The sequence below is a fragment of the Periophthalmus magnuspinnatus genome, chromosome 24, assembly GCF_009829125.3.
Source record: "Periophthalmus magnuspinnatus isolate fPerMag1 chromosome 24, fPerMag1.2.pri, whole genome shotgun sequence".
Lineage (NCBI taxonomy): Eukaryota > Metazoa > Chordata > Actinopteri > Gobiiformes > Gobiidae > Periophthalmus > Periophthalmus magnuspinnatus.
The window spans coordinates 3053104-3124443 of NC_047149.1; the positions used below are offsets into that span (position 1 = coordinate 3053104).

Here is a 71340-nt window from a genome sequence, read left to right on the forward strand (position 1 = left end):
TCTTTTGTCCCCAAATAAAGATGTGAACAGACCAATCAGGCATCTTCTTTCCCAGAGGTGGCTCATGCTAGCCTTAGCAAGTGAATGACAGTGTTGCTAAGTGACTGCTCCCCGTTAAGGCAGCAGTGTGAGCAGGAAGGGGCATTACCTTCAGCCCCATCGCTCCTGATTGGCTCTTTGGTTGCTATGATACTCGCAGTCAGAATTCCAAATATGTTACTGTGTTACAGAGTAGCCGCTATAACTGCTAGCCTCGATGAGCTTCATTTGGAGCTGAACGCTGTGGGTGACATCACACTCCCTCAGTCCACTTTGTACAGTCTATGGTCCAAACTGAAGTTCATTAATTTGGCCACATTTACACAAAATAATAACTTGACTTAATATAAAAATGTAAAAACATGGCTCCTTCAGCAGCTCCTCCTGTCTCCGTGAGCTGAGTCTAAACACGCGACGCTCCGATGCCTTAAACATGATCCGGATTCCACTTCTGCGTTTGACACATTCCATCTTTCTTTTCCTTGAATCCAGTTTACGCTGAAACACAAACTGCAGCTGCATGAACTGAAATCCCGACAGAATTCCATGTTTTTGTACGATTGTTCAGATCATTCCTGTTTTTCTCTGGACCTCTGCGACATTTGAGTGATTTTTGTGAATGACTGATCCTGGTCTATGATTATGCAAATGTAACCTATGAGCGCTCAGGAGTTTGTGATTTTTATGATAAATACTTCCTGGAGAGGGGCGAGGAGGAGAGACCCGAGGCTCAGATGAACTGGAATAATCGGATGTTATGATTTTGAATGAATGATGCAATAAAATCACTAAAACCAAAAAACACTTAGTTTGTCTGTTTTTATAAAGAACACTTGAAGAGGAGGTATTTGACTTCTATGGGGTATTAAAAAAAATGTAATCCTTCCCATGCATCTTTGTTAAAAATAAGCAAATCAAAATGGAGGAGGAATTTAAATATTTAGAGGTTTTGTTGGAGCCAATGTTTGGGTTCAAAAAGCAATTCAAAAAAGTGTGTAACACTGTGAAATGCAAAGTGTCTGTCTTAAGAAACATTGGAAATACACTGAACTATGATGCAACAAAGGTTTATCTAGAAGCTATGATCTTCTCTCATAAACTATTGCATTTCTAGTTGGTCTCAAGCGAGACAGGTCTCTGCACTGGCTTCCTGTAGCTCAAAGAATAGACTTTAAAGCAGCTCTGCTTGTGTACAAGTCTCTCCATGGCCTAGGTCCAAAGTATATCTCCGACATGTTAGTGCCATATGAACCATCTCGCAATTTGAGGACTTCAGGGATCGGCCTCCTGCTGGTGCCCAGAGTCAGGACTAAACATGGGGAATCAGCGTTTCAGTTTTATGCAGCTAAAACTTGGAACAGTCTTCCTGAAGATGTGAGACAGGCCTCTACTTTGACAATGTTTAAATCCAGGCTCCAAACGGTTCTGTTTAGCTGTGCATACGACTGAAAGGGTTTTATTCTGCACTCTTCTGTTTTAATGTTAATTTTATGATGATTGTGATTATTTATGTTTTGATTTGTGTGATTTTAATGTCCTTCTTATTCTGTAAAGCACTTTGAATTACCTTGTGTATGAATTGTGCTATACAAATAAACTTGCCTTGCCTAAAAACAACCCAATATTCAGTATTCGGATGGGCGATACATAGAATTTGAAACACTTCACCTCCACTACTTAAGAGATTTGTCCAACTTTTCTATGAGCAGACCACCATAACATCCAGGTCCATCAGAACATCCAGGTCCATCAGAACATCCAGGTCCATTAGAACATCCAGGTCCATCAGAACATCCAGGTCCATCAGAACATCCAGGTCCATCTGAACATCCAGATCCATTAGAACATCCAGGTCTACCAGAACATCCAGATCCATCAGAACATCCAGGTCCATCAGAACATCCAGGCCCATCTGAACATCCAGATCCATTAGAACATCCAGGTCTACCAGAACATCCAGATCCATTAGAACATCCAGGTCCATTAGAACATTCAGGTCCATCAGAACATCCAGGTCCATCAGAACATCCAGATCCATTAGAACATCCAGGTCCATTATAACATCCAGGTCCATCAGAACATCCAGGTCCATTAGAACGTCCAGGTCTACCAGAACATCCAGATCCATTAGAACATCCAGGTCCATCAGAACATCCAGGTCCATTAGAACATCCAGGTCCACCAGAACATCCAGGTCCTCAAGTCATAGTGACTGCTGACTCCCAGACTCAGCCTTTGCACAGTCTCCTCATACAAAGGCCTTAAAGAATGGAACAAGCTCCAGACTGCAGCTCTCCTCTGACCTGAGGGACTTCTCTTATAATGTTTGAAAATTCCTTTTGGAGAGTCAGCTCTGTCAACACTGACTTGCATGTGGAGCTTAAATGGTCATTTTTGACATAATATTTGAGTCATTTTAAAAGTGTAAATGTGGAGTGTGATGTTTTTAAATAAAAGAACGGGAGAATGCAGGTTTGATTGTAAATGGTTGGATACTTAGTGTATTTTAATTGTAACCTGCCCTGGGACTGTGGATGGAAATGAGCTTTAGCTAAATCTGCTAAAAGCATCTCTTTAATGAGATTAAAGTGTTTGCACACGGTCCCTGTTCAAATAAACCAATAAATTAAACTAAACTAAAGAGGGAGTATTTTACTTCTATGGGGCATTAAAGAAGAGGTAACAACGTATTAACGTTTTATTTCACTTAAATTTTTGATGCCTTGAGTCCCTTCTCCCTTTGCTCTCTGTGCTAATTCACTCCCCCTTCAGAGCACTATCACAACACACTCAGCTGCATCTCAATAATGAAACTACTGCACATCACGTTAGGTTTGTCAGGTTGCTGTGTACAGTTTTGTATCATGTTTTTGTATATTTATGGAGAATTGTCGTGTGGGAGCATGGGTGATGTAGGCTTGTGGGCGGAGCCTTGTACAGGCTTGTACTGATAACTGTAAGGCTGGTTTGAATAAGGCCCACTGTGGGCGTGTACGTCACAGTGGGCATGTACATGCGTGTACGTCACAGTGGGCGTGTACGTCACAGTGGGCGTGTACCTCAGAGTGGGCGTGGACCAGTGAAGGTCAAATGAAGGTAGATCGACAAAATGGCGTCTTGAAAATAAGTGATTAAAGATTAATCAAACATGAATCACTCCAAATACAACTCAGGATGAGGAAATGGTGAAACATCTTTAACATTTGAAGAAGAACTCTGATTCAGCTCACACAGAGGGAAGTGCATTGCCCAACGACACAAGGGAAATATCAGTGGGATATGAACACTAATGTCATATAGTGCTTCTTTGTTTAAAACTGCACTGTGTAACTTTTGGTCAAAGGTCTCTCGCCTTCTAGTCTCCATGGAGATGCTGTTGCTTTGCCTTGAATGTTGATCTCCATGGAGACAAACAGTTAACAGCACCAGTTCAAGTTACAGGACAGATCTATGGAGACGAGAGCCCGCAAGAATGTATGTTTCTCAAAGTGGGTTTAGCTTTTGAGCTACACAAACATCTGGAATGGAATCAAATAATGCAAGATGGATGTGTTTAATGTCGTACTGTGGGACATTTCAGCCAAAGCAATAACATCCCCATGGAAACAAGCGGGTAGCAAATCCCTCACAAGAAAAGTTAATGCCTAATATTCTCAAGTACAGACAAACTCACTGCTCTGATTGGTCAGTGTCTGTACTGCTCTGAGTGACAGGTGGATTGGACCAATCAGAGAGAAGTGTGAGCTCTCAGGGGAAGCAGACGTTCACTCACCTGCTCAGGGAATCAACAGGTTTCGTCATCAAAATGTTTTATTTTGAATAGAACTGGTTGTACACATGAGTCCTGTGACGATACTAAAAGGTCAGACACAATTTTGATTCTTTCTTTAGACAGAAACATGAGGATCTATTCTTGATCTTGATTCTTGATTCTTTTCACAACCCCAATGTTCAACCAAAAGATGCAACGATACGACACAGATGACGTAAACAATGGAGTCCAAAAGTGCCCAAAACGACTGAACTTTCAAAGCTCTGTGATAATGAAGACACCACGAACAGAATTCCACAAATGTTCTGAATAATTCCAGTTCGACCAAAAGAAGCAGATTTCCTGGAATTTTGCACATGGATTTGACTCAGTAGTGTTTGTGTGGTGCGTTCCCAGTGTTCCAGGTGAAGGATGACTGAGCTCCAGAAAAACAATGAAAAAAACACAGGAGGAATTTGAAAGAAAATGATGCTAAACTGACAATAGAGATACAGTGGCCCTTAAGGACAAACCACACTCCCTAATGTGACCTTCAACAAACAGGATGCACAACACTGGTCCAGGTTTAGTCCTTGTTTAGTCCTGGTTTAGTCCTGATTTAGTCCTGGTTTAGTCCTTGTTTAGTCCAGGTTTAGTCCTGGTTTTCTCCTGGTTTTCTCCTGGTTTAGTCCAGGTTTAGTCCAGGTTTAGTCCTGGTTTAGTCCTGGTTTAGTCCTGGTTTAGTCCTGGTTTTCTCCTGGTTTTCTCCTGGTTTAGTCCTGGTTTAGTCCTGGTTTAGTCCAGGTTTAGTCCAGGTTTAGTCCTGGTTTAGTCCTGGTTTTGTCCTGGTTTTGTCCTGGTTTAGTCCTGGTTTTGTTCTGGTTTTCTCCTGGTTTAGTCCTGGTTTAGTCCAGGTTTAGTCCTGGTTTTGTTCTGGTTTTCTCCTGGTTTAGTCCTGGTTTAGTCCAGGTTTAGTCCTGGTTTTGTTCTGGTTTTCTCCTGGTTTAGTCCTGGTTTAGTCCAGGTTTTGTCCTGGTTTAGTCCCATATTTAGATCTTGCCTCAGACCTATTTTAGTTTAGTTTAGATCTACTTTAGTCCCTGTTTAGTTCCAAGTTTAGACCCATGTCAGCCCAGGTTCAATCCTAGTTTAGTCCTGTCAGTCACCTGTTTGTCTCCATGGAGACAGCATGATATTGCTGTGCCTAAAAAGATGCTGTGATACAGTATCACTGTGATACATTAAATGCCAGACTGTGGAACACTCCAGTAAAACAATAACATCTCCATGGAGACAAGCAGGTGGTAGAAAAGTGACAATAATAACAGAGCCTCAGGGTCACAGGGAGAGCAGCGAGCTGGACATGATTTATTGATTGATGTTATTATTATTTTGGGCCAAGAAATGAACTATGAAGTTTCTTTTAAAGTGAATATTCTGCCAAAAAAGCCTCCACAAGTGACCAGACCTCGGGGAGGTGTGGCCCGACCTTTGGGAGGCGCGGCCCCACCTCAAGGAGGCGTGGCCCGACCTCCTGGAGGTACGGCCCCACCTTGAAGAGCTGAACGCTGTGGGTGACGTCTCACTCCCTCAGTTCATATCTTTAGACCTCCAGTCTTTTGTGCATTAAAATCATTTAACTGAACTACTTCACCACATTTCACTAATAATAAGTTTGGACTTGTGTCTAAAGTAGAAGTGCAGTGCTCTGATCTTTGTTACACTTTAAAGTCTCAGAGCGAGTCGTTTTACTGTCGACCAGACACAGCTGACACCAGGTGCGCTCATGACTTTTAGCTTGTGGTGTGCGGTCTCTTCGATGATTCTCCTTGTGATTGATTCTCATCTGATTCTCCTCGTGTCTGTGGTCTGCTTTTTTTTTTTTTTTATGTTTCAGACTGAAAAACCCTGTGGTGTGTGGCTTTATTAAATATTTCACTTTTGAACTAAATCAAATCTGGCGACAGATGATAAAAAACTAACTCTAGTTTCACTTTAGCCCGACACTGAAAAACTGTGTCTACACAAAATCTTTTCAAAATGAAACCAATTTAAAACAGAATCAGTGTAAATGCCTCCTCCTCCTCATATTTACTCCTCCTCATGTCTATTCCTCTTTCTCCTCCTCACATTTACTCCTCCTCCTCACATTTACTTCTTTCTCCTCCTCACGTCTACTCCTCTTTCTCCTCACATTTACTCCTCTTTCTCCTCCTCACATTTACTCCTCCTCACGTTTACTTCTCTTTCTCCTCCTCACGTCTACTCCTCTTTTTCCTCACGTTTACTCCTCTTTCTCCTCCTCACGTTTACTCCTTTTTCTCCTCCTCACATTTACTCCTCTTTCTCCTCCTCATGTTTCTCTGGTTCGACTATAGACTCAGGAATTCAGCAACAAAATACAACAAAATATAAAATACAATTGTTCATTTTCCGTTCGGGACAAAGTTTTTTTTTGCTTTTTGCACAAAATGTTTAAAATTTGCAGCTTTTAAAAAAACTTTTTGTCCAAATCTTCACAAAATCTGAACTTTCGAAAGTCTCTGGAAAATCTGCCTCAAATCTGTGAAAACAAACAAAAACAGTCATTTAACAGTTTACTTCTGAATCTGACATGTTCTGAAACATTCTGAATATGAAACATTCTGACACGTTTCAGAAACATTTTGATGATGAACATTTGTAAACCTTCTGTTGTTTTGTAAAGAGCAAAGAGTCTCATTTTTGGACACAATAAAAAGTTCTTTAGGCTTCTCTCTCTCTCTCTCTCTCTCTCTCTCTCTCTCTCTCTCTCTCTCTCTCTCTCTCTCTCTCTCTCTCTCTCTCACTCTCTTTCTCTCACCTTCGGAGTGGGTCCTGTTGTTGAAGTCCTGGTTTAGTCCTGGTCCTAGCTCCAGACTGGAACCTCTACTCTACTTTTGTGTCTGAGGAAAGAAAGAAAAAAAGAAGTGATAAAAGACAGAGAGAAAGGCATGACATGTGAAAAGAGGCAGACAGGGAGAGAGGGGGAGCTAGAAAAAACAGACAGATGGAGAGAGGAGGTTTAGGGAGGGAGAGAGAGAAAGTGAGAGCAAAGAGGGAGGGAAAGACAGAGAGAGCAGAGAGGAGGGAGAGAAAGAGAGCAGAGAGGAGGGAGAAAGAGAAAGAGCAGAGAGGAGAGAGAGAGAGCAGAGAGGAGGGAGAGAGAGAAGAGAGGAAAGAGGGAGAGAGCAGAGAGGAGGGAGAGAGAGCAGGAGGAGGGAAAGACAGAGCAGAGAGGAGGGAGAGAGGGGGGGAGAGAGAGCAGAGAGGAGGAAGAGAGAGAGCAGAGAAGAGGGAGAGAGAGCAGAGAGGAGGGAGAGAGAGAGAGCAAAGAGGTGGGAGAGAGAGAGAAGGGAAAGAGAGAGCAGAGAGGAGGGAGAGAAAGAGAACAGAGAGGAGGGAGAGAGAAAGAAGAGAGGAGGGAGAGAGAAAGAGCAGAGAGGAGAGAGAGAGCAGAGAGAAGGGAGAGAGAGTGAGAACAGAGAGAAGGCAGAGCGAGAGAGAGGAGAGAGAGAGCAGAGAGTAGGGAGGAAGAGAGCAGAGAGGGAGGGAGAGAGAGTGGATGAGAGGAGGCAGAGAACAAAGAGGGAGGGAGAGAGGAGGAAGAACAATGAACTGGACAAAGTAAAAGAAGAGACAGGACAAATAGGCACGAGGGGTTATAAGAGAAGGATAGACTGAGCATATAGAGAGAAGGAGGGAGAGAAAGGACAGAGAAAGGAAAGACAGAGAGAGAACAAAGAGGAGAGAGAGGAGCAATAGAGAGAGGAGATAAGGCAGAGCAGCGTCAGCTCAGATCATAAAGATAAACAAGAGAAATGAAAGTTTTAGATCCAGACCACACACACACACACACACACATATACAAACACACACACACAGATTCAAACACACACACAGAGATTCAAACACACACACCCCTACAAACACACACACACCCCAACACACCCCCACAGATTCAAACACACACACACACCCCAACACACCCGCTCCTCACACACACACACACACACAGATACAAACACACACACACACACACACATATATATAGCTATATATATATATATATATATATATATATATATATATATATAGAGAGAGAGAGAGAGAGAGAGAGAGAGAGAGAGAGAGAGAGAGAGAGAGAGAGAGAGAGAGAGAGAGGGATGGCTATATATCCACAGACCACACACACAGATACAAACACACACACACAGATACAAATACACACACATATATCTATAGCTATATGTCTATCTATATATTTCTATATCTATCTATCTATCTATCTATCTATATATTTCTATATCTATCTATCTATATATATATGTGTGTGTGTGTGTGTGTGTGTGTGTGTGTGTGTGTGTGTGTGTGTATATATATATATATATATATATATATATATATATAGAGAGAGAGAGAGAGAGAGAGAGAGATACTTATAGATAGATATTCCATCTTAAAGTCTCATAGAAGATGTGAATGCAGCACTGAGGGCGATCCCTACCTCAACCATCACAGAAACCAATGAGCCGCAAGAATCAAGATACCAGCAGGAATCATAAGCCAAAGGAGGAGATACAGACCACAGATGTAAAGACCCGAAAGTTCCTGACCATGTATGCAAACCCAGCACCCTGAGACTGTACGTGAGCCGTAAGGAAGGAGGCCAAGGACTAGTGAGTGTGAGAGCCACAGAAACATTGAAGATCCATAAGTACATCAAGCATAAGGGCCCAAGAGATGACAAGCTCAGTGAACATCTCAGACAGAGGGTTGTAGAGGAAGAGGTGCTGGAGGAACCATCATGGAAGGACAAGCCCCTGCACGGGATGTACCACCGGAACATAACTGAAGTGGCTGATATCAAGAAATCCTACCAGCTTGAGAAAGCCAGACTGAAGGACAGAGGCTCATCCTGGCTGCACAGGAGTAGGCCTTGAGCACCAGAGCAATAGAGGCCCAGATCTACCACACCAGACAAGACCCAAGGTGTAGGCTGTGCGAAGAGGCCCCTGAGACAATCCAGCACATAACTGCAGGGTGTAAGATGCTGCAGGGAAAGCATACACGGAGCGGCATAACCAAGTGGAGCCAAAGTGTACAGGAACATCTGTGCAGAGTATGGACTGGAGGTCCAGGTGGGAAACACCTCCAAAGGTAGTGGAGAATGATCGAGCCAAGATCCTGTGGGACATCCAGATACACACTGACAGAATAGTGATGGACCAACCAGACATTGTGGTGGTGGATAAACAACAGAGCAAAGCCGTTGTGGTGGACATCGCAGAACCAAGTGATGGGAACATCACGAAAAAAGAACATGAGAAACTGAAGAAATACCAGGGGCTCAAAGAAGAGCTGGAGAAGGCCTGGAAGGTGAAAGTATCAGTGGTGCCCATGGTCATTGGAACAGAAACATGCAGAAAAGTGCAGTACTAGGAACAGCAAGAACCCTTAAGCTCCCAGGCCACTATATACACATATGTACACACACACACACTCACACACATAAGCACGCATGCACACACACCCACACACACCCCAGCACGCACGCACGCATGCACACATATATATATATATATATATATATATATATATATATATATATATATATATATATATATATATATATATATATATATATATATATATATATATATATATATATATATATATATATATATATATATATATATATACACCTCCTCTGCTCTCCTCTTTCTCCCTCTGCTCCTCTGGTCTGGACTTGGCTCTCAGTTCGAGTGGAGGTTATTTTTAGTGTTTTTATTACAAGTCAAGAGCGGAACATGAAATGAGGTTTAGAAAACAGAGCAGAGATTATTTTATCAATCATCACCGACAGCCTGCAAACCCTTTCCCTCTGGATTCAGTCCTGGTTTAGTCCTGGTTTAGTCCTGGTTTAGTCCTGGTTCACTCCTAATTTAGTCCTAGTTCAGTCCTGGTTCAGTCCTGGTTCAGTCCTGGTTCGGTCCTGGTTCAGTCCTGGTTACGTTCTGGTTTAGTCCTGGTTAAGTTCTGGTTTAGTCCTGGTTCGGTCCTGGTTCAGTTCTGGTTTGGTCTGGGTTAAGTTCTGGTTTAGTACCTGCAGTGTGGTTCTCTGGTCGCTGGTTCCACTTCACAGATGGTGGGCTCTGGACAGGCCAAGAACTTACAGGGGTCTGCTCGGTCAGCTGAGGAACAGGAAGCATGTCAAACTGTGAACGGTAATGGGCTAGAATCTCATCTGCTTCCTCTTCAGTGTCATGAACCAAATCCCCGAGGTCAGTACGCAGTTGAGCTACATAAGACCATGAGACTTTGTGCGACAGGACCGAGCAGTGTGGCCGCGAAGGAGATGAGGGAATAATAAATAAATCATAAATAATATGACCATGACCTGAACCATGTTCTAAACCTGCGGCTCGTTCACATCGCTCACATGTTTGTTCATGTTGTACCATGTGACCGCTCTAACCAATCAGCACTTGAGCTTAGGTCGAGCAGACACAAAGCATAGACAAAACAAAGGATTAAAAAGAGCTTTTTCAGACAACAGATTTTGAGCTGAGAAAAAGTTTATAATCTGAAAATAATTACCACAAAATTGGACCTTTGCAAAAGTGGAAGGTGCACTGTCAGTCCCTGTCAACTGAACATGAGCAGTTTGTGATTACATTGTGCTCTATGAGAAAAATCCTTTCTGGGCAGGAGGGATTTTTTTCGTTGTACCAATGAGTGGACACTAGTCCAACTCGACAGAGCTCTAAGCAGAAGGACCCTCCAGTTATTTAATAGATCCATGGGTGTTCCCCAGGGTTCTGTTTTGGGTCCTCTGTTATTTTTATTATATATTAATGATTTAGCCAATGCTTCAATTTGAACTAAAATCTTATCTGCAAAAATCACAGTGTTTTTTACTCTCACTAGGACTTGCACATTCTCATACGTATGTTATCGGCTTGGTTCAAGGGCAATAAACTCAACAACTCAACAGAAAAATAAAATAAAATACTTGTACTGGTTTAGAAGAACCTTCCTCTGTAAAATTCCAAACTGAAAATATTCCCATTACGAGTTATGGATCTACGTCTCCAAAAGCCTGTTGTGAATAATCTTTAGTGCAGGTCACAGACACTCTTTTCAGAAGCTGTTCTCCCAGGAAAGAGTACTGACTCTTTACCAAGTCAGCCAACTGTTTGTCTTTAATATTGACATTCATGTTTATCCAACTGCTACTGGATGTCTCATTAGAACTCTTTACTCTCACACAGCACAGGCTCAGATTAAAGTTCTACAGAGGGTCTAAAGTCCTCCTCCTTTAAAGAGTCCTCAGTGTCAGTTTAATGTTCTTTGTAGTGTTCTTTACTGTCACAGGTCCTCAGGTACTGACCCCTTCTGATCTCATCTGGCCCCTCTGACCTTCTCCTAAATCCTCTGACCTCCTCTGATCCCCTTTGATGTCATCTGACCCCTCTGACCTCCTCTGACCCCCTCTGACCTTCTCCCAACTTCTGTGACCTCCACACTCTTACAGGACGGGAGTGTTTTGCCCAAAAGCACAATGACAGCAAAGAAATGTGGGTCAATTTTTGGATCAAGATCACAGACTTAAATTCAGAGACTTAAGAGGCAGCACATCTTTGTCTCTGTTTCTGTGTCCTTGAGCAGCACACCTTTGTCTCTGTTTCTGTGTCCTTGAGCAGCACACCTTTGTCTCTGTTTCTGTGTCCTTGAGCAGCACACCTTTGTCTCTGTTTTTGTGTCCTTGAGCAGCACACCTTTGTCTCTGTTTCTGTGTCCTTGAGCAGCACACCTTTGGGTGTAGGATCAAATCTATATGTCAGTCCACTCCAGACATCGCTCCATTTAAAACTGCTGATCCTCTCTCTCTCCCTGTATACATTTGTGTCTCTCACCCACTGACTGTCTACCTGCTCTCTCTCCCTCCTCTCTCCTCCCCCTTCCTTCCCTGCCTCTCATCCCTCTCCCCCTCCTCTCACCTTTCTCCTCTCTCCTCCCTCCCTTCCTCTCTACCTCCCTTCCTCTCCTCCCTCCCTCTCTCCTCTCCTCCCATCCTCCATCTTTTCTCCCTCTATCCCTCGCTGCCTCCCTCAACTCTCCTCCCTCCTCTCTCCCTCCTTCCCTCCTCTCTCCTCCCTCCCTTCCTCTCTCCCTCCTTCCCTCCTCTCTCCTCCCTCCCTCTCTACTCTCCTCCCTCCCTCCCTCCCTCCCTCCCTCTCTCCTCCCTCCCTCTCTCCTCTCCTTCCTTCCTCCCTCTCTCCTCTCCTCTCCTCTCCTCCCTCTCTCCTCTCCTCCTCTCCCTGTGAGTGGTTGTGGGTCTGATTTCCCTGGGGCGTGTGTCTTGTTTATGTCGCTCACATTTCTCGTCACAGACAGTCCTCCAGAGGGCGCCGTCTGAGTCTGGGACATGAATACAGATGAGCCCAAGGACTGGACCAGGACTAAACCAGGACTAAACCAGGACTAAACCAGGACTAAACCAGGACTAAACCAGGACTAAACCAGGACTCACAATTTTCATCTGAAACAACTTAATAAAAGAAACCAGTCAGCTGACTTCTGCGTTAGAAAACTGCGGTGTCCAATGGGAGCAGACATCGCTGTAAACGCTGTCAGCGCCCCCTATGGACAGCTGCACATCATGTTAGTGAGCAGTCCATTTTTTTCATCTGACTATTCGACGCTGACAAATCCTACGAGTATCACCGATTAAGATAATGTCTCTCTCTCTCCCCTCTCTATCTCTGTCTCCTCCTCCCGTCTCTTTCTCTACTCCTCCTCTACCTCCTCTCTAGCTCTCTCTCTCTTCCTCTTTCTCTCTCCCTCTCTCTGTCCTCCTCCTGCTTTCTCTCTTTCTCATTGTCCTCTCTTTCTCCTCTCTCCTTCTCTATCTTTGGTTTCCTCTCTCCTCTCTCTCTCTCACTCTCTTTCTCACCCTCCACTCTCTTTCTCATTCTCCTCTCTTTCTCTCCTCTCTCTTTCTCTTTGTTTCTCATCTCACCCCCCTTTCTCTTTCTCAGCCTCCTCTCTCTCCTCCTCTCTCTTTCCCACCCCCTCTCTCTCTCTCTCTCTCTCTCTCTCTCTCTCTCTCTCACATACCCTTGTCAGTTTTTTCTTCTTCTTGTTAGCCTTTTAGAACACTTTGATATCTTCTCTTTTCACATTTTGATACTCTGCAGGCACATCACCCTGGAGGTGTTCTACATGTATGTGTATGGCGAAATGTTCAGCAATTACCATGGTGATATAATGCACACATTAGCAAAAACTGTATAAACATTTTAAGATAGTCTGAAAACACTTGAAAGATCCTAATTGTATTTAAAGAGCACATTTTCATTTTCCTATGATCAAAAAAGGTGACTCAATGAAAAACTAATGCTAATGCTAATGCTAATGCTAACTAGCTTGTGACTATAATGTTATTTGAGAGGGACTTGTTTAAAAGCACAAATCAGCTCATGTGTAGTAATTCTGCTCTTTATGTTCACAAAACAGAACAGAGATTATTTTATCAATCGTGTCTGTGTTTAAACAAAACAGTCTAACTTGAATAAGACAGAGCAGTGCCTACAGTTAGCATCATACCCTCAGGGAGTGTTAATGACATCAGATGCACAGGATCAATAAAGTGTTTTATCTAAATCAGCTGTAATATTTTTCTAAAATGACCTCTGACCTGGCTCTACGTCCAGCGAGCGGCGGTCGATGACGATGCTCCGCCTCCTCGCGGCGTTGGCACAGAACTCCTCCAGAACGTTCTGCACGGCGGCCGTCACGTTGTACGGAACCCAGCGAGTGAAGCTCATCTTACTGCTCACCACCACGCTCCCTCTGCTGAACGACAACACCTCCAGAGCACGGAAGCCTGTCAGGTTATCCTGCAGGTATGGGAGGAGCTAAAGGAGGAGGAGAGAGGAGGAGAGAGGAGGAGAAGGGAGGAGAGAGGAGGAGGGGGGAGGAGAGGGGAGAAGAGAGGAGGAGAGAGGAGGATAGGGGAGGAGAGAGGAGGAGAGGGGAGGAGAGAGGAGGAGGGGGGAGGAGAGGGGAAGAGAGAGGAGGAGGGGGGAGGAGAGAGGAGGAGGGGGGAGGAGAGAGGAGGAGAGGGGAGGAGGTGAGAGGAGGAGAGAGGAGGAGAGAGGAGGAGAGGGGAGGAGAGAGGAGGAGGGGGAGGAGAGAGGAGGAGGGGGGGGAGAGAGAGGAGGGGGGGGAGAGAGAGGAGGGGAGGAGAGAGGAGGAGAGAGGAGGAGAGAGGAGCAGAGAGGAGGAGAGAGGAGGAGGGGGGGAGGAGGGGGAGGAGAGAGGAGGGGGGGGGAGGAGGGGGGAGGAGGTGGACAAGAGGAGGAGGAGAGAGGAGGAGGAGAGAGGAGGAGAGGGGAGGAGGAGTGAGGAGGAGAGAGGAGGAGGAGAGGGAAGGAGAAAGGAGGAGAGGGGAGGAGTGAGGAGGAGAGAGGAGGAGAGAGGAGGAGAGGGGAAGAGAGGGGAGGAGAAGAGAGGAGAAGGAGTGAGGAGGAGAGGGAAGGAGGAAGGAGGAGAAAGGAGGAGAGGGGAGGAGAGAGGAGGAGAGGGGAGGAGGAGAGAGGAGGGGAGGAGAGGAGAGAGGAGGAGAGGGAGAGACACAGGGTGAGGGTGTGAGAAAGGGAGAGAGTAAAGAGTTTATTTAAACTGAAGAGAAGACGATGAACTTTGTGCTGCTGTGGATACTCCCAGTGATTAGACAGACACTAACCATAAACCAGCAAAACAAATGTGACAGGACGGGAGGGCATCTGACACACAGGGATACAGGAGGACGGGAGGGCATCTGACACACAGGGATACAGGAGGACGGGAGGGCATCTGACACACAGGGATACAGGAGGACGGGAGGGCATCTGACACACAGCTGCTGCGCTTTTGTGTCCTGAACAAATTCTGTTTCTGAGTAGATCTGTGTCGTCTTTGGTCTCTTTGGTCTTGGCGACAAAAACATCCATTAAAAACAAACAAAGAAACCTCCAAGGACTCAGATGAAAATGACACGTCTCGTCTCTGTCAGACACAGAGCCTCACGCTCCAGGACGGCACTGCGTCCAACAGACTCAGACTGGTATCAAAAATCAGATACCAATCCAGACTCAAACTGGTGACCAAACTAGATCCTCCTTTGAACAATTATTGATACTAAAAAAGTCCCACTGACAGGACAGAAATGAACCGTATACTCACATGGACCACTATGAACCTACTGCATGCTGAGGATTACACACATATACACATGGGAATACAACACAAAGTACAACAATGTAGAATGTTAATATAGAAAATCACAGTACAGTGGTCCCTCGCTATATCACGGTTCACCTTTCGCGGTCTCACTGTATCGCTGATCTTTTTAGTGCAATTCTACACGCTTTTTCACAGTGTATGAAGGTGCTTTGTGTTCTGCGTCCTGATTGTCTAAGGGACTGTAGACCATTGTCCATCAGTCTCCTCTCTGCCGTATCTCCTGTACAGTACAGAATGTGTTCAGACAAATTTACATAAATGTTGAATCGCAGTGTGACTCTAAAGTGCTGTATGTTTGCAAGTTTTCTCCCCAACTAAACCCACAATGTCGATGAAACATTCTGCACCAACACATTTCACAAACGCTTTAGACTTATAAGTGTTTCTCTGCATGAAGAGATGCCTCTGTGGATACCGCTGGAGCAGAGTCAGGCGAACAACACATTTAAAGTGATCATCGAAGTTTAAACAAGAGAGAAATGTGAGAAAATGTTAATGCCTGTGTGAGAAAAGTGTATAAAGTGTGTGGTGAGGGGATTTACAGTTGCAAAATATATAGAATAATTGTAAAAAATAAAGCTGACTACTTTGTGGATTTCGCCTATTGTGGATTATTTGTTGAACATAACCCTCATGATAAACCAGGGAACACTGTATATTGTGTAAAGAGAGTGTTTTTATTATCAGTATCAAGCATCAAGTCTATTCTTTAGTATCAAAATGGAGTTTGAATTTTATTTTGGTGACGACGCTGCTCCTCAGGACTGAGCAGGGCTGGGCCTGGGCAGAATTTCAATGGGAGACCACTGGGAGTACCAGGTGTTCTTGTGACCTTAGGCAAGACACTTCACTCAATCTGCCTAGTGAATGTGGTGTGTGAGCGCTGGTGCACGGGGCCTCTCATGTGTCAGTCCGCCTCAGGGCAGCTGTGGCCACAGTAGTATCACCCCAGAGTATGGAGCGAATGAAGAGTGTACCAAAAGAGACTCTGAGTGTGGAACAGCCCTGTGTACGACCAATGCAGTATTATTATTTAATCTAGACCTACTTCAGTCCTGGCTTAGTCCTGGTTTAGTCCTGGTTTAGTTCTGCTTTAGTTCTGCTTTAGTCCTGGATTAGTCCTGGATTAGTCCTGGTTTAGTCCTGGATTAGACCTGAATTTGTCCTGTTTTTTTCCTGGTTTAGTCCAGGTCTTCTGAGGTTGAGTGTAGCCCTGTGAGCCACATCGGGACTGAACCTGTGACCTTCACTACTGCGGCCAGATAAACCAGTAAGCACCAGTACTACAGTCACAATCACGTGGCTGTTTTATTTTAGAATATTTGGCTTTAAATATAAAATATGTTTCCGTGTACTGACTTTAACAGAAAGTGAAAGAGTGATCCATCTTCATCAGAGCTCGTTACAGGTTTAAGTGAAACCAGTTTAAATGATCCTGACTTTTCTACCTAACTCAAGAACTCAAGAACTCACACTGTAGAACAGGACTAAACCAGGACTAAACCAGGACTAAAGCAGGACTAAACCAGGACTAAACCAGGACTAAAGCAGGACTAATCCAGGACTAAACCAGGACTAAACCAGGACTAATCCAGGACTAAACCAGGATTAATCCAGGACTAACCCAGGACTAAACCAGGACTAAACCATTACGAAACCAGGACTAATCCAGGACTAAACCAGGACTAAACCAGGACTAATTCACGACTAAACCAGGACTAAACCAGGACTAATCCAGGACTAATCCAGGAGTAAACCAGGACTAAACCAGGACTAAACTAAAACTAATCCAGGACTAAACCAGGATTAATCCAGGACTAACCCAGGAGTAAACCAGGACTAAACCATTACGAAACCAGGACTAATCCAGGACTAAACCAGGACTAAACCAGGACTAATTCACGACTAAACCAGGACTAAACCAGGACTAATCCAGGACTAATCCAGGAGTAAACCAGGACTAAACCAGGATTAATCCAGGACTAACCCAGGAATAAACCAGGACTAATCCAGGACTAATCCAGGACTAATCCAGGACTAAACCAGGTCTAAACCAGGTCCACCCCTGGTCTCACCATCTCCCTGAATCTGCTCTCCAGAGCTTTGTACTCGCTGGAGGTCTTGTTGAATAGATCTTCACTGAAGTCCAGGTTTGTGACTCTCAGACTGAAGAAGACCACAAGCTCTGGAGCTCTCTGTGATGATGTCATGGTGGGTGTGGTCAGGTAAGACAAAGGGGGCAGGGTCACACTGTCCGCCATTTTGTCCATCTCCAGAGCACTGCCGTCCTCCTCCTCTTCTGCTGTGGAGAAAATTGAACAGTACAGTGACATCAGTGAATCTCAGCTCTGTAGTTAGAATGTGACACTCATGGATCATTAACTTATGATTTATACATCACAATATTCATCTAAAATGACTTAATAAAAGAAATAAATTTGCTGACTTCCACATTAGAAAACTGTGGTGTCCAATGGGAGCTGACGTCACAACAAAGCGCCACACGGTGTCGCCGCCCCCTATGGATAGCTGCACATCACACTAGTGACTGCGTGTACGTCACAGTGGCCGTGTACGTCACAGTGGCCGTGTATGTCACAGTAGCCGTGTACCGGTGGAGGTTAAACGGGGGTAGATTGGCAAAATGGCGTCTTGAAAATAGTCGATTAAAGATTACTAAAGCATGAATCACTCCAAATACAACTTCAGATGCTCAATGAGAAGAAACGACTAGAACATGGATAAAGATCTGAACAGAGCAAGTCTGGTTTACTGTAACACATAACATATTTAAATCACGTGTTCCTTTTACTGTTTTGAAAATTCGAAATTCACCCAAAACAGTGTATAAACATCGTTAACAGAAAGCTCCAACACATCGATTCTACATAAAACCCAGCCTGGTAAATCCAGACTGAACTGTGTTTCTGTGTTTTATACAGAAGGACATCAGTCTGGACCTCACTCCCTCCGTCACACCTCCAGCCAGAGACAAACACGGCCGTCCAGTCAGATGAGGTCATTTCAGTGACACGTGAATTGGAGGAGCTCATTGGTCACTATTATTTTGGACAAAATCACTCAATCTCTCTCTCCTCTGATGAACAGTTTAGTTCTCTTATTGATTCTACGTAAATTCTCCATGTTTTTAGTCCTGTCACATTGTTGTCCCTTCTTTTTCCTCATGAGCAGCCATATTTGTTTTGATAAGGATGGACCATGCGTGTCCCTGATTGGGTAAACCACCTGTCAATCACAGTCATCTGACCTCTGGGAGATTCAGCAGTGACCAAATATACCCCCTCTTCAACTCAGAGTCAATTTTACTGACATGAATTCTTGCGTTTTTTGTATGTTTACAATCCGTTGTGTTGGACTTTGACTGAAGCATTTGTGATAGGGCCAAAACTGACCAATCACAGAGCAGCAGTGTGGTTTAGGCAGAGCCAACGGTGAACAAACCAAAGCAAACATGGCGGTGTAGACAGAAGTACTTAAGTCGATTTTAGCGCAAATATGGACTATTTAGTCTGTGCCAAACGTGCAGAGGGAAAGATCTGTTTTTGTCTCACTGGATTTAACAAGAGTCGTTCCAGACTCATGTGTAGAACTCAGAGATATATCAGTCTGGAGAGGACCAGGACACATTTTTGCAGAACATTCTGAATCTAAACATTTGGAAATAGAACCCTCACCTGGTGTCTCTGCTCTCTGCAGCTCCACGGCCAGATCCTGCACCTCCTCCTCTTCTTCCTCCTCTCGCTCCTCACTGACGCCCCCCTCTTCAGATGGAACCACCGGTTCCAAATCCTCATCTATCACCTCCACCTCAGCGCCCCCTGGAGGAGCAGAGGTGGAGGTGACACTTGGAGATGCAGTGATGACAGGTTGCTCCTCAAACTCCAAAAGCCCAAAGTCTATGGAGGGTCTCAGGTCCGACGCAGGAGCAGAGGAGGCGGCGACCTCTGGAGGTGGAGATGGTTTGGTCAGATGTTCCTCCTGAAGCTGGATGGTGTGGCTCTCCTCGGGTGGAGATGTTGGAGTCTGATGTTTGTCCTGAGGGTGGGTGGGTTGGATCTCCTTGGGTGGAGATGGTTTGATCAGATCGGTCTCCTCAGGTGGAGATGATGGAGTGAGATGTTTGTCCTGTGGGGTTGTTGTAAACGTCTCTGTAGATAAATGTTTCTCCTCTGGTTCTTCAAGAACAACGCTGGTGGCAGACTCAGGTGCAGCTGCAGACAGACAAATTATTATAAGTCTGGACAAGAGAGAGGAGAAGTTTGAAAAGGCAAAAGTTGAAAGGCTCAAAATATCCTCCCCTTTAAACTTTAGATGTGATTTATTAGAGATGAGCCGATCAAACGGAGGTACGTGCTGAGATGAGTTTTATTAAAGACAACCATCCTCTCTCCATCTGCTCGCTCTACCCTTTCTGTCCTCACTCTCCCTCTCTATTTCTATACCCCTTTCTTTCCCTCTGTGTTTCTTCATCACTCTCTCTCTCTCTCTCTCTCTCCTCTTTCTTCATCCCTCCCTCTCTCTTGATACATCTCTCTTTTCTCTCCTTTCCCCCTCTTTTCAAATCATCCTCATCTACTCTCTGCCTCTCTTTTGCTTCTCCCTCTCTTTCTTCACTCTCTTTCTTCACCCCCCTCTCTCACTCTTTTCACTACTCCCTCTCTCTTCAAACACCTCCTCTCTTTCCTCTGTCTCTCCTCAGCTTGCTCTGCTCTTTTCTCCAGGCTCTTTTACCTTTCTTTCCTCCTTTATCTTTTTCACCCCTCTCTCTTCTTTTCCTTTCTCTTTCTCTGTCTCCTCACACACATTCTCTTTCTACCCCTCCTTTCTCTCCTCTCACACCTCTCTCTCTCTCTGTCTTTTTCTTAAACACATGTCAGACTTACAACCCCAATTCCAATGAAGTTGGGATGCTGTGTAAAACAAAAACAAAAAACAGAATACAATGATTAGCAAATCCTTTTCAACCTATATTGAACTGAACAAACTACAAAGACGTGATATTTAATGTTCAAACTGATAAACTTTATTGTTTTTATGCAAATATTCACTCATTTTCAATTTGATGTCTGCAACATGTTCTAATAAAGTAGAGACAGGGGCAACAAAAGAATGGGAAAGTTGAGGAATGCTTAAAATCCACCTGTTTGGAACATTCCACATTGAAAAGATTAACTGGAAACAGGTGAATCAGGTCATGATTGGGTATAAAAGGAGCATCTCTGAAGGGCTCAGCCATTCACAAGAAAGGATGGAGCGAGGGTCCCCACTTTGTGAACAGCACCGTGAGCAAATAGTCCAACAGTCTAAGAACAACATTTCTCAATGTGCAAATGCAAGGAATTTAACGATTTCATCATCTACGGTTCATAATATCATCAAAAGATTCAGAGAATCTGGAGAAATCTCTGCACGTAAGCGGCAACACCGAAAACCAACACTGACTGTCTGTGACCTTCGACCCTTCAGGTGTTACTGTATTAAAAACAGACATGAATGTGTAAAGGATATTCCCACATGGGCTCAGGAACACTTCAGGAAACCATTGTCAGTTAACACAGTTCATCTCTACATCACCAAGTGCAAGTTAAAACTGTACCAGGCAAAGCCAAAGCCAAATATCAACAACACCCAGAAACACCACCAGCTTTTCTGGGCCCGGGCTCACCTGAGATGGACTGACCAAAGTGGAAAAGTGTGCTGTGGCCTGACGAGTCCACATTTCAAATTGTTTTTGGAAATCATGGATGTCGTGTCCTGTGGGCCCAACAGGAAAAGGACCAGGCGGATTGTTATCAGCACAAAGTTCAAAAGCCTCTGTGATGGTCTGGGGGTGTGTTAGTGCCTCTGTGATGGTCTGGGGGTGTGTTAGTGCCTCTGTGATGGTCTGGGGGTGTGTTAGTGGCCGTGGGGAACTTGCACATCTGTGAAGGCTCCATTAATGTGAAAGGTACATACAGGTTTAGGAGCTACATATGCTGCCATCCAAGCAAGTCTTTTTCAGGGACGTCTCTGCTTCTTCTGCACGTGTTACAACAGCATGGCTTCGTAGTACAAGAGTGCAGGTACTAGACTGTCCTGCCTTCAGTCCAGACCTGTCTCCCACTGAAAATGTGTGGCACATTATGAAGCGCAAAATACGACAATGGAGACCCCGGACTGTTGAGCAACTGAAGTTGTACATTCAGCAAGAATGGGAAAGGATTCCTCCTGCAAAGCTTCAACAATTAGTGTCCTCAGTTCCCAAACACTTATTGAATGTTGCTAAAAGGAAAGGTGATGTAACACAGTGGTAAACATGCCCCTGTCCCAGCTTTATTGGAACGTGTTGCAGACATCAAATTGGAAATGAGTGAATATTTGCATAAAAACAATAAAGTTTATCAGTTTGAACATTAAATATCATGTCTTTGTAGTTTATTCAGTTCAATATAGGTTCAAAAGGATTTGCTAATCATTGTATGTTGTATTTTTACACAGCATCCCAACTGCATTGAAATTGGGGTTGTAGTTATCACTGGTTTAATCACTCCTTCTCGCCTCCACTCTCTCTCTTTCTCTCTGCCACCTAACCTTGACTTTATGTTGTTTTTTTTAACCAAAACACGGCTCAACAAAAGCACAGGTAATGCAATTCTAGTGGAATCAACTCCACCCAAATTTAAATCTGAAACACAAGCAAACAAAAAGGGTGGAGGTGTGTGCGCGCGTTTTTTAGAGATAATTTTATTACTCACAAGTTGTCTTTTGGGGTGTTTTCATTTTTTAAGTGTTTCTTTTAAAATCGAGCTAAGACAGTCCCCCTCCATACTCTACTTATTCATATACAAACCTCCCCAGCACTGTCTGAGTTTTATTGATGATTTTACTGCGATGCTTTCAGTCATATGCACAGACTTTGATGGTTTAGTCATTACAGGTGATTTTAATGTACATGTGGATAATGTGTTTGACAGAAACGCTAAAGAGCTCAGTTCTGTCCTTGAAACCTTTGGTCTGACTCAGCATGTCAGCGAGCCCACCCACAACAGAGGACACACTCTGGACCTGCTCATTACAAAAGGAGTAAATATTTCAAATGTCAATCTGGTGGATGTTGCTCTGTCTGATAATTCCTGTGTCTTTTTTGACCTGTCTGTTATTCCCAAACCAGCTGCTGGTCCTGCAGTTGTTCGAAGTAAACACATAAATGAAAATACAGGTGCACTGTTCATGGAAATGATTCACTTTGAAAATGCCTCATGTCCTAGTGTTGATGATTTGTTGAACTCTGTGACTTTGAGTGTTTTGAATGTTCTGGACACCATTGCCCTGATGAAGATTAAAATGGTTAAAGATAAGCAGAAAGCGCCATGGAGGAATGATGACTCAGTCGTGTTACCCACTAGATTTCTAAAATCTGTGCTCAACAGTTTTCTGTCACCACTTGCCTGTCTAGTTAATATGTCACTTCAATTTGGAACATTCCCAAGAGCTTTGAAAAATGCATCAAGCCTCTCCTAAAGAAGAGCAGTCTCGATGCCACAATACTGAACAATTACAGACCAATCTCAAATCTGCTGTTTTTAGGCAAAGTCCTTGAAAATGTTGTGTCCCAACAGCTCATTAACTTTCTCCAAATGAACAACTCCTTTGATATTTTCCAATCAGGTTTTAGACCCCACCACAGCACTGAGACTGCTCTTATCAAGGTGACAAATGACAGCCGCCTGAACACTGATGCAGGCAAAGTCTCAGTCTTGATCCTGTTAGATCTGAGTGCTGCCTTTGACACTGTGGATCATGGGATTCTCTTACAGAGACTAGAGGACTGGGTGGGCATCTCTGGTACTGCACTAAACTGGTTCAAGTCCTACCCAGAAAACAGGGAGTACTTTGTAAAAATTGGAAAATATGTCTCAGATAAAATGTCCCTAACCAGTGGGGTGCCCTAGGGGTCAGTCCTGGGACCCTGTTGTTCAATCTTTACATGCTGCCGTTAGGCCAGTTAATACGCAGCAATAATGGGTTCTACCACAACTCTGCAGATGACACTCAGATCTATGTCTCACTGCAGCAGGTGAATATGGACCAGTGGATTCACTCTGCCACTGCATCCAACAGATCAGTGTGTGGATGTGAAACAACTTTCTCCAGCTAAACTCAGACAAGAAGTCATAGTCTTTGGCCACAGAAACATAAAGTGTCAGCAGTCACCTCCAGTCTTTTTCTCTAAAACCTTCAGATCAGGCTAGAAATGTAGGGGTAATAATGGACTCTTTTTACCATCAAAAAACATTGCATAAATTAAAGGTACCAGACTTAGAGAGACTTATCCATGCATTTATCTCCAGTAGGTTAGACTGTTTTAATGACCTGCTCACTGGGCCTTAAGACAGCTGCAGTACATTCAGAACACTGCTGCTGCTGGGGTCCTTGAACTAGATAGTACGAGCACATAAGTCCTGTGCTCAGGCTCTGCACTGAATCCTGTGACTTTAAAGCAGCTCTGCTTGTGAACAAGTCTCTCCATGGACCAGCACCAAAGAACATCTCCCACATGTTAGAGCCACATGAAACATCTCACACTCTGAGGACTTCATGGACAGGCCTCCTGCTGGTGATCTCCTGATTAAACATGGAGAATCAGTGTTTCAGTTTTATGCAGCTAAAACCTGGAACAGTCTTCCTGAAGATGTGAGACAGGCCTGTACTTTGACAATGTTTAAATCCAGGCTCCAAACAGTTCTGTTGAGTTGTGCTTTCTTGACTTTAAAAAACACTCTAAAAGGATAACGAAAACACTAAAGTATAATTTGGCCACTTTGAAAAGCATCAGAAATTCACTCTCGACTGAAGCAGCCAAAAGCTTCCTCAATGCCATGATACACTCACACCTCTCCTACTGTATAACCAGCTGGTCCCAAACAAAACTACTCTCAAACCACTAGAGTCCATCTACAAGCATGCTCTGAAAATACTTGGGAAAAAAACACAACGATATCATCATTGTAACATACTTGTTAAATACAATATGCTAAACTTTGATAATTTTGTTTCACTTGCTTATGTCCAATTGACCTTCAAGATTCTTCACAACCTCCACCACTTAAAGAATTCATCCAGTGGTCGACAGATACGGCTGTAAGGGCAACCCGAGGTACCATGAGAGGACAGTGTAATATCCCTAAATGTAAAACCGTCTTTGCCCAGTCCTCTTTCTCATACAGGGCTGTTAAACAATGGAATAAGCTCCATCAGAGATACTGAGCTTAAACAGCCTCACAGCCTTCACCACGAAGGTGAAAGCACGGTTATTAGAATACCAAACATGTGTGCACATTTAGCTAAAAAGAATGAATCGTTGATTATAAGATGTGAATGAAAGTATACATATGATTGTGTTACTAGCTGTGCTCTGCCAACTACTAGACACGGAACGGTGAGTATGAATAAGATTATATGGGTATGGATGTTAATTGGATTAAGTTGCTACATGGACATGTTTGCATTTTAAATCGTATTGTGGATATGTAAATTTTAATGTTGTACAGGTATGCATTTTAAATTGTATTGGGTATGTGTGTGTGTATGTGTGTATGTATATGTAAATTTTAATGTTGACCCCTCCCCCTAAGGACTACTATTAAATTAGCTATTAAATTAGCTATTAAACTAGAATCTGGCACAAGCATCTCTGCCCTTGCACTTAATGTAATTGTACATTGTCCTAAAATGAAAATGCATATGACTAAAAGGTTTTTCTCTTTTAATGTTGATTTTAGGTTTACTCATGATTATTTATGTTTTCATTTGTTGTATTGTGATTTTAATGTCTTTCTTATTCTGTAAAGTATTTTGAATTACTTTGTGCCAGTTGTGCCATAGAAATAAACTTGCCTTGCCTACTTCATAGTGACATTATGCTGAGGGTGTACTGCATGCATATATGTGGTAGAATGTTCAGCAGTTTCCATGGTAGCACAATGCACACATTAGCATACACAATCTGAAGTTTTAAGAAAGACCCGAACTGTATGTAAAGAGCACATTTTCATTTTCATGTGATCAATCTGAGCTTTCATGATCCTGTTTAGGAGTTTGAGTGACTCACTGAAGAACTGTTGGCTAATGCCGATGCTAGCTAGCTTGTGACAGTATTGTTATTTGCGAGGGACTTGTTTAACAGCCCACCTGTCGTAGTTGACCATAAAGTCAGTTATTTATGGTTAGATAGTGTTAAAATAAAATTCAGATTAAAGTCTGACAAAGCTTCAGACAAAGCAGTGCCTACAGTTAACATCTCACCCCCCAGGGAAAGGCATCCAGGAAGGTTTCATTGCAAAAGAAAACATAATTTTCATTTTACATATGATCCTAAAAGTGTAAGTCATCCCGATACTCCATCCATCCTTTTTCTTCCTTTTATCCAGGGCCACGGGGGCAGCAGTCTAAGCAGGGACTCCCAGACTTCCCTCACCCCAGACACTTCCTCCAACTCCTCCGGTGGGACCCCGAGGCATTCCCAGGCTAGCCCAGAGACACAGTCCCTCCAGCATGTCCTGGGCCTCCTCCCAGTGGAACATGCCCGGAACACCTCCCCATCGAGGAGTCCAGGGATCATCCTGAACAGACGCCCGAGCCACCTCACTTTAAAATTTTAGTTGTTTCCATAAAAAAATTTCAAACTTGATTTCAATACTATGGAATAGACTTGATACTCAATACTAACTCCAATACCACGATGATAATTAAAAACACTCTTTCTTTAGGCAATAGAATGTGATTTTTCTTTTTTATTCCCATGTGTCCTTGTATGTGTGTAATCCTCAGTGTGCAGTAGGTTCATAGTGGTCCATGTGTGTATACTAGTCTATGTGTCTTATACTTGTGACACATACAGAGACACATCATTATAAACATATTCAGGAAAGGTTCATTTCTGTCCTGTCCTCACCTGTTGTCTCCATCTGGCTCTCATGTGTTCCTTCTCTCTTCTCATCCACTGTGGCTCTCTCCATCTCCTCTTGTTTCTCCTCCTCAACTTCCTCTCTCGCCTCTCTCTCCTCCTCCTCTTTATCTTCCTCCATGGGTATAATCACCACATTCTTCTCTCCTTCTCCCTCCCCCTCCTCAGACTCCTCCAAGACCTCCACACCTCCTCCTCTGAAAACATTCCCGCCACGTCCATCCAAAGGTCGCAGGACTTTAATCGACTCGGACAGTGGTTCTGTGGTTTCCTCTTCTATTTCCTGTTCCTGTTCCACTTCTTGTCCAGGTTTCCTTCCTTCTTCATTTGTTGGTAAAACCGTGGTTACTTGCTGGTTTATTTGGACTACACTTTCCTCCTCGTATTTAGGTTCTTCTTCCTCTGGTGGTAAATGAACTTCTGACTGAGTTTGGACTACAACCTCTGGTGTTGGATGGACTATAAACATGTCCTCCTCTGGCTCTGGGACTACACTTTCCTCTCCATCATATTTAGGCTCCTCCTCTTCTGGCAGTAAAGGAACTACATCTTCTCCTTCTGTGAATTCTGCTGCTTGTGGATTCTCAGTTTGGGCTACATTTTCCACCTCTCCTGATGTCGGAGGGAACACAAACGCGTCCTCCACCGTGGATTCTGGCTCTGCTTTTGTTTCAGAAATGTCCTCTAAAACTACGTCCTCTTCTGATTGGACTACAACCTCTTCTTCATCTGATTTTGTCTCAGTTATTTCCTCTACTTCCACTTCCTGTTTTGGCTCTGAAATGTCATCCACTTCCTGTTTTGGTCGTATTGCAATTTCCAACTCGGGCTTTTGAACTACAGCATCTTCTTTTACTGTCTCAGACCTCTCTTGTTCCTCTTTTGGATTGACTACACCCGATGATGTTTTGACTACAATTTCCACTTCCCCTTTTGCTTCCTGTTCTATTTGCTCTTCAGTTTCCTCATGTAACTTGACTTCCAGCTCCTCTTCAGAATCCTCTGAATCCTCTTCTCGAACTATGACAGTTCCATCTCCTCTTTCAAGTTCAGTTTTAATTTTGGTTAAATCTTCAATATCTGGTTTTATAATTTCCTCTAAAACTTCTGAATGAGTTATTGGTGATTCTAAACTGTCTGTCTCTGGAATGATGGCTTTTGGTCTTGTTACTTCCATCAAATTCTCTCCAGTTCCAATCAGTTCTTTTTGATCTTCTAAATTCTCAGATTCTTTTGTTGTTTCAACCCAAATTTCCTCTTTTGTCCCTTCTTCAACTGATTCTTCATCCAAACCTGGCAGCACAATTTCACTTTCCTCCAAAATTTCACCAAATTCTGGCTTTATTTCTTCAGAATTGTCTCCAGATTTGCTCTGTTCTGAACTTTTTACCTCGTCAGGAATTGCGTTTTCTTGCTCATCTATAAGTGCCGGGGTTGGCGGTTGCCCTGTGATTTCCGAAAGTATCGTTGTCTCAAATATGATCTCTTTTTCTTTAGTTTCTGGAGTTGCAATGATTTGTTTTAAAGTTGGCGTTACTTTGATTATTTCTGGACTGGAGTCCTCAACTTTTTCGGGAAGTTCATTTGGTATCGTTGTGACAAAACTGGGTTCCGTGGTTGTTGTTCGGCTCCTCACGAGTTCTGCAGTCTCTCCAGTGTCTGTGACGCTCTCTACCATGTGCGTGATGATCAGAACCTTCTCCTCAGACTCCTCTTTTGAGCTTTGCGTTCGCGGATTGTCACTCCAGACTCCCGTACTTGTAGTTTCCAGCTCGGACACAGCGGTGGGATCTAAAAGGCTAACCAAAGCGTTCTCCTTCTCCATGGGCGTCAGAGGAATCCCAACTCTGGGCTTCTCTGAGTCCAGATCTTCAGGTAGAACTTCAAACTCGTTGTGGGAGTCGGGTTCACTCGGCTGTAGAGAGACATGAGAGAAAGAAGGACATGTTTACAGGTGACATTTTGAGGACATTTGACCATTCAAAATACAGACATTCTCTCTCTCTCTGTCCATTACTAAGACTCTCTTGGCACCATAGATTTTATATATCTCTGTTCATATTAACCTGCTCTACATCATTCTGGTGTTTTTATATCACTATTTTGTCCCTAAATCAAGATATGAGCATTAATAACAAACCAATCAGGCTACTTCCCAGAGGTCGCTCTCACTGCCGCTAACAACAGGTTTGCTTGACAGCACACGGGAAGGGACTTTACCTTCAATGGACTTGCTCCTGGTTGACTTTTGGTTGCTATGATACTTGTGGTCAGAATTCCAATTATGGTGCTGGGCTCCAGATTAGCCATTACAACTGCTAGCTTCGATGAGCTTCATTTGGCGCCGAATGCTGTGGGTGACATCACACTCTTCTTCTTGGCACCGATGCTCTTGGAGTTAGGTAAAATCAAACGCTTGCTCACAGAAGTCTCCATATTAAAGTCTAGAAGATGTTTATTTCATGATGTTTGCGTCCTGTATCTGCTCTCCTCACAGTCACATGTAAAAGGGAGATTCAGATGTTCACCAGAACCACACAAGGTTTACAACCTCAACACTTAAAACAAGGCTCTGACCCTCTGGATTATTCATAATTGGCTCTGGTGTTCTGAATTCATCCCAGACTGACAGGTGATTTTTTTTAAAATTTGTACCAAAATGACTGCATGAGCTCAGAGTAGAGCCGCTGCTCCTACACGTTGAGAGGAACCAGCTGAGGTGGCTCGGGCATCTGCTCAGGATGCCTCCTGGACGCCTCCCTAGGGAGGTGTTCTGGGCATGTCCCACCGGGAGGAGGCCCCGGGGAAGACCCAGGACACGCTGGAGGGACTATGTCTCTCGGCTGGCCTGGGAACGCCTTGGGGTCCCACCGGAGGAGCTGGAGGACGTGTCCGGGGTGAGGGAAGTCTGGGAGTCCCTGCTTAGACTGCTGCCCCCGCGACCCGGCCCCGGATAAGCGGAAGAAAAAATGGATGGATGGATGACTGCATGATGCTTCCAAATCTTAAAAGTATCACCAATTAAGAAAATAAAACTGGAGAAAGAAGCACATATTGCCACGGGAATGCAATTTTGGATGAGGGTGCAGTTTTGTTTCAAGGAATGCAGATTTTGATAAATAATAAAGCTTGCCCTCTACACGTGGAGATAATGTCACTGGTAGAACGGTCAGATCCATGGACCCATAGGTTGTCGATGTAACTTCCTGAGCCTAATACATCCATGTCCTGGATGTTCACCAGTGCAATCTGCTGTACAACATCACAAGAAGCGCCTGACGTCTTTACGCACATCTGTGTCCAGCCCATAAAGACGAGCGACTCACTGTAACTTCATCCGTTTGACTCACAGCAATACTGTCCTGCTCAGATGAAGCTGAGTAGCGTCCTGGGGTTTAGTCCCTTGACGTTTCTCACCGTGCAAACAAGGACAGCAAGTCCTGATGCATTAGTTTTAAACAAACACAACCTGTACAACATGTCCAGGCTGTAACTCCAGCAAAGTCTAAACTTTTAGGGATCCACATTGCTGGTTCTTCATTTTAATCCAGTCTAGGGTTCTTCTTTTCTCTGTTCTTTTGCCAAAAATCCTCCACAAAATAGAAAAAAGCGATTATCGCTGCTGTTACTCTGTCAGTGCTCAGTTCTCACAGGTTTTAGCACATATGAGAGCGGCATCACATTCAGGTTTAGTTTACCCACAGTTTAACCTCCAGGCAAACAGTTTAATGCAGAAACAATTCAATAAAGTAAAAATGTATTTAAATACAAACTGTGAACTTTTAGGAATAGCTCTAGGTTTGCTCAGGGCAGATCCAACAAACAACAGGTCTTCTTGCAGCTCCCTGACCCTTCAGCAGGGGGTTGCATCCCTAGTTCCCGGGGTTATGGACGTATGTGTGTGCGTCACAGCGCTCGTGTACGTCACAGCGCTCGTGTATGTCACAGTGGGCAGTGGGTGTGTACGTCACAGTGGGCGTGTACATCACAGTGGGCGTGTACGTCACAGTGGGCGTGTACGTCACAGTGGGCGTGTACGTCACAGTGGGCGTGTACATCACAGTGGGTGTGTACTGGTGGAGTTGTCTTGAAAATAGTCGAGTAAAGATTATTCAAACATAAATCACTCCAAATACAACTTCAGAGGCTCAATGAGAAGAAACGACTAGAACATGGATAAAGATCTGAAAAGTCCAGTTTGCAGAACAGATCTGATTTAAACATCAGACCTTTCTTTAAACCACATCTGTACAGTATTTCAGGCACATGGTTAAACGCAGACTCACTCCTGTTTTTATGCTAACAATGAGTCTCATTTCACTAATGTCTTTGTCTTTTCTCATTTGAAATCCTGCAGCGTGCAGAGGACAAACACTACGACCTGCTGTTCCCTCAGAGCAGCCCAGAAAAACAAATGATACAAAATAAAAGGAGAAATGTGAGATGATGATGAGTGTCTCACCTGAGGCAGAGGAGCAGAGGAGGAGGAGGAGGTCGGAGGCGAGAGGGAAGAAGCTGAGGACGAGACAAAAACAAAACATGTCACTTTTATTATTTTGCCTGTAATGTTGCTGTATGGCATTAAAGCTAACGTGCAATACATTACAGATGTATTAATTGCTCAAAAATACCTTGGGAAGCATGCATTATTACTGTGAATGGGCTTGCCTCTCCACAGATCTGGCCTGTAACTTAGCATGGTGGTATTTTGTTGTTCATCTATATCAGACATCCTGTACAAAGAAGTGTTCCTGAGTTCCAGGTATAGCGGCTAATCTGCGCAGTTTTAGTACAAACTAGGTACATTTGCAGCTTTCTGGTCAAACCTGTCTAAATCCACATGTGTGTGCTGCCTCCAGTGGCCTCTGCTATTTCAAGCACTACATGACATCACACACTACTGCCCTGATTACAGCCAGGTGTTTATGATTACAAACAGCTGACTGCAGGGGCGGAGTCTGAAGAGTGGATACCTGTTAAAACAATCACATGGTTGAATAACCCTTTATTATTAGTCTGTCTACATTTCCAAAGCTCACAATGCTCTGCTCCCCCTTGTGATGTCATGAAGTGGTAGTGTTCAAGTTAACAGCTCCTTTTACCTTTAGTTCAGTAGAGATTGACAATTCCAGAGCTGAAATTATTTATGATTCTACTGAAGGTGTATGGAGTCTAAAAACACAGTGGAGCACTTCCTGTATTACCACATGATGACATCACAAGGTGGAACAGTGATTTCTGTTTGAGAGACGAACTCAGTCTAAATATGCAGGAAACAACATTAGGACAGAGATCTTTAAATATGGGCCCTTTAACAAGCTTCTATATGGGTTATTTCCTCCGTTGCCTTGGTGTTTCCTGACTTGTCTAAAACGACACAGAAAAGTCGTTTGTCTCCTAATGTTTATCGAGGTCGACCTTGAAAAAGAAACATTTGTGAAGAAATCAAAGCTGCTCCAAAACCAAGGACAGAAAACAAGACTCAAGTCGTCCACAATACACGTCTGAAGAACAGGGCTCAACGAGGAGTAACTGGAGCAGTGTTAGTAGTAGTAGCAGTAGTAGTAGTAGTAGTATTAATAGTAGTAGTAGTATTAATAGTAGTAGTAGTATTAATAGTAGTAGTAGTAGTAGTAGTAGTAGTAGTAGTAGTAGTAATAGTAGTATTAGTAGTAGTAGTTGTAGTATTAATAGTAACTGGAGCAGTGTTAGTAGTAGCAGTAGTAGCAGTAGTAGTAGTAGAACTAATAGTAGTAGTAGTATTAATAGTAGTAGTTGTAGTAGTAGTAGTAGTATTAGTAGTATTAATAGTAGTAGTAGTATTAATAGTAGTAGTTGTAGTATTAATAGTAGTAGTAGTTGTAGTAGTAGTAGTATTAGTAGTATTAATAGTAGTAGTAGTAGTAGTAATAGTAGTATTAGTAGTAGTAGTTGAAGTATTAATAGTAACTGGAGCAGTGTTAGTAGTAGCAGTAGTAGCAGTAGTAGTAGTAGAACTAATAGTAGTAGTAGTATTAATAGTGGTAGTTGCAGTAGTAGTAGTAGTATTAGTAGTATTAATAGTAGTAGTAGTATTAATAGTAGTAGTTGTAGTATTAATAGTAGTAGTAGTTGTTGTAGTAGTAGTAGTATTAGTAGTATTAATAGTAGTAGTAGTAGTAGTAATAGTAGTATTAGTAGTAGTAGTTGTAGTATTAATAGTAGTAGCAGTAGTAATAGTAGTATTAGTAGTAGCAGTAGTAGTAGTAGTATTAGTAGTTGTAGCAGTAGTAGCAGTAGTAGTAGTAGTAATAGCAACAGTAGTAGCAGTAGTAGTAACAGTAGTAGTAGTAGTAGTAGTAGTAGTAGTAACAGTAGTAGTAGTAGTAGTAGTAGTAGTAGTAACAGTAGTAGTAGTAGTAGTAAAAGTAATAGAGGTATTTTGTGAATCCACACATTGCATAAAGACGTGCTCCTGAGTGAGTGTGATGTCACCCACAGTGTCCAGCTCATCGACGCTAGAGCAGGTATAGAATTACAGCTGTGAGTGTGAACATAGCAACCAAAGAGCCAATCAGGAGCGAGGCTGTTGACGGTAACAGCCCCTCCCCCCCGCACCGCTGGTTTGGCAGGGGGTGGGCACTTAGCAACGCTGTCAATCAAACCTTTAGTGAAATAAAAAACCCAGGATCATGAGGAGCGGGTTAAAACCAACATTTCAAAGTCAGAATGACATGTCTGACCGGAGCAGTTACAGAGAGAGGGGCCATGCTTTTTACATAGAAACTGAATTGGAGCCAAGGGAGCCAGAAATGCGTCCATGAGCACTTCCTGTCTGGAACGTAGCGGCTAACAGGTTAGCTATGTCCATTTATACAAACTGTGTATGGTTTTACCTGGAGAGAAGGTGAGAGAGTGCAGGTCTATGGGCAGTGAGGCCGCGTCTCTGAGCGCCGTCCGGATCAGGTCCTGGAGGTTCAGGTCTGAGGTCTGGACCTGTGCATCAGATGCCCTCCCATCCTCCTGTATCCCAGCAGGGGGCGTCTCAAACAGAAGAGAGTAGTGCACCGAGATCCCTCTATCCACAGGCCTAAAGGACAGAGAGAAAGAGAGTGAGAGAAAGAGGGGGAGGGGAGAGGGAGGGAGAGAGAAAGAGGGGGGTGGACAGAGAGAGAGAGGGGAGAAAGTGAGAACGAGAGGTGGAAAGAGAGAGGGGGGACAGAGAGGGAGGGAGGGAGAAAGAAAGAAAGAGGGGGGTGGACAGAGAGAGAGTGGAGAGAGCGAGCGAGAACGAGAGGTAGAAAGAAAGAGGGGGGACAGAGAGGGACGGAGAGAGAAAAAGGGGGTGGACAGAGAGAGAGAGGGGGGAGAGAGAGAACGAGAGGTGGAAAGAGAGAGGGGGGACAGAGAGGGAGGGAGGGAGGGAGGGAGAGAGAAAGAAAGAGGGGGGTGGACAGAGAGAGAGTGGGGAGAGAGAGCAAGAACGAGAGGTAGAAAGAGAGAGGGGAGACAGAGAGGGAGGGAGAGAGAAAGAGGGGGTGGACAGAGAAAGAGAGAGGGGAGAGAGAGAACGAGAGGTGGAAAGAGAGAGGAGGGAGAGAGAATGATGGGGTGGACAGGGGTGGATCCCTGTGTGCCAGATGCCCTCCCGTTTCTCTCTCAAAGTCACTATTCACAGTCTAATAGTGGTTCTCTGTTGCCATGGCAATTAAGCAAATCATGATGTTATATACTTTTAATGGATAAAGACCCTCACAAAATCCTTCAAGTCCAAAATGAACTGATATGTGGTAGTAGTAGCAGTAGTACTAACAGTAGTAGTAAGACAAGTAGTAGCAGTATTAACAGTAGTAGTAGTATACAGTAGCAGTGTAGTAGCGTTGTAACAGATCTAATCCTTTGGTTCCACTCATCGACTTTGCCTTTTGTCGTTTCCCTCTTTTTCGCCTGCTCTCTGCTCTCTGTCTCTTCTCTCTCCACACCCTCTCTCCTTCAGCTTGTTTTTCTCCTCTCGTCTTGCACTCTTTCTCCTCTCCCTTCTCCTTCACTCTCTGTCTCTCTCTCACACACACACACCCACACACCCCCACTCCCCCACCCCCACCCACACACACACACACACACACACACCCCACACACACACCTCTCTCTCACCTCTCCCTCCTCTCTCTTTCTCTCTACTCTCTTCCCTCTCTTTTCTCTTTCTCTCATCTCTCTCTTGTTCTGTCCTCTCACTCTCCTTTCTTTCTCTCTCACCTCTGCCTCCTCTCTCTTTCTCTCTCTCTCTTTCTCCCTCTCTCCCCACTCTCTCTCCCCTCTCTTTCTCTCTTTCTCCCTCTCTCTCTCTCTCTCTCTCTCTCTCTCTCTATTGGAGATGTGACAAATACTTTCCATCTGTTTTTTGAGATATAAACCAGGACTAAACCAGGACTAAACCAGGACTAAACCAGGACTAAACCAGGACTAAACCAGGACTAAACCAGGACTAAACCAGGACTAAGCCAGGACTAAACCAGGTCTAAACCAGGACTAAACCAGGTCTAAACCAGGACTAAACCAGGACTAAACCAGGACTAAACCAGGTCTAAACCAGGACTAAACCAGGACTAAACCAGGTCTAAACCAGGACTGAACCAGGACTAAACCAGGACTAAACCAGGACTAAACCAGGTCTAAACCAGGACTGAACCACTCCAGGCTCTACATGGTCTGTAGTAACTGGGGACCTCATAACTGTGAGGTGCTCGGGGTGGTGTGAGGGACAGGCAGAGGCAGATGTGGGGTTATTGTGGTCCTCACCTGATCTCCAGCACAGACAGAGCCTTGAAGCCCGGCAGTTTGATGAAGGCGTGCTGCATCTGAAACACAAAGGGTCTGTCACAAAGGTTTTGGAGTGAATGCGTTTGGTCGTTCATTCAAGAGGTGTCTCCAGTTCTGCCTAGATACTGGTGATGTCATTGCTTTTACGCACACTGGGGGTTTCTACATGTATGTTTATGGCGGAATGTTCACCAGATACCATGGAGACACAAACAAAATCACAAAACTAGTGTTAACTGTCCCTGAGACATATTTAACTTAATTCAAGCCTCTAATGTGTGATCTGACACCTTTTAGCATTCTGTTAGCATTCTGTTAGCACACTGGTACTACCCCTGTTCTTTGGAAAAATCAAGTCACGGCTGTCACACTCCTTCATTCACTTCTGTGTTTGCGATGAAGGCTCCCTGCACAACCGAGGGATTACACAGACATCTGCAGAACGTAAGTGCAGGATTATAACATGAAAACAAAAGTAAAAAATACAAACACAAAACAGATGTGGTGTGTCGAGATGAAGGGAAAGCTCCAATGAAACGGTTACTGTTGGGACCATGTGACATCACCACACTGTAGAACCCGGTTTACTGGGTCTATCCAAACAAAACAAAAACTGGCACAAAGTCTTCTCCGTGCATATTTATATAAACCGACCTCTTCCTGTAGATGCTGTGCCAGGTCGTTGTACTGCAGAGAGTCCCGTTCCTCCAGCAGCTCCCTGTACCCCGGGTCTCTCAGCTCCACGCTCAAGTCCACAGTCCTCTGGGTTATGACCTCAGGGACCTCAGGGACCTCCGGGACCAGGTTTAGGTCTGAGTCCAAGACAGGTGGCTGGGATTGGCTCGTTGATGCTGTCATGTCAGGGTTTAAAGAGGGAGGGTGCGTTTCCGTGACGACAAACGGGGAAGGGGTGATGGTGGGCGGAGCTTCTGCCCCTGAACAACAATAAAACAGTCAACTTTTCTTAAGATGCAAAAAATATTAAAAACTGTTTAAAAAGTGTCCTCTGCATTTGACCCATCCTTCAGTGTCTATAGGGTTAAACCTGTGGAGCAGTGGGCCAGATCTGATCCTAGTCCTAGTCCTCAGGGAGTGGGTGCTTAGCAACGCTGCCTGTCAAGCCTGTTGCTAATGCTAGCAGCTTTCTGTTATTAATGCTCATATCATATCTTGATTTTGGAAAAAATTGTGAAATAAAAACCCTAAGGGCATACATTTTACAGTCATAATGACGAGCCTGACAGCAGCAGTTACAGAGAGACTCACTTTTTTCATAGAAAGTGAATTAGAGCCAGAGTCGATGAAGCCGAATCGTGTCTATGCTCACTTGGTAGCAGCATAACTCTGTCTGTTTATGTATACAGTCTATGGGAGCACTTTGCTAGACTCTGTGCGAAGCTCTGACTGAAATACTCAATATATTTATGATTTTCAGAGTGCTAAAGTGAAAAGTTTGAAGGTATAAAATGTAAATTATCTGACCTCCTGGATGTTTCAACATTTAATCACTTTTTTGGTTTTACAAAGAGTAGCTGACCATTTTTATTAGTCTGACTCTGACTGTTGTAGTTGTGTTTTATTGTACCATTTGTTTACATGTGTACTTATTATGAATCAGCTGGCCCATGTTTCATCTTGTACAGCACTTTTTTATTCAAATCAAATGAAAACTCAGTACCAGAGCTGTGAGCAGGTCTGAGAGTCGAAGCCACTGTCACCACTCCTCTGGAACACACAGAGAAGAAGGAACTCTTAGAAAAGAGAGGAGGAGAGGGAGGAGGAAAGAAAGATGAGGAGAGAAGGACAAGAGGCAGACAAGAGGAGGACACGAGGAGGAGAGGAGGACATGAGGAGGAGAGGAGGACACGAGGAGGAGAGAAGGACAAGAGGAGGACAAGAGGAGGACACGAGGAGGAGAGGAGGACATGAGGAGGAGAGGAGGACACGAGGAGGAGAGAAGGACAAGAGGAGGACACGAGGAGGACAAGAGGAGGAGAGGAGGACACAAGGAGGAGAGGAGGACACGAGGAGGAGAGGAGGACAAGAGGAGGACACGAGGAGGAGAAGAGGACAAGAGGAGGACAAGAGGAGGACACGAGGAGAGGAGGACAAGAGGAGGACACGAGGAGAAGAGGACAAGAGGAGGAGAGGAGGAACGTTGCGTGTCTCACCGAGCTGGAGGTCTTTGATCTCTCACTCTGCTCATTCTCTGCAAAAAAAGAAATAAAAAAACCCATTTGACCCATCCTTCAGTGTCTCTGGGTTAAACCTGCCAGGAGCAGTGGACCCATCTCTTGAGCTGGTCTGTTCTGCATGTTTTGAGTTAATGGGGAAAACCAGAGGAACCTCCACACAGAAAAGCCTGGGAGTCCAACAATTCCTGGGACTCGCACCAGGAACCTTCTTACAGTGAGGTGAGAGCACCAATCAAGGAAGAGTGAAAACTGAATTTTAAACTTAACCAAGAATCCCCTCTTCTTTCAGAACATGTTTGTAGAGGTCTAAACTACAGTTCTAAACCTTGTCTAAACCCAGTCTGGACCTGGGATGATACCGGTCTAAACCTGGTCTAAACCTGGTTTGAACCCAGTATGAACCCGATGTAAACCCACTCTGAACCCGGTCTGAACCCGGTTTAAACCCAGTCTAAAAAAAACTGGTCTGAACTTGGGAGAATACGGGTCTAAACCTGGTCTGAACCCCATCTAATCCAGTCTCAACCTGGGATAATACTGGTCTAAACCCACTCTAAACCCTGTCTGAACCCAGTCTCAGACCAGGTCTGAACTTGGGATGATACTGGTTTAAACCCACTCTAAACCACCTCTAAACCTTATTTAAACCCAGTCTAAACCCAGTGTAACCTGGCCTAATACTTGCCTAAACCAGGTCTGAATTTGGGATAATACCTGTCTAAACCTGCTCTAAACCTGGTCGAAACCCAGTCGAAACCCAGTCTGTACCTGGTCTAAACCTGGTCTAAACCTCATCTAAACCCAGTCGAAACCCAGTGTAACCTGGTCTAATCCTTTTCTAAACCTGGTCTGAACCCGCTCTAAACCCGCCTCTAAACCTGCTCTTACCCTGTGGACCAGGCTGAGATGTTCATCAGTGCGGCTGAAGTTGAGAGCGATATCGGAGATGCACAGGGACTCGCTCTGACAGGTCTGGACCCAGGACTGGTACTCTGAGGTCCCAGGGATCCGGTCCAAGAAAATTCTGAAGGCCTCCCACACAGCCTCCTGACACACTGAGGAGCAGAAGAGAGGATCAGAAGAGTAGAGGCGAGGGTCAGAGGAGCAGAGGGTCAGAGGAGCAGAGAAGAAGGTCAGAGGAGCAGAGGAGAGCGTCAGAGGAGCAGAAAAGAGGGTCAGAGGAGCAGAGGAGCTCTGAGGCTAACAGTTATAGCGGCAAATTTTGAGCCGAGGTCCATATTTGGAATTCTGACCGTGAGTATCAAAGCAATCAAAGAACCAATCCGGAGCGAAGCTGTTTAAGGTAACGTCCCTTCTTGCCTGCACTTAACAATGTTGTCAATTAAACCTGTTGTTAATGCTAATGGGAACTTGGGGAAAGAAGGCGCCTGATTGGTCTGACAGCAGCAGTTACAGAGCGAGGGGCAACAGTTTTTCAATGTAAACTGAAATGGAGCCAGAGCTGATGGAGCCAAAACCGCACCCATGTTCACTTCCTATATGGAACATGGCGGCTAGCAGGGTAGCTACATCCATTTATACATACAGTCTATGGGTATAACCTAGGACTAAAACAGGTCTAGCCTGGTTCTTAACCAGGACTAAACCAGGTCAAAATCAGCACTAAACCAGGACTGACCTCGGAGCTGGTAGTAGGCCCGGTGGCTTGACAGGACTTCGCTCAGACTTTCTTGGGGACAGATTCTGACCCCAGAGTGAAGAAACACAGATCTCCTCCTACGAGATCTCATAACCTCAAGACCAGATTCTGAACCAGGACTGGACCCCACAGGCCTGAGAGAGCGAGCGGACTGGTCTCTGGTTTGGTCTCTGGGCTGGACTCTGGTCTGGGATCTTTGTATCAGGTCCGGTAACTGCAAAGACCCAGCAGCGTCTGGTTTGGATCCTGGATCTGAAAGAGAAGCACAAACTTCACCTAAATAAGTTAAGGTAAGGTACACTTTATTTATCCTCTGCATTTGACCCATCCATCACTGTCTCTGGTTAAACCTGTTAGGACTAGTGGGACCCATCTCTGAATCTTGAGCTAGACTTGATTCGGACTACCTTAGCTGGAGCCAGACACAGGGAGAACATGCAAACTCCACACAGACACAGGGAGAACATGCAAACTCCACACAGAAAGGTCCTCACCCATATCCCTGTGTGTGTCAGAGGCCCTAGGAGGATTAGGAATGTTTTCTTTGGGAGTGCTACAGTCTACTACTACCACTGCTACTACTACTACTAGTAGTAGTAGTAGTAGTAGTAGTGCTTAGTGCTGCTTGTACTAGTGAAGTGTTTAGCTATTATTATAGTACTGGTTTAGTCCTGGTTTAGTGCTGGTTTAGTCTTGGTTTAGTCCTGGTTTGGTTCTGGTTTAGTGCTGGCTTAGTCCTGGTTTAGTTCTGGTTTAGTCCTGGTTTAGTCCTGGTTTAGTCCTGGTTTAGTGCTGGTTTAGTCCTGGTTTAGTCTTGGTTTAGTCCGGGTTTAGTGCTGGTTTAGTCCTGGTTTAGTTCTGGTTTAGTGCTGGTTTAGTCCTGGTTTAGTGCTGGTTTATTCCTGGTTTAGTTCTGGTTTAGTCCTGGTTTAGTCTTGGTTTAGTCTTGGTTTAGTCCTGGTTTAGTCCTGGTTTAGTGCTGGTTTAGTCCTGGTTTAGTCTTGGTTTAGTCCGGGCTTAGTGCTGGTTTAGTTCTGGTTTAGTCCTGCTTTAGTGCTGTTTTGTCCTGGTTTAGTGCTGGTTTAGTTCTGGTTTAGTGCTGGTTTAGTGCTGGTTTTGTCCTAGTTTAGTGCTGGTTTTGTCCTAGTTTAGTGCTGGTTTAGTCCTGCTTTAGTCCTGGTTTAGTGCTGGTTTAGTCTCAGGTGCGTTGGTTGGAGGTGTGCTTGTATTTGACCCTAAACACTCGTGGACAAAATGAGAAACATGAGCAGCTTATGTAAGAACAACAAGCACTGAAAATACTGCTCCTGTCTGCTCCTATCTGCTCCTCTGGCTCTGCTCCTCTAGTTCTGCTCCTCTGCTCCTCTGGTTCTACTCTCTGATAGTAAATAATAATCAGTGTTTTCTACACTGTTTATCTCTCTCCTGTTTCTCTCCCCTCTCTGATTCTCTCTCCTCCTCTCATCCCTCCAACTCTCTTCTCTGTTTTAGTTTAATAATCTCTCTCTCTCTCTCTCTCTCTCTCTCTCTCTCTCTCTCTCTCTATATATATATATATATATATATATATATATATATATATATATATATATATATATATATATATATATATATATAGAGAGAGAGAGAGAGAGAGAGAGAGCATTAGCATTTGTCTGTGGAGTCCAATTCTGCTCTCTCTCCTTCTCTCTCTCCTTCTCTCTCTCCTTCTCCCCTTCTCTCCCCTTCTCTCCCTCCTTCTCTTTCTTTCCTTCTTTCTCTCTCTCCTTCTCTCCTTCCTTCTCTTTCTTTCCCTCTTTCTCTCTCTCCTTCTCTCACTCCTTCTCTCCTTCTCTATTTTCTCTCTTTCCATCTCTCTCCTTCTCTCCCTCCTTCTCTCTCTCCTCTCTCTTTCTTCTCTCTCCTTCTCTCTCTTTCCTTCTCTCCTTCCTTCTCTCTCTCCTTCTCTCCTTTTGTCTCCCCCTTCTCTCCTTCTCTCTCTTTCCTTCTCTTCCTCCTTCTCTCATTTTCTCTCTCCCTTTCTCCCTCCATTTCTCCATCCTTTCATGGCACATCACTATCTCAGACAAATCTACGAAGTGAAGAACTGGTGGGTTTCTGGTTTGAGTCCCGGCCACATATCTCTGTGGCTTTCACAGATGGGGGGGTGAACCAAGAGGTGTGACCTGGTAAGCCTCTGGTGAGTGGGTGAGTGCTTAACCCACTGCACCTGTTTCTGAGCACAGGTGATCGGTCAGGTCTTATGTAACAGTCAAAGTCCTTACATCAGTGAGCAGGTTTAGACTCCGCCCCAAAGCATTCTGGGACATGTAGTCAGAGCAGGCTTTTACCTGGTTTATGATTAATATCTGTGATCACTGGCCTGTCCACATGAAACCACTCACACAAAGTTCAGACTGTATAAAGTGACAGAGAGAGTGTGACATCACCCACAGCGCTCGGCTCCAGTCACATGATGCTCGTCGAAGCTAGCAGTTGTAGCGGCTAAGAGTCAAGTTTCACATTTGGAATTCCAGCCGCGAGTATCATAGCAACCAAAGAGCCAATTCAGAGTGAGGCTGTTGAAGGTAACGCCCCTTCCTGCTCGCACTGCTGGTTTAGCAGGGAGCGAACGCTTAGCAACCCTGTCAATCAAACCTGTTGCTAACACCTTGGGGAAAGAAGGCGCCTGATTTGTCTGCTATTAATGTTCATATCAGACACAATAGTGAAATAAAAACCACAGGACCCCACCCCTAACTAACAATACTAACCTTTGAACTGAGTAGGTCAGGCTTCACCTTCACCTTTTCTAAACTTAACGTATAAGGAATATATATAATGAATATATTTATAAGATATTGATATTTTATTTATATATATATATATATATATATATATATATATAAAAATGCAAGGGTGATTAAAGAGGCTCCTGGTCTATGGCAACCCTTTAAAGTCAAATCATTTTTTCGCAGGGAGGGCATCTGACACACAGGGATACAGGATAATGATGACTATTTTTTCCTTTGTGCTCCCTCCCTCCTCCTGACCTTCTCTCTCTCTTCATTTCCACCCCTACTCCCTCGTCTCCTCTCGCCTTCCTCATCCTCTCCATCTCTCCTTCTTCTTTCCTTTCCTCTTCCCCTCCTCTCCTCTTCCTCCTTTTCTGTCGGAGCTCAGAGGGTTGGGGCTTCTCCCTCCTCTCCTCTTCTCTCAAAGCTCAGTTGGATTGGGCCTTTCTCTCTCTCCGTCTCTCCTTCTCTCACCTCTTCTCCCTCTCTCTGCTCTCCCTCACTGTCTTCCTCTCCTCTCCTCCTCTCCTCATCTCAGAGCTCAGAGGGATTGGAGCTTCTCTCTCCTCTCCTTCTCTCGCCTCCTCCTCTCTCTCTCTCACCTACTTCTCTCTCTCTCTCTCTCATCCTCTCCTCCTCTCTCTCTCCTCTTCATCTCTCAGAGCTCAGAGGGATTGGGGCTTCTCTCTCCTCCTCTCCTCCACTTCTCCTCTTCTTCTCTGCTTTCTTTCCTTCTCTCCCTCCTCTCCCTCTTCTCCTCTCCTCCCTCCCTCCCTCCCTCCCCCCGCTCCTCCTCTCCTCCTCTCCTCTTCTCTCAGAGCTCAAAGGGATTAGAGCTTCTCTCTCCTCTACCCCTCTCCTCCTTTCCCTCTCCTCCTCCTCTCTTAGAGCTCAGAGGGATTGGGGCTTCTCTCTCCTCCTCTCCCTCTCTCCCCTCCTTTCCCTCCCTCCTCTCACTCCTCTCCCTCTGTCTCCTCTCCCTCCCTCCTCTCCCTCTCTCTCCTCTCCTCCCTCCCTTCCTGCCTCCTCTCCCCTCCTCTCCTCCCTCCCTCCTCTCCCTCTCTCTCCTCTCTCTCCTCTCTCTCCCTCCTCTCCCTCTCTCCTCCCTCCCCCCCCTCCCTTCCTGCCTCCTCTCCCCTCCTCCTCTCCCTCCTCTTCCTCTCTCTCCTGTCCTCTTCCTACCTCCTTTCCTCTCCCTCTCCTCTCCCTCCCCCTCTCCTCCTCCTCTCCTCCTCTCCTCCTCCTCTCTCAGAGCTCAGAGGGACTTACCTGTGACTCTTGCTGTGTGGCCGCCCACTGTGAAAAGAATCCAACAAAACAACAACCAAACGTTCCACAAAAACATTTTTCAAACAGCAAAACTCACACAAATCTCACGGAAAATCCAAAAATATTCTCAAAATTCACAAATAAAAAGTGAAATGTTTAGAGGTTCCCAGGAGAACTATGTTGTTAGAGACATTTTCCACGTGTCACAAATGTCCAAGTTTAATCCATGTCTGAAATAAAAAATAAAATGAAATAAAATGAAAAAAATAAAAATAAAAAATACAATAAAAAAAACAAAAATAAAAAAAACTAAATTTGTCAGCTGATTTCCTGAGATCGACTGTGAGCCATTTTGGTGACTGCAGCGAGATAAAGTCCAGCTTTAGTCCATCTTTAGTCAAAGTCCAGATTTAGTCCAGATTTAGTCCAGATTTAGTCCAGATTTAGTCCAGATTTAGTCCAGATTTAGTCCAGGTTTAGTCCAGGTTTAGTCCAGGTTTAATCCAGGTTAAATCCAGTTTGGGGTTTTGGAGGTGTGGATCCCGAGCGCTTTTGGTGGGGATCAGTCCACTCCTGGTGCATGCTGGGCGACGGAGGAGGAGCTAGAGCAGAGGATCATGGGAGACGTAGGACATGGCGCCGACGCCTGATCTGATAATCTGTTTATCTGCTGCAGCCGCTAATCCAGATCTGCCCCATAACCATCCTGTTACCGGATTTAGACCCAGGACTAAACGGGCACTGAACTGGGATTGAACAGGACTGAAGCGAGAATAAACCAGGTTACAGGTTTTCTTTACAGATGGGTCAAACACACTGAGGACTAAAGGCAGGGTGAGGGAGAGGTCCCTGCATCAACAATAAAAATACATGTCAAAATAAAAAAACTAAGTGAAAAGCAGATGCCCAGCTATAGACTGTCAAAAGCCAGATCAAACAAAACCAGCACTGAACCAGGACTAAACCAGGACTAACCCAGGATTAAACCAGGACTAAACCAGGACTAAACCAGGGTTAAACCAGGACTAAACAAGGACTTAAGCAGGACTGAACCAGGGGGACACATTGGTTCCTGTGTGTCTGTGGGAGTGTGGCTTGGATGAGCCCCTCTCTCTTCTGTCTCTCAGACAAACATCAGAATCCTAAATCCTGTTGTTGTATTTATTTGCACTTCTTGCAAATCTGTTAATTCTTGGAGTCAGACCAAACGTCTCTTCCTCGATCAGCCGAAGCTTTGCACAGGGAAAGACGTGAGCAGGCGAAAGAGGACGGGATCAGAGCTGTGTGAAGAAAGAGGAGACAATCAGAGAGGAGACAGGATAACCACTCTGCCACAGGGAGTCTAACCCACAACCTCCTCACTGAGAGGACACAGGATAAACACTCTGCCACAGGGAGTCTAACACTCATCTGTTATTGTGTTTTTTCAGAAGTGTAGCAATGGTTTGGAAATCACACCGTACACTGTAAGATACTACTACAAATACTACAAATACTACAAATACTACAAATACTGCTACTGCTAATGTTGCTGTGGACAGTTTTGTTTTATGTTTCTATATGTTCATGGAGAATTTTTCTTTGTAAAAAATGTAGCCAATCCAGAGCGAGGCTGTTGAAGGTAACACCTCTTCTCACTTTAACAGGGGGCGGACACTTAGCAACGCTGTCAATCAAACCTGTTGCTAACGCTAGTGGGAGTGTCCTTGGAAAAAAAAGCGCCTGATTTGTCTGATATTAATGTTCATATCTTGAATTACTTGCACAAAGTGAAATAACAACCCCAGGATCATGTAGAGCGGGTGAAAGCAAACATACTCTGACAGCAGCAGTTACAGAAAGAGGGATGGCAGTTTTTACATAGAAAGTGAATTGAAGTCAGAGTCGATGGAGTCGGGCCGTGGCTCTGAAAACACTCATGTCAATTTGAGATATAAACACAATGATGCTGAACCCAGTGTGTGTGCTAATCAGATCATCACAGTACTAATACTCTAATACTCTTTACTGCAGGGGTACTACTACTGCAGTAATCCTTTAGTACTTCAGACAGGCTCCAGACTACAGACTGCACTGTGGGATTATACACGATTATTCAAATCTGATAATCTCCAGATACACAACAAGACAAGATACAATACGCCTGCACTTTTCCCTAGTCCTGGTTTAGACCTGGTTTGGTCTTGGTTTAGTCCTGGTTTAGTTCTGGTTTAGTCCTGGTTTAGTTCTGGTTTAGTCCTGGTTTAGTTCTGGTTTAGTCTTGGTTTAGTCCTGGTTTAGACCTGATTTAGACCTGGTTCAGTCCTGGTTCAGTTCTGGTTTAGCCCAGGTTTGGTCTTGGTTTAGTCCTGGTTTAGTTCTGGTTTAGTCCTGGTTTAGTTCTGGTTTAGTCTTGGTTTAGTCCTGGTTTAGTTCTGGTTTAGTGCTGGTTCAGTCCTGGTTTAGTCCTGGTTTAGTCCTAGTTCAGTCCTGGTTTAGTTCTGGTTTAGTCTTGGTTTACTCCTGGTTTAGTGCTGGTTCAGTCTTGGTTTAGTCCTGGTTTAGTTCTGGTTTAGTTCTGGTTTAGTCTTTGTTTAGTCCTGGTTTAGTTCTGGTTTAGTCCTGCTTTAGTCTTGGTTTAGTTCTGTTTTAGTCCTGGTTTAGTTCTGGTTTAGTCTTGGTTTAGTCTTGGTTTCGTTCAGGTTTAGTCCTGGTTTTGTTCTGGTTTAGTCTTGGTTTAGTCTTGTTTTAGTTCTGGTTTTGTCCTGGTTTAGTTCTGGTTTAGTGTTGGTTTCGTCTTGGTTTAGTTCTGGTTTAGTCCTGGTTTAGTTCTGGTTTAGTTTTGGTTTAGTTTTGGTTTTGTTCTGGTTTAGTCCTTGTTTAGTTCTGGTTTAGTCTTGGTTTAGTCTTGGTTTAGTTCTTGTTTAGTCCCGGTTTGAACAACTCCTCTCTGTCTGTTCTCTCCTTGTCCTCTCTATGTCCTCTTTGTCCTCTCTTTCTCTCCTGCCTTTGTCCCCTCTGTTCTCCTTTCTTCTCCTCTCTGTTTGTCCTTTCTGTCTGTTCTGTCTTTGTCCTCTCTGTCCTCTCTCTCTTTGTCCTCTCTCTCTTTGTCTTCTCTGTCCTCTCTCTCTTTGTCCTCTCTATCTGTCCTGTCTTTGTCCTCTGTGTCCTCTCTCTCTTTGTCCTCTCTCTCTTTGTCTTCTCTGTCCTCTCTCTCTTTGTCCTCTCTATCTGTCCTGTCTTTGTCCTCTCTGTCCTCTCTCTCTTTGTCTTCTCTGTCCTCTCTCTCTTTGACCTCTCTATCTGTCCTGTCTTTGTCCTCTCTGTCCTCTCTTTTTACACAGGTATTTATAAAGTCTGACCTTGACTAAACTCTGCAGTAGTTCATATACACCTCCTACTCCTCTGTGACCCTGCTCCAACAGCCAATCACAGACGCCCATGTCTCCAACAGCCAATCACAGACGCCCATGTCTCCAACAACCAGTCACAAATGCTATATTCGCCCAAAACAAAGTATTAAAGTATTATGTTTAATGAGTTTCACTTTTGTCACTTTCAAGTCTCCCCTCCCTTTGCTCTCTGTGCTAATTCACTCCTCCATCAGAGCCACTATCACAACACACTCAGCTGCATCCGACTAATGAAACTACTGCACATCACATCAGGTTTGTCAAGTTGTAGTGTATTGTTTTGTATCGTGTTTTTGTATATTTATGGAGAATTGTCATGTGGGCGCACGGGTGATGTAGGCCTGTGGGCGGAGCCTTGTACAGATTTGTGCTGCTAACCATAAGGAGAGTTTGAATAGGGCCCAGGAGAGATCACTAGATTACTCAAACAGACATAGATCACATCTAAAACCTCTTCATGTTTTTGATGAGGGAACAATGAAATCATTTTTAAAATTAAAATAAAAAAATGTGGCTCGTAACCTGCTCTAATGTGATGAAATGTTCTGCATTGGGGCTTTAACCTTTTAACCCTGCTCTCTCTTTCTCTCTCCTCCTCTGCTTTCTTGTTCCTCCCCCGTCTCTCTTTCTCTCCAGATGCTAAATGGTTTTGTCCAATTATCTTCTACATTAAGATAAAGATTCACAGTCATTCACACTCTCCTCTGCTCCTCTCCTCTACTCCTCTCCTCTGCCCCTCTCCTCTGCTCCTCTCCTCTGCTCTTCTCCTCTCCTCTCCTCCTCTCCTCCTCTCCTCTTCTCCTCTCCTCTGCTCCTCTCCTCTGCCCCTCTCCTCTGCTCCTCTCCTCTACTCCTCTCCTCTGCCCCTCTCCTCTGCTCTTCTCCTCTCCTCTACTCCTCTCCTCTTCTCCTCTTCTCCTCTCCTCTCCTCCTCTCCTCTTCTCCTCTCCTCTGCTCCTCTCCTCTGCCCCTCTCCTCTGCCCCTCTCCTCTGCCCCTCTCCTCTGCTCTTCTCCTCTCCTCTACTCCTCTCCTCTTCTCCTCTCCTCTGCTCCTCTCCTCTGCCCCTCTCCTCTGCTCCTCTCCTCTGCCCCTCTCCTCTGCTCCTCTCCTCTGCTCCTCTCCTCTACTCCTCTCCTCTGCCCCTCTCCTCTGCTCTTCTCCTCTCCTCTACTCCTCTCCTCTTCTCCTCTCCTCTGCTCCTCTCCTCTGCCCCTCTCCTCTGCTCCTCTCCTCTGCTCCTCTCCTCTACTCCTCTCCTCTGCCCCTCTCCTCTGCTCTTCTCCTCTCCTCTACTCCTCTCCTCTTCTCCTCTCCTCTGCTCCTCTCCTCTGCCCCTCTCCTCTGCTCCTCTCCTCTGCTCCTCTCCTCTACTCCTCTCCTCTCCTCTGCTCCTCTCCTCTGCTCCTCTGACCCTCTGCTCGTCTCCTATGACCCTCTCCTCTGCTTTTTTGCCCCTCTCCCCTGCTCCTCTCCTCCTCTGACCCTCTCCTCCTCTGACCCTCTCCTCCTCTGACCCTCTCCTCCTCTGACCCTCTCCTCCTCTCCTCTACTCCTCTCCCCTGCTCCTCTACTCCTCTCCTCTGCTCCTCTGACCCTCTACTCTGCTCCACTCCTCTGCTCCTCTGACCATCTGCTAATCTCCTCTGCCCCTCTCCTCTGCTTCTTTGCCCCTCTCCTCTACTCCTATGACCCTCTCCTCTGCTCCTCTTCTCCTCTCCTCTGCTTTTTTGCCCCTCTCCCCTGCTTATCTGCCCCTCTCCTCTGCTCCTCTTCTCTGCTCATCTGCCCCTCTTCTCTGCTCCCCTGTTCTGAGGACATGAGGATTGATTGAAAGCTGTCGTTGTCTTGCTCATGGGCGGCTGAAGGTCAAACTCTCATTTAGATTTAAATAGATGTTCATTTCTGCATCTCGTGTCTGGCCATGTGCTCTGAACGTGCCTCAAACACATTGTGTTTCTATAGTGACAAGCGAGCGCCTTAAAGGGACAGTGACATCAGAGCTGTCTATCATCCTGCCAAAGACGAGACCCTCTTTAGCCCTGGTTTAGTCCTGGTTCAGACCCTGTTAAGTCTAGATTAAACCTGGTTTGACCCAGTTTAACACTGTCCTGTCCATCTGCCATGGGGCGACTGTGACACAGAAGAAGGGGACTGAGGATTCTGGCATATTACCAGCCTGGTAAATCCAGACTGATCTGTGTTTCTGTGTTTTATACAGAAGGACATCAGTCTGGACCTCACTCCCTCCGTCACACCTCGAGCCGTCCAATCAGATGAGGTTATTTCAGTGACGCATGTGAATTGGAGCAGCTCATTGGTCACTATTATTTTGGACATTATTTTTGGATTCTACGGAAATCCTCCATGTTTTTTTTTGTTCTTTCTTTTTTTAATCCACCTGTCAATCACGGCCAACTGAACTCTGGGAGATTCAGGGGTGACCAGACTCACATTTTCACAAAGTACTGGAGAAGTGTGTGTTCTGGATCCCAGGTAAGGTTATTACTGTAAGTAAAAAAAAAAAATAAAAAATCATAGAGCCAAAATGTCTTGCCCAAGGACACAAGGGCAGGAGTTTTAGGTGGAGCCATACAAAACAACATCTGCTCAAAGATCTTTGTTTTCTTTTTAAACCTTTTAACAGAGACACTCAGATGTGTCAAGGTCATTGGAACGAAAGACTTTTATCCCTCTCCCTCCTTCTCTTTCCCTCGCTCTCTCTCTTCTCTAGCTCCCTCTCTTTCTTCCTCCTCCACCTCTCTGTCCTTCCTCTGCCTCCTCTCTACCCTCACCCCCTCTCTGTCTGTCTTTAAACCTCTAATGTCCCTATAACGACCCCCCCTGGGACCGTGGGCCGCCCTTTGAGAACCCCATTCAAACACATTACGCTTTGTGCTGTATCCAGAAGTGGGTGTCTCTAAAAATCATATAAACTAAAAATATACGCCCCATTTGTGCTGAAGAGGAGGGGACTCACGAGCAAGAAGAGTCAAAGTCAAATGAAAGAGAAAACTCAGATCTGGAGCCCAGCGCAAATGCTAAGTTCAAACAGTTAGCTAGGCTCAATGGAGTGACTTCAGCTCTGAGTGCACCAGCTCCAAGTGAGACCAGCTGCACCTGGCCAGAGACTGAATATATAAATGTATATATAAGTCGCTAATGACATCGCTAACCTGCTAGCCACGCATTACAAGCAGAGTGAGCACGCTTTGGTTCCATTGTCTCTGGTTTCAATTCAATTTCTATTGAAAAACTCTCTCTGTAAGTGCTGCTGTCAGACTCATTATTTTGGTATTAAAATGTTGGTATTAACCCCCTCTACATGATCCTGGGGTTTTATTTCACTCTTTTGTCCCTAAATTAAGATAACATAAAAATCAGACACCTTCTTCTAAGTAGTAGTGGTGTTAAGACTAGTTAAGACCACAGGGAGTCTAACCCACAAGCTCCTCACTGAGAGGACACAGGATAACCACTCTGCCACAGGGAGTCTAACCCACAAGCTCCTCACTGAGAGGACACAGGATAACCACTCTGCTGCTGGCCTGTGTAATCATTGTGAAGGTTTGTGCTGAGTTTGTTCTGACAGGCGTTAAACTGAATCGGACACAGCTCAGAGGATGAACTGAGGTCAGGAGAGGACCTCTGCCTCTCACAGAAAATATTTACACACTTTTACACCAGATGCCTTCCCTGACACACAGCTGCTTTAGTCACTGTTAAGTTGCTGTCTCCTTTAGTCCTGGTTTAGTCCTAGTGTGGTCCTGGTTTATTCCTGGTTCAGTCCTGGTTTAGCCCTGGTTTAACTTAGACAGTCAAAAGCATTAGAAACTGTTTCAAAATGAAATCAAACAAAATGTCCGCCAGAGGACGGGTCAGATCATTGGGCTGTGAGACTTCATGATGTTTATGTCATCTTTATGTTATATTTGTGTGTGTGAAGCAGCAGAACCAGAGTCTGGAGTCAGTTTACATACCCACACACACACGCACGTGTGCGCACAAACACACACGCACACCCCCGCGCACACACACACACACACACCCCCCCCACACACACACACACACACCCCCACACCCACACACACACACACACACACACACACACACACATACATACATTTATTAAAAAAAGCACATATGCTTTTTTTCCTCACTGTCTGACATGAAATCACCGAATCAAAACAAACACGTTTGTGAAGTCAGAGGCCGCTCAGCTCCGACAGAGATCGGTTAGCTCCATCAGAGGCTGGTCACCTCCATCAGATACCGGTCAGCTCCGTGGTCAGCTCCATCAGAGGCCGTTCAGCTCCATCAGCGGCCGGTCAGCTCCGTGGTCAGCGCCATCAGAATCAGACATAAAGTGTAAGTTGATAAAAAATTCCCTTTCTAAAACATATAATGAACACTGCAGCTATAGTGTGTTGTTGTTCCATTGGTTAGCCGTCTTGAAGACCTCACTAAAGGCTTAGACTCCAGCTCTGTTTAAATAAATACATCAGAATGGTATGATGGAGTTGGCACATTTCAGCTGTGACTGCAAACATTTCCACAGTTTTGGTCTTAACATTAAAAAGTGCAGAAAGTGACCAGGCTATGTGTGGTGCTGCTGCGTTCAGAAGACTTAGAAGAACAAACAGAGCTCTCACAGAGCTGGATAATACTATTAGAGCCAGATTTAATGAGGTTTCTGACTGAATCCTGGAGGAAGCACAAATAGCTCTCACTTATATTTACATCAAAATATTCAGAAATATTTTAAAATAGATAGCTTCAGTTTACAGACTCCCTTAGATCAAACATCTATTTCCTGGTGCCATCCTCTGTTTTCTTCTGACCTCCTCTGTTTTCTGGTGACCTCCTCTGTTTTCTTATGACCTCCTCTGTTTTCTTCTGATCTCCTCTGTTTTCTCCTGACCTCCTCTGTTTTCTGGTGGCCTCCTCTGTTTTCTTCTGACCTCCTCTGTTTTCTGGTGACCTCCTCTGTTTTCTTCTGATCTCCTCTGTTTTCTTCTGACCTCCTCTGTTTTCTGGTGACCTCCTCTGTTTTCTTCTGACCTCCTCTGTTTTCTCCTGACCTCCTCTGTTTTCTTCTGACCTCCTCTGTTTTCACTTTTTTTTTTTTTTTTATTTACTTTTTTGGCCACACTGTCTTTAGTTCTTTTGTTGTTTGATCAGTTTGATATATCATATTTAAATAAATTTTTATCTTTGGTACAATAATCCTAATTTCATATTTACACAGAGATGTTTATGTGTCACTAATAATAAGAAGGTAAAGCAGGTTTAAGATTAACAGTGGAGTCACAGTCTGAATCGGGAATTTATTTATTTACTATTATTATTATTATCATCATCATCATCATCATCATCATCATCATCATTATTATTATTATTATTTATTTATTGTTTTTTATCATTATTATTACATTAAGTGCCTGAGTTTGTAAAATATTTGCATTCACATTTGAGACAGCTAAATGCTCTGGACAATACAGTGATATATTGTTGTATATTTTTATAAGTTTTGACAGAGATGAACCTCTTAAAAGTGAACGTTTTATTGCCCACTATGACACAATGGTCTTCATGTAATCAAGCCCTCTCTCCCTGTGTGTCAGATGCCCTCCCTGTGTGTTAGGCTCTGGTTTGTCCACATTCCTTTCTATGGCGTGCTATAGATTCCAGCTTCTCTATCTTTATTGACAGGTTCAAACTCGTTTTAGATTCGATTGAAGTTTTCTTTTGTTAAATATCACGTTTGTCGACATCAGACAAGTCATAATTCAAACCTAAGAAATAACAAACGTCCACATGAGCTCTGCTGCCAGTCTCACCTGTCCGACCTGTTCACCTGAGACATGACACGCCCCCTAAAGCCAAACCACGCCCCCCTACAGCCAAACCACGCCCCCTACAGCCAAACCACGCCCCTACAGCCAAACAACAGCTAACTGGAGTTGTGTTTTGTTTCATTCAGACATGTTTAACACACAAACACTACATATTTAGGCTGGGTTCTTCTCTCAAACAGAAAACGCTCTGTTCCACCTTGTGATGTCATGTGGTAATACAAGAAGTGCTCCACTGTGTTTTTAAACTCCATACACTAGAATGATTTTGATGATTTCAGCCGTCGAATCGACTGTCTCTTCCAAACAAAAGGTAAAAGGCGCTGTTAACTTAAAAACTAGCACTTCATGACATCACAAGGTGGAACAGAGCGTTTTGGACTTTGGAGATGTAGACAGACTAATAATAAAGTGTTACTCAAACATGTGTGAATGAAACTAAACACAACTCCAGTATGTTTTTGATGATTGTAACGTGACTTGAAGCTCACAAGAGTCACTTTTGTGTCATATAAATCATGTAACTTCTTAAGTGGACATGTTTGGTATTGGTCATTATCTTTGTACATTTTCAGAGAAGGATGGCTGCCTAACTGCTAGTGAGGCTCAGAAAATACACTATTTCCACAGGGCCTTGAGCTGTAGAACCTAGTTTACTTTTCAGACTTATTTAGAGAGAGGCACAGTATGAGCCTCAGAAAGTTTATCACACAAGCATAAAGTAAAGTCTATGGATAAACATGTCTACAGAGCAGATCTTCACTCATGGTTTTCACTCAAACAGCGGTTAAACATAAAAAAAAACAACCCAAAAAACAGAGGCTAGAGAAAAAGTGCTGACAATAACATTCCCTGATCAATGTAGATGATGTCACCAGAAAAAAGAGAAAGTCACCAAAAAACAGAGGAGGTCACCAAAAAAATGTTGATGTCACACAAAAAAAAGAATGTCTCAAGAAAACAGCTAACGTCACCAGAAAACAGAGGAGGTCACCAAAAAACAGAGGAAGTCACCAGAAAACAGAAAATGTCACAAGAAAACAGACGATGTCACCAGTAAACAGACGATGTCACCAGAAAACAGAGGATGTCATCAGAAAACAGAGGAGGTCACCAGAAAACAGAGGAGGTCACCAGAAAACAGAGGATGTCATCAGAAAACAGAGGAGGTCACCAGGAAACAGAGGAGGTCACCAAAAACAGAGGAGGTCACCAAAAACAGAGGAGGTTATCAGAAAACAAAGGAGGTCACCATAAAACAGAGGAGGTCACCAAAAAACAGAGGAGGTCACCAAAAAACAGAGGAGGTTATCAGAAAACAGATGATGACACCAGAAAACAGTTAATCTCTCCGTGGAGATTTGTCAACAGAACCACAAATATTTAAGATTAAAGATGATTTTATTAGACCCAAAGGAAATTTGTCTTGGACACACAGTACAAAGCACGTACTGGAGTGACCTCTGTGCTGTGGATTTAAAGTGGGCTGTTATGTCCCAAATGTCTTGTTTTTTCGCTTGAGGTGCAGTATAGTTTTTATACAGAGAGGCGCAGCAGACAGGCCTCAGGGCCCTGAGGAGCTGGAAGAAGTGCCTGGAGTGAGGGAAGTCTTCGCCTAAACTCCTTCCCATGTGACCCCATGTGCCTACTGGAAAAAGTAGAAAATAGATGTTTATGTTGACAGAGTGGCACAGGACAGGGCTGTCCACTCTCCCTCCTTCTCTTCTCACTTTCACACTGCACTGCCACAAAATTACTGTCACCAGCTCTGTTTTCATCACCTGAGCCAAGAGTCTGCTCCACTCAAATCTATTTAATGAGTGGAAACACTTAAAAGCACTGGCCCCTCCTTCCATCAAAAAATACTGATTAATGTTTTGAATGAGAAAACCTCCTATGAGCTGTCACGCCACAGGTCGAGGGTCAGAGTCTGTTAAATAAAGTCTTTTTGCTAGTACGGCAATAAACATTCCAGGTAATGCAATATTATCTCCTATGATTGAGCCTTAAGAAGAACACCCGGTCACAATATTCAAAAAGGATTAGGGTTTCTTTTCTTTAGTCCAGAGAGAACATAGTGTCTGTTCATCATGACACATTTGGACTTGTCTGTCATCCTCAGAAGTGTCACGTGATGTTGCTGTGACGTATCTGGCAGTTCTGATGATTTACACAAAGCTTGTGTGAGATGACTGTGCCTCACCTTCATGATCCGCTAGAGGAGGAGGAGAAAGAAACACCTGGAATCGCTCAGATCACACAGCGCCACACAATAAAATGAATCGAATGCATTTGAAAGCCCTATTTCATTAACACAAACTTGTTTAATATGAACGATAAGACTGCTCTTAGATACAAACAGCCACTGGACACTCTTGTTTGGATTACATGAGCTTTCTGATGCCTTACTCCTTACATGTGATCAGTGTGCCTACAATCTTTGGCACGGTCATTCTTCTGAAAGAGGAAGGACAACAGCGCCATCTACAGTCCGAGTTTAGAACAAGCGTGAGAAAGCAAGAGCACTCCCTCATCTCAGTTTGGTGTATTATGGGTATTTCTATTGCCTCTTTTATCCAGCAATGATGTTTGTAGTCCCAGTCCATCACACGGTTCTCTCTCTGCAGTGGTCTGAGATGGCAGATTTCTGTTGTTCTTGTTTGGCTTTTCTTTTAGTGCTCATGTGCATGTTCCTGAAAAAACAATCATCAGGTCTGTGGTGGAGTTCTCTGTGGAACTGTCAGATGCAGATTTTTGACCTGGTTTAATATCTGTGTAATCACTGGTCCTATCCACATGGCACAAAGTTCAGCATCTTCTCTTCAGCTTAAACAAAAGTCAAATAATTTTTTTCACAATGAAGTGGAGCCATGATTCTACCCTAAAGACGTGAGTGTCCTCAAAGGACTTTAAGACACAAGATTAATATGATGAGTTTGTGGAGCTGATCCTAACTAATAATGAGAAGATTCAACATTTGTGGATTTCTATTTTGGAGGTCTCTTTGAAAAACAATAAATCTCCCATAGAGTTAAATAAGCCCTTTCCCTGCATCTGAGATTGTGATATCATCAAATTCAAGAATATGAACTAAACCTCTTGGACAATGGAGTTGAATGTGGGCAGGATGTGCTTTGAAGACGCAAACCAAATCAACACAACATCATCACTGTATTTGGCTCAAGGGGCAGTTTAAGCACACTGAGCAGTAAAATACAATTATAAAGAAACTCAAACAAAAGTCTCAGTGCAGAAGGAGAGCAATAGCCGTCGGGACAAAAGTGTCTCTCCTCTGTGTCCTGAAGCATCACAGCAGCCTCCAGGGGGAGCTAGTTGAACTTTGAAGACACAACAGAAAGCCTGTCCTAAGCCTCTCTCCCCGCTCTGTTTTTTCTTCTTTATAGGGGGGGCATGATAGAAAATAATTGAGAAGCACTGGTTTAGTCCAAGTTTATTCTTGGTATAGTCCAGATTTGGTATGAGTTTATCTGAGTCATGTTCAAGTTTAGTCCGAGTTTAGTCCTGGTTTAGTCCTGATTTAGCCTTGGTTTAGTCCTGGTTTAACCTGGGTATTGAGTGATGGTAAAATATAATTGTCATATGCACAGGTAAAAACAACCAGGCATAAACCAGGTCTAAACCAGATTTAATCCAGGTCTAAGCCTGATCTGAAGAAATGAATCAGATCCTGACATATGAAACAGGGGGTGTGTTCTGCCTGCAGGGCGTGGTTTGGCTCTGGGGGGCGTGGTTTGGCCCCAGGGGGCGTGGTTTGGTTGTAGGGGGTGTGTCATGTCTCAGGTGAACAGGTCGCGCAGGTGAGAGTCTGGCAGCACACGGTGAGTTTTTATCTAAACCTTTATCAACGTGAAAAAGAAAAATCTGTGAAGAATTCTCAAACTTCATCTTTATTTGAAACATTTAGACAAGTTTAGGTTAATTTTTGTTTTAGCATGAGATTATTTGATTTTCTGTAAAACAAAAACGTTGAGTGGGTTCAATATTTTCTCCTTTCTGTTTCGTTCAAAATAACTGTTCATTAGTTTAAGTAAAGCTTTTCAAATGTCATATTTGACTTTAAACAGAAACACAATGATATAATGAAATGAAAGTCAGAGAAATGAAATCTAAGGAGTAAATATGATTCTGAGCTCTGTCTTTTCAGCTCGTGTGGACGTTTGTTATTTCTTAGGTTTGAATTATGATTTGTCTGATTTCGGCAAACGTGATATTTAACAAAAGAAAACTTCAGTCGAATCTAAAACGAGTTTGAACCTGTCAAAATAGAGAAGCTGGAATCTATAGCACGCCATAGAAAGGAATGTGGACAAACCAGAGCCTAACACACAGGCAGGGCATCTGACACACAGGGAGGGCATCTGACACACGGGGAGGGCATCTGACACACGGGGAGGGCATCTGACACACAGGGAGGGCATCTGACACACGGGGAGGGCATCTGAAACAATCTGACACACAGGTGGGAGGGCATGGCACATAGAGGGAGGAGGGCATTTGATACACAGGGAGGAAGGGCATCTGGCACACGGGGAGAGCATCTGACACAATTAGCTTGTCTTTTTCAGGAGGATGGAGGACTCTCCCTTTCACACAGATGGACCTTCTGTGTGGCTCAGGTCAGTCTCTTATTGATGTTTCCTTCAAACACCACAAATATTTTCTATTATTTTCACAATAATTTCAGAGCTCCTGACCTCTCTGTGACCTCTCTATGATCTCTCTGTGACCTCTCTCTGCAGGGACACAGACCAGTCCAGACCTGGGCCCAGCTCTCCGTCATTAAACTCTGACTGGTCCATGAAACATTCTATAGACTTCAAACAGGGGAACCAGACTGGAACCAGGTGAGGACTCTGTCCAGACTGGACTCTGTACTCCTGACCAGGATCCTGTCTCAGACCTGCTCCTGACCGTAGACTATAAATATAAATGGACATAACTAGCCCGCTAGCCAACAACTTGACTGGCAATGGCTGGTTTAAGCATTTTACAGCTATCGACTTTGATGACATAACCTCATTGCATGTGTTATACCGTATTCTGCTTTTGTACATCTCATGTAAAAGGTATAAAGGTCTGTCATCCCCTGCTGGCAATGGTGGTAAGTGTAAAGAGCATTTAGCATATTGTAATTTAAGACTGAACGCAGCTTTTCTATTAAAATCAGGCCACATGTTTTCCACAGGCACAGACCTCTCGCCTCTGTGGCAGTTAAAAGTGATGACAACACGATCAATACCATTTTAGAGGGACATTCGGCTTATGATAAGAGATACAAAACATTTATATGGGAAATACTGTGCCATTTAACATATTTCACAGATTTCAGAGATAAAACTGTTTCTATATTGTCAGCAGTTTGGAAGTGACACCCCTACAGCTTCAGCCCAGTGGCCCTGAGCATGGATCTGTTTTTAAGGTGAGAGTTCTGAACCTTTGACACATTAGACTCATACAGCCACAGCCACAGCGACAAACAGGCACGTCAAGACTGAGAACAGAGCCATAAACCTGCCTCAGATCTGAAGAAGGTCAAAAATTATGAGAGCAAAGCAAAAGCTAAGGGATATGATGGACAACAGAGCCACTCGAGCTAAACTGCTGATCATTTACACAACGTGATGATGCACAGCTGCCATCATCTGCGCTAAATGTATGATCAGGCAGTGAAGCACAAAAGCATTTATAGAGAACTCCAAGAGCCACAGCCAACAGGCCAGAGCACTTTTCTGATGATCAACCAGAGAAAAATTCAGAATATTAATCAAAACATATTTCCTGTTTTTGTGTACTTTAATGGGTTCCAATTGGCTATAGAGCGATTATATTTATCGATCCCGTATTATAAAGTATGTGGTAGTTGCACACTTGGCCCCTAAACAGGCTCTAGGATGGTCTACAAATGAATACTTCTACATAACTCTTTAGGCTCACCATCTCGTTCTCATCAAATCAAATCAAAACATAAATAATCACCCAATCTGCAACTCTCTCACCCACTCGTTTGCACCCTTTAAAAACTCTCTCTCGCGCTCTTTAAACACTGTCTTGCTTAGTTTAAGAACTTTCCCATTACTTTACAAAAAAACTTTCCTGTCACTTCTCAAATACTTTCCTGTCACTTTACTATGTCTAATAAAAGTCCATCAGTCCATGTTTCTTTTGTCATCATAAATTTACCATTAAAAAAGAAGAGTGCAGAATAAAACCCTTTCAGTCGTATGCACAGCTAAACAGAACCGTTTTGAGTCTGGATTTAAATATTGTCAAAGTAGAGGCCTGTCTCACATCTTCAGGAAGACTGTTCCAAGTTTTAGCTCCATAAAACTGAAACGCTGATTCCCCATGTTTAGTCCTGACTCTGGGCACCAGCAGGAGGCCGATCCCTGAAGTCCTCAAATTGCGAGATGGTTCATATGGCACTAACATGTCAGAGATATACTTTGGACCTAGGCCATGGAGAGACTTATGAACAAGCAGAGCTGCTTTAAAGTCTATTCTTTGAGCTATAGGAAGCCAGTGCAGAGACCTGAGCACAGGACTTATGTGCTCATACTTCCTGGTTCTAGTCAGCACCCAAGCAGCAGCGTTCTGGATGTACTGCAGCTGTGTTAAGGCTCGTTTGGAGAGGCAGGCCGTTACAGTAGTCTAACCTACTGGAGACAAATGCATGGATAAGGCTCTCTAAGTCTGGTTTTGAAGTATTTTTGCAATGTTTTTTAGGTGGTAAAAAGCTGCAGATGTGGCTGTTAAAGTTCAAGTCTGAGTCCATTGTTACCCCTAGATTTCTAGCCTGATTTGAAGGTTTTAGAGAGAGAGACTGGAGGTGACTGCTGACATTTTCTCTATGTTTCTGTGGGCCAAAGATGATGACTTCAGTCTTGTCTGAGTTTAGCAGAAGAAAGTTGTTTTTCCTCCACACACTGATCTGTTGGATGCAGTGGCAGAGTGAATCCACTGGTCCATATTCACCTGCTGCCAGTGAGATATAGATCTGAGTGTCATCTGCATAGTTTTGGTAAGACACATTATTGCTGCGTATTAACTGGCCTAACGGCAGCATGCAGAGATTGGTCCCAGGATTGAACCCTGGGGTACCCCACAGGTCAGGGACATTTTATCTGATGTACATTTTCCAATTTCAACAAAGTACTCCCTGTTTTCTAAATAGGACTTGAACCAGTTTAGTGCAGTACCAGAGATGCCCACCCAGTCCCCTAGTCTCTGTAAGAGAATCCCATGATCCACAGTGTCAAAGGCAGCACTCAGATCTAACAGGATCAAGACTGAGACTTTGCCTGCATCAGTGTTCAGGCGGATGTCATTTGTCACCTTGATAAGAGCAGTCTCAGTGCTGTGGTGGGGTCTAAAACCTGACTGGAAGGCATCAAAGGAGTTGTTCATTTCTAGGAAGTTAATAAGTTGTTGGTAAACACCTTTTCGAGGACTTTGCCTAAAAACGGCAGATTTGAGATCGGTCGATAATTGTTCAATATTGTGGCATCAAGACTGCTCTTCTTTAGGAGAAGCTTGATAACTGCAGTTTTCAAAGCGCTTGGGAATGTTCCAGATTGAAGTAACATATTAACTATGTGAGTGAGTGGTGACAGCAAACTGTTGAGCACAGACTTTAGAAATTTAGTAGGTAACACATCAAGGCAGCATGTAGATGAACTCAGACTGGTGACAATCTCTTGGACAGTTTTGTCAGTTACAGGTGCAAAGTGAGTCAGCTCTAAGTGTCTAGGTGGGTGCTGGTTTGTTATTTGCGTTGTGGAATTTATGGCATTTTTAATGCCCTGAACCTTGTCATTAAAAAACACTGCAAACTCATTGCACTTAGATGTGGAAATTAGTTCTAACAGCAGTGGAGCTGGGGGGTTTGTTAATCTGTTTACCATTGCAAACAGGACACGAGAGTTGTTACTACAACTTCCAATAACGTCAGAAAAATACCTTTGCCTTGTTCTACAGAAACTGTGGTTGTACAGGTTCATCTTTTCTCTGTAAATCTCATAATGAACCTGGAGCTTTGACTTGCGCCATTCCCGCCCAGCCCTCCGGCACTCCCTTTTCTGTGCCCTGACCGAGTCATCATTCCTCCATGGCACTTTCTGCTTATCTTTAACCATTTTAACCTTCATTGGGGCAGTGGTGTCCAGAACATTCAAAACACTCGAAGTTACAGAGTTCAACAACATTAGAACATGAGGCATTTTCAAAGTGTATCATTTCCATGAACAGTGCACCTGTGTTATCATTTATGTGTCTCCTTCGAACAACTGCAGGACCAGCTGCTGGTTTGGGAATAACAGACAGGTCAAAGAAGACACAGAAATGATCAGACAGAGCAACATCCACCACATTGACATTTGAAATATTTACTCCTTTTTTAATGAGCAGGTCCAGAGTGTGTCCTCTGTTGTGGGTGGGCTCGCTGACATGCTGAGTCAGACCAAGGACAAAGGTTTCAAGGACAGAACTGAGCTCTTTAGCGTTTCTGTCAAACACATTATCCACATGTACATTAAAACCACCTGTAATGACTAAACCATCAAAGTCTGTGCATACGACTGAAAGCATCTCAGTAAAATCATCAATAAAACTCAGACAGTGCTGGGGAGGTTTGTATATGACTAAGTAGAGTATGGAGGGAATGGTTTTAGCTCCATTTTGAATGAAACATACTCAAAAGATGAAAACACCCCAAATGACAATCTGTGAGTAACTAAATTATCTCTAAAAAATGCACACACACCTCCACCCTTTTTGTTTACTCGTGTTTCAGATTCAAATTTGAAGTTGGGTGGAGTTGATTCCACTAGAACTGCATTACCTGTGTTTTTGTCAAGCCATGTTTCGGTTATAAACATAAAGTCAAGACTAAAAGAAGAAATAAAATCATTAATTAAAAATGACTTGTTACATAAAGATCTGACATTGAGCACAGCAGGTTTCAGATTAGTTTCAGTAGGACTGGATGTTATCGTCTTACAGGGAATGTGAACTAAATGTCTCTGATTGGACAGTCTAACTGTCCTTCTGTTAATCAGTCTATGAGGTGTAACTGCAGATACAGCTCCATCACAGGGCCTCAGTCTGATATTATCTTTATCATGACTGTATGTCCTGAGACAGCAGAGGCTCTGTGTGTCCTAGCTCTTGTTGATAACAGCTCTGGGGGAAGGCAGGGAAGGGCAAGCAGGGGAGAGTTTGGATGAGGGACCAGGTGAGGGCCGAGGAGGCGGAACAGGGGGGAGTTTGGGTGAAAGACGAGGGGGGGTAGGTGGGTACGGGGAAGAGTTCAGCATAGTTGATGCCAGAACTCTCGATCGCTCTATATAAGGTGTGAGGGGAGCCATCTTAATTCCTGATCTGATGAGACTTTCTAGATGGTCGGGAAGGGCCATATGTGAAGGTGGGGAGAAAAAGGAGAGTGAGGAGTCCCTAGAGGGAGTAGATGTAGCAAAGGGGACCCAGGGCTAGTCTGTGGGCAGGGGAGGTGCTGTGGGTGCTGCTGCGACTTAAACGTCCGCTGGGGCTGTCACAGACAGGTTCAAGGCCTGTGATGTGGCCCCTGAGGGAAGTGACGCAGGAGATGCATCCTTTACTTTTGAATTCTTCGCTGGGGGAGATGGTTGTGCTGCTGGTGGTGAGTCCTTCGCTGGGGGAGGTGGTGGTTGTATTTGTGGTGCTGCTGGTGGTGCTGACACATTGGCTCGGTCTCTGGTTGGTGCAGCGGGAATGCTTCTCTCATTCCTCTTTTCTCTCACTGGCCCAGGACCCTGTCCAGGCCGGTTTCTCAGAGCGTGGAGGAGGTTATCCGTCAACACTCTCACTCCACCTCTGCTCAGGTGCGGGCCATTTCCCTTGAACAGGTCCTCTCGTTTCCAGAATAGATCAAAGTTCTCAATGTTGTGCAGTCCTCTGGCTGCACATTCATTGAACAGCCATGTGTTGAGCTGAAGCAGCCGGATAAATTTGTTCATCTTCCTTCTGTCTATGGTAGGAAGAAGTCCACTGATGAAAGTCTTAACCTCCACTTTATCAAGCTCCTCAAATAATTCAATGAAATGCTTTTTCAAGATTTCAGTCTGATTCATTCTGGTGTCAACTGCACCCACGTGCACAATCAGCTGTTTAGCTCCTTGGTATGTTGACAAAACTTTTGGGAGGAGTTTTGTAATCTCAGACACAGTGGCACTGGGGTACGGGCAAGTTTGGATTCCTCTGTGAGTCACATCTCTGATAGCCCCGTCTCCTAGCAGCAGCGTATCTCTGACCTTGACGTTTGGCACAGACCGCCTGTCTGCCACCGCTCTTTTGCCAACTTTATTGCTCTTGTTTTGCGACAAAAATCCATTTTCCGTTTGTATAATAACATCAACATCAGTCTGTGACAGTGGTAAAAATCTGTTTGTAAGCTGTATTTTGGGTGATGTAACTATATTAGCTTTGTCTCTTATCACTTGTCGTGTTGGCTTGAAATTCTTGTCTTTACAAAGTTTTGGAAAAGACACCGTATCACTCAGGTTTAAGTTGAAAGTAGCTGTTTTTTCACTCTCTTCTCTGAAAGTAACTGTAGGCTGCTTACCACTGGAAGTCACAGGGAGGGTTCGGTGAAGTCCTTTTTCAGATTCTAAAACAAATATCCGCGCTTGTAGCTCAATAATTTGTTGTTGATAGCTCCGACAGCGTTCACAGAAAGAATTTCTTTTGTTTCTTCCTCCGGACATGTTGGTGGCTCATCAAAAATTTTGGTTTACTTAAGAGAAAATCATAACAAAACAAATCTCCCAGCAATGGAAGAGGTAAAATGATTAAAAAAGCAAAGTAAGGAGGAAGCAGCAGGAGCAAGCAAGGTTTGCGTCTGCACTCTTCAGAACAGTACCACTGTTTAGAGTGGTACACACATTTAGTGTGTGAAAAATATTAATATGCATATAATAAGCAAGGTAAGTTTATTTGTATAGCACAATTCACACAGAAAGCAATTCAAAGTGCATTAAAAGAGAAGAGGCAGAATAAAACAGAACCATTTGGAGCCTGGATTTAAACATTTTCTAAGTAAAGGCCTTTCTCACATCTTCAGGAAGATTGTTCCAGGTTTTAGCTGCAGAAAACTAAAATGCCCCATGTTTAGTCTTGACTCTGGACAGCAGCAGGAGGCTCAGACTAAACTAGGACTAAACCCGGACTACAGCAGGAGACGGGTCCCTGAAGTCCTCAGAGTGTGAGATGGTTCCTATGACACTAACATGTTGGAGATGTACTTTGGTGCTGGTCCATGGAGAGACTTATACACAAGCAGAGCTGCTTTAAAGTCTATTCTCTGAGCCACAGGAGCCAGTGCAGAGACCTGAGCAGAGAATTTATGTGCTTGTACTTCCTGGTTCTAGTCAGGAGCAGTGTTCTGGATGTACTGTTCTGTCTTAAAGCTCGTTTGGAGAGGCCAGTGAGCAGGACGTTACAGTCGTCTAACCTACTGGAGACAAATGCATGGATAAGTCTCTTTAAGTCTGGTTTTGACAGTATACCTTTAATTTTTGCAATGTTTTTTGGATAGTAAAAAAGTCTGAGTCCATTGTTACCCCTAGATTTCTAGCCTGATTTGAAGGTTTAGAGAGAGAGACTGGAGGTGACTGCTGACACTTTCTCTATGTTTCTGTGGACCAGAGACTATGAAGTGAATCTTATCTGAGTTTAGCTGCAGAAAGTTGTTTTGCCTCCACACTCTGATCTGTTGGATGCAGTGGCAGAGTGAATCCACTGGTCCATATTCACCTGCTGCCAGTGAGACATAGATCTGAGTGTCATCTGCAGAGTTGTGGTAGGACACATTATTGCTGCGTATTAACTGGTCTAACAGCAGCATGTTGAGACTGAACAACAGGGGTCCCAGGACTGACCCCTGGGGCACCCCACAGGTCAGAGACATTTTATCTGAGACATAGTTTTCAATTTAAACAAAGTTCTTCCTGCCTTCTAGATAGGACTTGAACCAGTACAGTATCAGAGATACCCCGCACCCCCAGGTTAGTCTCTGTGAGATATCATATGCAAATGTTCGAATAATTTAAATTAAAAATGCATTCATGGCTCTTTCATTGATCATTCACATCAGTAAAGGCAAAAGGAGTTTCTCATTATCAAGTTTGAATCTCTACAAACTAAAGGAGCTGAATTTGTGACGTGAGGCAAACATACACGTGTGGTAAACCTCCATGATGCTGTCTTGGAGCTGTCTTTGAGATATGTTCAAGATTGAGGGAGAAGGAGGGGTTGAGGGCAGAGTGCACTGTACAAACACATTTAACCAATCAGAAAAAAATATTTACACTGAGGATTTTACACTAACCAGATAAAACTATCGAGACTCGGGAGGTGGGACCCTTCGCAGCTGTTAGACCCTACACAACGAGCATAACGAGACAGGCTGTACTTGAACAGAGTCTGATCCTCATTCTCTTATGTTACAGAAACTGGAGGAATGCATTTTAAGATTTGTGCAAAATGAGCTGAGTAAGTTACAAGAAGTTCTAATGGTAGAGGAACCAGAATCCTTGACACTTGAGGAGGACGATGAGACAGAAATTAAAGAGGCCTTTCTGAAGATAGCCCTGAGCTTCCTGAAAAGTTTGGAGCAGGACAAAATGGCTGACCGTCTGTACAACAGTGAGAAGCTTCAGTTTGACATCTGTTATGCCTCTTTATGTCAGTGTGTAATTTCTTATTTTCAATTCTGTTCCAGGACAATGTGCTTCCAAATGTCAACGTGAACTAAAGTCTGATCTGCAGCAAAAGTTCAGCCTTGTGTTTAAGGATGTGGCAGGAGACTCAGCACCCCTGACCCAGATCTACACAGATCTCTACATCACAGAGGGCGGTGCCTTAGAGGTCAACCAGGAACATGAGGTCAGACACATGGAGACCGCGTCCAGGACACCAGCCGCCCCAGAGACCACCATCACATGTGAAGATCTCTTTAAATCTGACCCACGTTCACCAGAGCCAATCAGACTGGTGCTGACAAAGGGCGTGGCTGGTGTGGGTAAAACAGTGCTAACTCAGAAGTTCAGCTTGGACTGGGCTGAAGGCAGAGCCAACCAGGACCTCCAGCTGCTGTTCCCATTCACTTTCAGACAGCTCAATGCGCTCAGAGACACACAGTTCAGCCTGGTGGGTCTGCTGCACCACTTTTTTAGTCCATCCAAAGGTCTCTGCAGCTTCCATCAGCTCCAGGTGCTCTTCATATTAGATGGTTTGGACGAGTGCAGACTTGCTTTGGACTTCAGCAGAACCTGGATTCTGACTGATCCCACAGAGACAGTCTCACTGCACGTGCTACTGGTAAACCTCATCAGGGGGAGCCTGCTTCCCTCCGCTCGCCTCTGGATAACCACACGCCCCGCTGCAGCCAATCAGATCCCTGCTGAGTGCATCTCCATAGTGACAGAGGTGCGAGGGTTCACAGACCCACAGAAGAAACAGTACTTTAGGACGAGGTTCAGAGACCAGTCCACTGCCGTTATCTCCCACATCAAGAGCATCCGCAGCCTCTACATCATGTGCCACCTCCCGGTCTTCTGCTGGATCCTCTCCACAGTTTTACAGAAGCTTCTGGAACAAACAGAGGGACCAGAGCTGCCCCAGACTCTCACACAGATGTATGTCCACTTCCTGGTGGTGCAGGCCAAAGTCCAGAACATCAAAAATCACCAGGGAGCAGAGCTTCACTGGGCTCCAGAGACCAGAGAGATGGTGCGATCTTTAGGAAAACTGGCCTTTGAGCAGCTGCAGAAAGGAAACCTGAACTTCTATGAGAGTGACCTGAGTGAGTGTGGGCTGGACACTGCAGTGGCCTCAATGTACTCTGGAGTGTTCACACGGGTCTTTAGAGAGGAGGCAGGCCTGTACCAGGACAAGGTCTACTGCTTCATACATTTGAGTGTGCAGGAGTTTCTGGCTGCTCTTCATGTCCATCACACCTTCTTCAGCTCTGGGAGGAACCTTCTGGAGCAAAAACTGCATTTCAAAAGAAAGCCTGAAGTTCTCCACCGCTCTGCTGTGGACCAGGCCTTGCAGAGTCAAACTGGACACCTGGACCTGTTCCTGCGCTTCCTCCTGGGGCTGTCTGTGTCAACCAATCAGAGGCTGCTGCAGGGTCTGCTGACTCAGACAGGAAGTGACCGGACCAATCAGGAGACAATAAAGTATATCAAACAGAAGCTGAATGAAAAGGGTCTGTCTGCAGAGAGAAAACTGAACCTGCTCCACTGTCTCAACGAGATGAATGACCTCAGTCTGGTGAAGGAAATACAGAAGAACTTGAGAGGAGGACGTCTCTCTAAAAGAAACATGTCTCCTGCTCAGTGGTCAGCTCTGTCCTTCCTTTTACTATCCTCAGACTCAGACCTGGAGGAGTTTGATCTAAGGAAATACCAGGCCTCAGAAACAGCTTTTCTGGGTCTGCTGCCAGTGGTTAGAGACTCTACCAAAGCCCTGTGAGTCTACACTGTATTTAAACTCTTGTGTGGTGGTTCTAGTCTCTAATGTCCCTCTCTCTCCTCAGTCTGATTGGCTGTGGCCTGTCCCCTCACAGCTGTGGTCCTCTGGCCTCAGTCCTCAGCTCCTCCAGTCTCACACACTTGGATCTCAGTCACAATGACCTCCAGGATTCAGGAGTGGAGTTGCTGTGTGATGGACTGAAGAGCGCCCCCTGCAGACTGTTGACGCTCAGGTGAGTCTCAGAATTGCTCCAGAGGCACTGGTACAACAGCAAAGGCCCTGTGTGGGAGGAGTGGGGGAGTGAATAAGCAGCAGGTCAACAACCTTTTTAGTGCAGTTGATAGATCTCCAGGAGGGCCCTGTTTTCTGCTGACATTACCTACATTCATCAGGGAATCTAAATACATTTGTCGGCACTTGTATTTCTGGCATATTTTTTGTAATTGGCAATTTTTCTGTGAGGTGAAAACAGAAGTCAACTACACAAAAAAAATAAAATATATGATAAACATGAGGCATTCATGAATAAATAAAATACAATAAAATGGCATTTAAACAGTCACACTGGTGTTTGTACTTTGTTCCATTTGTATGGCCCATAGTAATACAGTCCCAGTTCACTATTTAAGAATGGAACATCTATTATAAAGGCTATTGTGCTCTAGTGTTCTTTAAAATGGCTTTGTTTATAAAAAATTAGACCATGTTGATCACTTCTGTGAGAGTGGTGGCCATCCAACCCTTTTGTCTAAAACACGGTGTGGTAGCTGTAATGTACCTCAGAACTCTGTGGTAATGTGCATCCAGTGGTTTTAAAATGTGTGCAGTATAAATGATGTCACCATAGGCTAAAACAGACAAAAATGTTACTTGAATTACTTTCCTTCTGTTTTGCAAAATAATCCAAGTTTTATTTTCAGTTTAATTCAATTCAATTCAATTTCAATTCATTTATTTTTGTAACGCCCAAAATCACAACAACAGTTGTCTCGAAGGGCGTTCATGTTTTGGTTGATGGGGGAAACCGGAGTACCCGGAGGAAACCCATCCAGACACGGGGAGAAACATGAAAAACTCCACACAGAAAGGCCTGGTGACCCGGGGATCGAACCAACCTTCTTGCTGTGAGACATGAGTGATGCCACTCAGCCACCGTGCCGCCAACACACAAAAAACAAAACAACAGGAAAAATCAGACGCAACAGGAAAAATCAGACACAACAGGAAAAATCAGACACAACAGGAAAAATCAGACAACACAAGAAAAATCAGACAACACAAGAAAAATCGGCCAGGCGAGGGGGAGGAAGACCAGACGAGGAGGAGGAGAGCCGGGCGAGGAGGAGGAGAGCCAGGCAAGGAGGAGGAGAGCCAGACAAGGAGGAGGGCCAGGCGGTGAGGAGGAGAGGGTCCAGCTGTCATCGGGGCATCTGAAAGAGATACACTCCACAGGGGGAGTGGGACAGGGGACAACAAGTGAATAGCATTGCTGATGAGAAAATTGGACAAAGTAGAGGATAGTGTTCAGGTTGCCATACTTCCCCCAGCTAGTTATCTCCTACTGCAGCTTATCTTATCCCGGGTTTTAATGTCCCTAACTCCCTCACTAAGTAACCTGGTCATACGCTATACCGAAGAGGAATGTTTTAAGCCTGGTCTTAAATATAGAGACTGTGGGGGCCTGTTTAACATCAGCAGGGAGTTGATTCCATAGCACAGGAGCTTGGTAACTGAATGCTCTCCCTCCCACTGTACTTTTGGACACTCTAGGAACCACTAATAGTCCTGCATTCTGAGAGCGGAGTGCTCTGTTTGGCTGGTACGGGACAATAGCATCTTCCAGATAGGATGGGGCCATACCGTTTAGGGCTTTGTATGTCAGGAGGAGGACTTTGAATTTGATTCTAAGCTCGACAGGAAGCCAGTGCAGATATTTTAGTACAGGACTGATGTGGTCTCTTCTTTTAGTTCCTGTTAGGACTCTGGCCGCTGCATTTTGGACCAACTGGAGGCTCCTTATAGTACTTTTGGGGCAGGCGGCGAGCAGGGAATTACAGTAATCAAGTCTGGAAGTAACAAATGCATGGATGAGTTTTTCAGCATCGTTTTTAGGTAAAATATTTCTAATTTTAGTTATATTTCGCAGGTGAAAGTATGCAGTTTTACAAGCTAGGTTTACATGGGCTGTGAATGAGAGATTTTGATCAAATAGGACTCCAAGATTTTTTACAGTAGGGCTAGAAGCTATACTCACATTGTCCAGTGAGATTATCTGGTCTGACAGAGAATCTCTTTGACCTTTGGGACCAACGACAATGACCTCTGTTTTTTCAGGATTTAAGAGCACGTAATTCATTATATCAGTACTTTTTTAACCAGGCAGCTCTACAATTTGAGGAAATCGTTCTTCAGCTTGGATAAGGCAACAGACACGGAGGGAGTAATTGAGCAGACCTTTGCAGTACAACAGTGGGGACAGTGCGTCTTCTTGGTATATGTCACGTTTGATGGTCACTTGTGCAAGTGGTTTCCCATAGGCCTAAAGGGTGGTTTTCCACAACCTCATCAAGATTGCAATGATGGGTTTTAGAGTCCTGTTGATGTTGTACAGCTCCAGGCCTTCAGTGATGTGTGTCGCACATGGATCACTGAATGCCTGGAGCTCAGGTCACATGTATTGCTCCATGCCCACTCATCTTAGTAATATCTTACATGAGTTTCCATGTTGTGGAGAGGGTTAGGGTTATTGGCCGATAGTTAGATGGGACCCTTTGAGGTATCCTTCTGGATGAGGATCATACGCCCTTCAGTTATTCATTCAGGGTGAGTCCCATCCCTTAGCAGCTGGGTCATTTGTGCTGCCAGGCGCTTATGGAGAGCAATGAGTTTCTTTAGCCAGTAGACATGGATCATGTCAGGGCCTGGTGCAATCCAGTTTTTGAGACTCTTCCTGGATGTCTTCTGCTGTGCTGGTGAGTGGATTCTGTTTAAGGAGGTTGCTGTGGTCTTCTCTCAGAGCCACCAGCCGCTGTGCATCTCTGTTATGGGATGTCTCTTTCTCCCATATATCTTTTCAGTACTGTTCGGTTTCCAGCCTTGGTGGGTCTGCTCTGGTGTTATTACCCTGCCATTGAGTGTACATTCTCGCCGGCAGTATTGCAAACAGACGGTTTATTCATCTGGCTTCATTATCTCGTGTGTACCTCTTTAGGCGGCTGGCCAAGGCTTGGAGCCTTTGTTTGGCAGTTTCCAGTGCTTCAGGTATGGGCATCTGGCTGTACCTCTTGGGTACTTGTTTTTTATTGTACCTCTCTGGGCCTCTGACAGTTGGCTCACTTCTCTCCATGCTGCCTTGATGTTAGCCTCTAACCGTCGTTTCCATGGTGGTTATTGTTTCTCATGGCTCCCTTGGTTGCTCTTATAGCCGAGCATCTCTAGGATCACTGCTGCTGAAGTGTATATCAGCTCATTGGTTTCTGTGATGGTTGAGGTAGGGATCACTCTCAATGCTACATTCACATCTTCTATGAGATCTTCTTCCAGATGCTACACTTAGCCCCTATAACGTTTGCCTTATGTTCATTCAGGCCATGATCTTATCTGTCAGGTCAGTTGTTTTCTCATTCAGCGTGATACTTATTGGGGCTTTGTACCCAATCTCATTATCATATCATTGACAACTTTACATGCAGCAGTTGTGGTGCTAAGACCAGGTCTGTGTTTAAAATACGATTATGAATTAAGAATGGCCAAACCTGAAAGCTGAAAGTTCACTCCACTGCACTGGAGTGACATGGTCGGCTTTCCACACACTGGGGATAATGACAGCCACAATAGTAATGTTAGTCCAGATAATAACTCTTTTTTCTGCCAAAAATTCTCTTCAAAGTGGACTTTGGTGAATGTTAAATCAAGCAGTTGTGTCCTGCAGCTTGAACGCTAACACTGTGGGTTAGCTCCATTTTGTACTTCCTCACACGTGAATACTGCTATTCAAAATCAATAATATAATCTGCCACGGATCAGTTGTCTGTGTAAACCCTCAGTTGTCCAGGTCTGATCCATAGCAAACGACGAAGTTAAATCTGTCAACTGGACAAATTGTTGTAGGAGTGAAGACGTTTGGCTGCTCATCCAAGACACTTCTTCAGTTCTGGTCAGATTGCTGGTGGCCACTGCCTTAAATCTATCTGAGTGCAGGGGCTAACTACACTGAAACTGTAAACAGCTGACAGATTTAACTTTGTTGTTTGCTATCACAGATCAGTGTCGATCACAGATCTCTATTATTTGGTTGTTCTGCCTTTAGCTTTGATTACGTCACACATTCGCTGTGGCATTGTTTTCATAAGCTTCTGCAATGTCACAAGATTTATTTCCATCCAGTGTTGCATAAATTTTTCTCCAAGATGTTGCATTGATGATGGTCGAGTCTGATGCTGCACAAAGCCTTCTCCAGCACATCCCAAAGATTCTCAATGGGGTTAAGGTCTGGACTCTGTGGTGGACAATCCATGTGTGAAAATGATGTCTCATGCTCCTGAACCTCTTTCACAATTTGAGCCCGATGAGTGACCTTATTCTTTGAGCACAGACTGTTGCTGAACCTAGACCTGACCAACTGCAGCAACCCCAACCTATCTGCTTGGTTAAATACAGGTGGAGACTTTTTTTGGCCCAGGCAGTGTATATAATAAAAATAAACTCCACTTTTAGCTCAGGCAGACTTATTCACTAATTGTGATGTTCATGTACCACAACAACAGCGACTAGACACATAACATGTGTAAAAGGAGCAGTAG

The 71340-nt window shown here is 44.3% G+C and overlaps 3 protein-coding genes across 7 annotated transcripts in view; 2 read left to right on the top strand and 1 right to left on the bottom strand.

Moving 5' to 3' along the window:
• Positions 1–832, top strand: part of myo6a (myosin VIa) — a 125128-nt gene extending 124296 nt beyond the window's left edge. For 3 of the 4 annotated variants that reach the window (XM_055232424.1, XM_055232423.1, XM_055232426.1), the window contains one exon: positions 1–826. This exon is cut by the window's left edge and continues 2360 nt beyond it. The gene's annotated coding sequence lies outside the window, so the exon portion shown is untranslated. The other variant, XM_055232425.1, reaches the window with a different exon arrangement.
• Positions 833–1738: 906 nt separating this feature from the next.
• LOC129457411 (interphotoreceptor matrix proteoglycan 2-like) lies at positions 1739–39218 on the bottom strand. Its single transcript, XM_055232383.1, has 17 exons — positions 39215–39218; positions 38700–38972; positions 37949–38115; positions 37037–37074; positions 36544–36590; positions 35520–35800; positions 34845–34903; positions 32942–33135; positions 30529–30581; positions 27847–27981; positions 26256–27777; positions 18796–19332; positions 17176–17402; positions 13512–13731; positions 9915–10002; positions 6311–6353; positions 1739–2236 (listed from the first exon to the last, which is right to left on the bottom strand). The coding sequence occupies exons 1-17, from the start codon at positions 39216–39218 to the stop codon at positions 1739–1741; spliced, it is 4386 nt and encodes a 1461-aa protein (XP_055088358.1).
• Positions 39219–55805: 16587 nt separating this feature from the next.
• LOC117393190 (NLR family CARD domain-containing protein 3-like) overlaps positions 55806–71340 on the top strand; it is a 21822-nt gene continuing 6287 nt past the window's right edge. Inside the window, exons 1-7 of one of the 2 annotated variants that reach the window (XM_055232429.1) lie at positions 55806–55848; positions 56596–56646; positions 56770–56874; positions 57386–57449; positions 64510–64705; positions 64782–66534; positions 66603–66770. In XM_055232429.1, the coding sequence (XP_055088404.1) occupies positions 56600–56646; positions 56770–56874; positions 57386–57449; positions 64510–64705; positions 64782–66534; positions 66603–66770 (2333 nt within the window). In that variant the 5' untranslated portion in view covers positions 55806–55848; positions 56596–56599. The remainder of the gene's footprint in view (positions 55849–56595; positions 56647–56769; positions 56875–57385; positions 57450–64509; positions 64706–64781; positions 66535–66602; positions 66771–71340) is intronic. The other variant, XM_055232430.1, reaches the window with a different exon arrangement.

Excerpts from the sequence above, each read along its gene's own strand:
- LOC129457411 (XM_055232383.1), bottom strand. Across the intron at positions 38,116-38,699 it reads GGCCTACTACCAGCTCCGAG|TGTGTCAGGAGGCTGTGTGG; the intron begins GTCAGTCCTGGT and ends TCTGCTCCTCAG. Across the intron at positions 10,003-13,511 it reads CTCGCTGGACGTAGAGCCAG|CTGACCGAGCAGACCCCTGT; the intron begins GTCAGAGGTCAT and ends CCTGTTCCTCAG.